The 72,089-nt window shown below is 36.9% G+C and overlaps 3 protein-coding genes across 7 annotated transcripts; 2 read left to right on the forward strand and 1 right to left on the reverse strand.

Annotated features, from left to right (window-relative positions):
• Positions 1-10,977: 10,977 nt before the first annotated feature.
• Positions 10,978-20,068, reverse strand: LOC118275823 (zinc carboxypeptidase-like). 3 transcript variants are annotated; one of them, XM_050695251.1, is made up of 6 exons: positions 19,721-20,065; positions 18,901-19,318; positions 18,302-18,419; positions 17,781-18,001; positions 11,971-12,055; positions 10,978-11,357 (listed from the first exon to the last, which is right to left on the reverse strand). In XM_050695251.1, the coding sequence occupies exons 1-6, from the start codon at positions 20,005-20,007 to the stop codon at positions 11,011-11,013; spliced, it is 1,476 nt and encodes a 491-aa protein (XP_050551208.1). In that variant the 5' UTR covers positions 20,008-20,065; the 3' UTR covers positions 10,978-11,010. The 3 variants fall into 3 exon arrangements, with proteins under 3 accessions (XP_050551208.1, XP_035449805.2, XP_035449466.2); XM_035593912.2 differs by lacking the exons at positions 17,781-18,001; positions 18,302-18,419; positions 18,901-19,318; positions 19,721-20,065 and adding exons at positions 12,360-12,580; positions 13,474-13,588; positions 13,973-14,363; positions 14,786-15,118; XM_035593573.2 differs by lacking the exons at positions 10,978-11,357; positions 11,971-12,055 and adding exons at positions 15,972-16,574; positions 17,304-17,388 and having other exon boundaries at positions 19,721-20,068.
• A 10,980-nt stretch (positions 20,069-31,048) lies between these two features.
• On the forward strand, positions 31,049-37,588 carry LOC126910916 (uncharacterized). Of its 3 annotated transcripts, XM_050695254.1 has the most exons (3): positions 31,049-32,201; positions 32,409-32,744; positions 37,351-37,588. In XM_050695254.1, exons 1-3 carry the CDS (start codon positions 31,933-31,935, stop codon positions 37,571-37,573), a joined length of 828 nt encoding a protein of 275 aa, XP_050551211.1. In that variant the 5' UTR covers positions 31,049-31,932; the 3' UTR covers positions 37,574-37,588. The 3 variants fall into 3 exon arrangements, with proteins under 3 accessions (XP_050551211.1, XP_050551210.1, XP_050551209.1); XM_050695253.1 differs by lacking the exon at positions 32,409-32,744 and having other exon boundaries at positions 37,015-37,588; XM_050695252.1 differs by lacking the exons at positions 31,049-32,201; positions 32,409-32,744 and adding an exon at positions 36,316-36,807 and having other exon boundaries at positions 37,015-37,588.
• A 3,335-nt stretch (positions 37,589-40,923) lies between these two features.
• LOC126910917 (uncharacterized) lies at positions 40,924-41,966 on the forward strand. The gene is made up of 2 exons (XM_050695255.1): positions 40,924-41,415; positions 41,623-41,966. The coding sequence occupies exons 1-2, from the start codon at positions 41,147-41,149 to the stop codon at positions 41,963-41,965; spliced, it is 612 nt and encodes a 203-aa protein (XP_050551212.1). The 5' UTR covers positions 40,924-41,146; the 3' UTR covers position 41,966.
• The last annotated feature ends 30,123 nt before the right edge of the window (positions 41,967-72,089 follow it).

The raw sequence follows: 72,089 nt of genomic DNA on the forward strand, positions 1-72,089 counted from the left end.
CCATAGGCGCCGATTACTTACGACCAACACGTGCTCTATCGCTTCATCATTCGTCATAATCGATATCATACCCAGAATATATTGTGAAACCAACCTTGTATCATCAAATAATATTTATTATTTCTAAAACTGAACTAAGGTAAACCAACCGAAGGATTTGAAATATTAACACCTACACTAAATATTTATTTTACTTTACCTAGAGCATAACAGAAGATTTATGGAAACGTCAGTTTCAAAGGTTTTTACGTGAAACTCACGCATCATTAAGTTATCGGTTATTAATCACATTTTCTGTTGAATAACATGCAAAATTAGTTTTTATTTAAACAATTTGCCAATAATTCAAGGTCATTAAAAATGGTTCCACGGAATTTGGCATTAGGCTTACCTAACTCAGTATTACCTTGTGTTGTATGAAAATTCCTACTAGAAAATCTTATGTCCAGCACCAAGTGGTGATGGGCTGGTGACGATGATGATAACACGTAGTTTTCGCCACATTTGGCATAAGTCTCATTCACTTTGTGAGATATCTTTTGCTTTAAAATCTGCTACAATTACATTTCCGGACTTCGTATTTTATCATAATTATTATCATCATCATTATATCAACCGTAAGACGTCTCCAGCTGAAGATAAGCCTCCCCCAATGACTTCCAAGCCCCGTATGATTAACAATCGAAAATCCCAATAACTCCAATCCTAAAATGACTTAAGAGTCCTTTGTTCAATTATATTATAGTACTTCTACTTACGTCTACTTATTTACAGCGGATTTACGGCGGTGGTTATTCAAAAAAAACCTGACCAGCAAGGGATTTACAACAGTGGTTAGTTAAAAAATCATGCCCTTTGCATTAAAACCGCATTCAAAACTATATTCTTACCGCATAGCGGTGATCTAATTTCGAAAGCAGTTTACAAACTAAGTTTCGGATCGTCCAACTTTCCACCACTAACAATGTGGACAGCAAAACTTCAATCTGACTAAATTCTGGGATCCTTGCGGTGTTACCGAATAGTTTAGCTTGAAACAATTCCTTATTAATCCCTTAACTATGCTGCAAGGTCGCCTGTTATTTTCTTTGTGTGATTTTCTAGAGTTTTTTGCTTATGTTAAGTTCAAGGTCATGAGGATTTAGCGTTTTAGATAGGGCCATTTGGAGATGTAAGAATACTTCTAATATCAGACTGAGCAGAAAGAATCATGCTGTTTTTGCCTTTTTCCGTTGTATGAACAGTAAAGGTCTCCAATTCTGACACAGGTATTCGACTCTTCGTAATTTTTTTTTTTTTGGGAATGTCTCCATAATGTCATTGTGGTCCTACTTTAATATTGTTCTATTAAACTATGAAACAACTACATTAAATATTTCTCTGCATTCCGGGCAACTTCAAAAACACTTAAATAAAACTCTAGTTGGTCTTATAAATTACGGAATGGACTTGACACAAAAAATATTCCCAAAAAAACTTTACAATAAATTAAACCAGAAACTCGAGCTAATTAAAAGACACTGAAACCATTAACACCCCGAATATGAAACAAAAAAATTAAGAGGAAGTGACAAAGTTTCAAATAATTACTGCGGTCCGCCATTTTAGTGGTCCCAAGCCAATGCAAGAATTTTGAGGGAAAAAAGTTCCGCTTACGAGGTGTTGAACGCACGTGTGGTGATTTGTGGCTAGGAAACATGACTTGGGGTAGGATTTTTGGAATTCCTGCGGTGTATTTAAGAACCACAAATATAAATAAACAAAAACAGAAATTGTAGGAGGAGACAACATTCTAATATTTTGGGCTTTTGGTACAAATACGTAATGAAGTTTTCAATTTAAGTTACATTGAGCTTTTCCTTGTGGTCTATCAGATATAGTTAATTTTAATTTTAAAAGCATACATACATAACTTACATAACTTCACGCCTGTCTCACATGGGGGTAGGCAGTGACAATGGACCGCCAATTGCTACGATTCTTACATACCTCTTTCGGTGGTTTATGAACTTGTATGTTTGTAAACGCACCCGACACAGGAGACAAATTAGTGAGGGCTAATTTTGTAAAAAAAATTGACCAAACTTCTTTATATCTCTTCCTAAATCCTAAACTATTTTTAACATAAAAATTAAATAAACTGCATCGTAAGCAAAACCTTCCGAATGTTTCAATAGACGATAGAACGAAAATTCTTTCCCGCTCCACCGCCTTACCTTTGAATGTATTTCGCATAGGAAAAGCTTCATTAGCACGTCAATTCAAAAACGCAATCATTGCCCACATTATAAGGTATTTTTCCTTCCAACACCAAAACGACACAAAACCTTAACACATCCACAGAAAACACACCCCTATTTCCAAATTACTTAAGATCATAATAGCATGAATTAGATTCGTCATTTTTTATGTTTCAGTCCCAAGGTAGAATAATGACAGTAATAAATCATATGGATCGTTAGGCACGTTCCCCTAGTGTTGGGTTCGATTCCCGGCCGAAATGGTATCATCTGTCAATGGGTTTGGGTGACTTGACATGACTAGCTAATGGAGTAGCCGTGTTTAAGAACAATGCTAACAATTATGTGTGAACGTGTTTTGGTTACAATGTATATTGTATCGAAATATTGCTTTGTGAATATCATTGTGTGCTATAATAATTAGGATTTTGTAGATGTCACCACGGGAGTGGAGAAAGTAAAGAGATTAAAATAAGAATATATACTTACGTTACTTTGTACGAAAATTACATAGTAACAAATATGTTCTTTAGTTCCACATGTGAGACTCATACACACACTTTAATTAAAGGAAAGCTTATTGCCACAAAACTATTTTAAACCGACTTCATACATAAAATTATTTTAAAATAGAAAGAGTAAACATTAAAACAAAAACATTTTGTCTTTGTCATCTATTACATGATCCTACGCGAACGAAGTCGCAGGCAACAGCTAGTAAATATATAAAATTACATATGACACTAATAATTACAGGTAAGTAATTGATTACTGATTTTATTAATTTTCATCCTTTTTTAGCTCAATAGCTGAAAAAGAAACAAATGACATGTACAATATGTCCGCGGACGCTGCTCATGATAAAGAGTCCCTCTGTGACTCGAAACTAGTACAGCTTTTCTCCATTAATATACGTGAGTAAACCGTTATTTTTAAGTTAATTTACTAGCCCTTAATTAAAAACATATCAATATAAAAATTTCAGCATAAAACAAATCCATTCATCCAAAACGAAAATAATAACCGAAACATAAAAAGTCGCCCAGCATTTAACTCACACATCCCACCTATTCTGAAACAGGAAGCCACTGGACTTCCCCCCGAGTTGCAGAGAAAGAAATAGACAAACAAACATACATAATTGATGGGGGAACGACGTCCCATTTCATCAGCTGTCCTCAAACGATGACATTTGAGATGAAGCTTAAAATTGTCCCGTTTATACGTGACGATTAGTCGTGAGGTCGTGTCGTCGCATCGCGTCGTCAAGATCAAAGCAGCATTGTTATTGGCTGGTTTAAACCATTTTTAAGAGACTATAGATAATTTGTATCTAAGGATTTTCTCCTGTGTCGTAGGTGCGTTTACAATCATACAAGTTCACATACACGTAACACCCAGATTGAAACAACAATTTATGGATCACACAAAGAATACATATCTACCGTACATTTAAACTAATTACAGTGCTCAATGTACATATTATGTACATCTGACACGTATCGATTTATCAATACATTCCATCAGATAATTAACTAAATCTGCTGATTATTTTGTTTTGGTATTTCCAAATCAGGTCAGGTTCATTGAGATTACCTTTAGCCATAAGTTGCTAGGTTTAATATAATTTATAATATAAGAAAATATCATGAACGGGGAAGCGCAATCTAATTCTGGACAGATAATCCTATTGATGATAAAATATAATATTTTCAATTTTATTTCAAATTTTCGAGAATTTGAAATAAAATTGAAAATATTATACTTTTAAATTTATTACACTTTTAAAATTTCTCAATAATAGTAGTATTTTTCCCTATTAATATTTTTCATTCCCCTGATTTTTATAAAATAAAATATTGTGCCCGATGCTAAATAAATAGTTTTTTTTTTACTTTTTTTTTTGGATTTTCTTTCTTTTTTTTACCATTTTCAAGCAAATTATCGTGTGGTGTAAATGCATTGCATAAAAAACGTATACAGTCCAGTCTTCAGACTATTTTGAAAGCTTTTCAGTGTGGTTTGTTATTATAGCTATAGTATTACAAATGTTCGTATATTTGTCACACCAAACAGTTACAACTTGTCAAGTTTTTTTTACTTTTATTTAATAGAAATATTATGGCGTTAAATATATTTTGAGAGTGTTTATCGTTGTTATCAGTCGTTGTTATCGATCTGATAATAATCCAAGAGAAATTAATTTAAAAATAAATAAAAAGGAAAGTCTGTGTTTTGTAGGTGAGAAATCATCCGATGACTTCTTCCGCCTTGGGCGAAGCGAGAGGGAGTGTAAGACTCTTCCTGACTAAAAACCATCCCGTTCCTACTCCTGCTTTTCTAGCCGGAGCCCTGGTAAACACGCTAGGTAGTCCGCAGCTCCGGATCAGGCCCACTCACCCGCAGGAGATATTATAGTGCAAAAGTGTGTGCGCAAACACGGGTGCATTCTCTGAACGATATGGGACGGCAGACCGACAGATAACGGTCAGACCGACAGACAACGGCAGAGAGGGGTCAGGCGCAGGACCAACGGCTTTACGTGCGTTCCGAAACACGGGGATGAAACACCGCCGAACTTTTACTCCGGGCTAGCAATGATCATGTTACCCTAAAAATGCCATTATCACTTTCAAGGGTTCGATTCGCATGCCAGCCAAAAGGTACGTTGCAGTCAGTTTAATAAGTGAATACTTTGTATAGGTACTACTTTTTAAATACAAGTTTTCCAGTACCTAAATCATTTCTGAAAAGTAGGCTTTCTTTTGTCCATTTTCGTCCTTTTGTCCTGAAGTTCTCTAAAGAAAGTTCTAGAATTTTAAATGTCTAGACTGTAATAAAAGGAGGTTTCCAAGAAGCGGCATGTTTTGCGAAACAATCGTAAACTTTGTAGTCGGCGAGTGTCGAGAGATGCCGATCTTGGTAAGAGTGGACGGTGCTATGCCAAACTACATAGTAAAGAAGTAAATTGTAAATACATAATTATTTACTGGCTAACCCGGCAAACTTTGTACCGCTTCTAACATTTTATTGTCACCTTTTAAACCTACCTTGGACTTCCACAAATAATTCAAGGCCAAAATTAGCCAAATTGGTTCAGCCATTCTCGAGTTTTAGCGAGACTAGCAATTGATTTTTATATACATAGCAATTTTATCTTTGATACCCTAAATAACCCCAGTTATCTGTCAGACTGTATTGCTGGGGGATAAACAGTTTATCCACTTTCTTAAACTTATAAATTGAGCTCAAGGTGTTTGATACGATAGCCAGTTTTTGACTAAGGACGTATAAAATGGACCGGTGGTCAAATACCTGATAACAATATTGATCATTTGAGTTTTTTTAATTATATTATAAATACCGATAACCGATGATATGTGGGAGAGCCATGCTTCGGCACGAATGGGCCGGCTAGACCGGAATGATACCACAACCTCACAGAAAATTAGAAGACCTTATGATATTTCCATTGTCCTTGAATCAAACTCAAGAACCCGTACTCTTCAGACATGCAACTAAACGACGCTTAAATAGTTACATACATAAGTATTTACCATGATTCCAATAATCCTTGCTCTTATACAGCATGAAACCATTTACCCGCAGTATTAATAATCCAATAGAAATTAATTATGAAATGAAAATAATGTCTTATGTCTTATCTTAAGATGTTTTGTTCGCAAATTGTTAGCAAAGTTTGTACAGTGATAAATAATGTACATACTCAAGTTTTTACTTGTAATTTGTATTGAAAGTTCTTGCATTGTTCAGTACTACGGAGTAATTAGGGTGAAAATTAATTATGGCACGTTTTACATGTAAGTTTAGGTTTGTTATTCCACAACGAAAAATATTTACTACACTTCATGATTTACTACTATACTAGTTTTTTTTTCTAAGTATGCAAAACACCAGTGTATTCTCCCGCCTTGGACGAGGCAATAGGGAGTGTTAGACTCTTTCTGTCTAAACAAGACCCTATTCCTATTAATTAAACAGTGATTTTTTTTGTTCAAATTATCAAATGCACATAATTGTACTGATTTAGTTCTAAATATATAGAGATTTTCTAGGAACCTCATTATAACTTCGAATTACCGAGAAGTTCGAATTATCGAACGTGTGAATTATCGAGAGTCAACTGTATGTGAAATACGACATATCTTACTCAAAGCGTGACTGTTATCTATTTATATCCATGGAATATCTGCACATCTGTCATGTCATCAAAGCTATAATCCTATGTCACTACAAACAATTTCATACACATAACTGAGTACCTATAGCTCAGTGGCAATCGCAATCCATACCATTGGTACCAAGAATTTCGTGCCAGCCATATTATACAATTCCAGGCAAGATCCGATACGGTAACTATAATTGGGTCTAGGAGATCCACAGAGAATACCTAAGTAGGTATTCCTAGGTTATATTAAATCTAGATAACGATTTGATATAGAAGATTCTGGTGAAGTTATGGCTGTGATCAATTAAGAGCCACAGTAATTGGGGTTTGTTTTTAGATGACCTAGAAAAGTTGTAGGTAATCTAGGTATTAGGTATATGTTGTAGATTCTTTACCAACATCTAAGATAGTTAAGTTATTTGGAATATCTAAGTTAGTTTCAATGAATTGCTGACAGAAGAAAAGACAACTTGCGTTGTGTTTCATCATGTGGGTGAAGTTACCAGAGGCCCAATTACCCCCTCCCCAATCTCCCCAATGCTGAAATTTCTAACCCCTAAGAGTCCTGGAACGCACTGTTTACTCGTCTGGTATTTCGGGTGTCCCTGGGCGGTGGCGATTGCTCATTTACCGACTTATCGACCTTTAAGAAACTTTAATGCCCTAGGCTAGGCTTACCGATCATAGTTAAACTGGGTGATTTTCGTTTTAAAGCAACTTGTGGAGATATAGCAAACAGTCTTATGAGAAGGGTTTTTTTGTTAGGCTTACAATCCAGATACTTCTTTTTTCTTACTTTTTTTTGAGGGGGAAAAATCATTCAGTGGCTTCTCCCACTTTTTGAATCGGAGCCCCGATAAACCCGCTAGGTAGTCCGCAGCTCCGGACAATCCAGACACTTAGAAACAAGAAATTAATCTAAATCTTTACTTTTATAACTATAGAACCAATCTCAAAACTTCAAAGGTACTCAGTGAAAACGACATAATGTATTATAATGGTTATGAAACCATACAATCGCCCACCTAACCTCACAATGGTGGACATCAATTAATGTTTCCGCCGTACATTAAAAATACCATAACGTATTTTACATAATTAAATGTTACAAATGTCGTTGCTAACTAAAATCTCATTATTTTACTATTATTTAAATGCAGTGACGCCATCTTAGCGGGATAAAACATTCCTATGGAGTTTAGAACGTCGTATATCATAATTTAAATCGTAATGAAATTGAGAAAACGGGTCCGGTTTGTTAGTTGAGTAAGCGACACTGTTTAGTGCAAGTTTTGTTAGAAGTCCAGAAATGATATTTAGTTTTTCAATTTGCAATCGTTTTTCGGAGCCTGGTGTGTGTGTGTTTTTTTTTATTTTGTAATAATGATCTTTTGTTTTATTATAACTTTCGTTAGACATACTAAATTAATTATTATGTTATCGGCTTACTCACGTAACTGTTTGATGAGAAACCCGACTAGTTTCAAGCAATGTTAGTGGCTTATATTCGGAATCATTATCGTGGAACACTGCTCATGAATATGAGACTCTACACATATAACTATAACATAATAATTAATAATCTTTTGGCTGCGCAATTACTAATTATAGTTAAGTATTACTGTAAAGTTATTTTTCAATCTATAATATGTATAAATGTGAAGGTATTAAAAACAACTGCACCGATTTTGAGGTGGTTTTTTGGGGTCTCGTACCTAAAGAATGAAAACTCTTTAGCTTTCTTAGTAGTAGCACGGAGTCTGGAATGTGCACCTCTGCCTACCCCTTCGGGAATAAAAAGCGTAACGTTGCATTATATATCTGCAGAGCCAACCAGATAGATAAAAAGTACTTCCAGTAGAAGCTACTCCTTGAATGTCTAAAAACAAGAGCGTTTTGTTTATTTATATCGCCGTCATAACGGTATCGATATAAACTATTCCCAGTTTAGAACATCGTATATTATAATTTTGAACCGAAATAAAACTATAGAAATTGAGATCCGGTTACTGTCTCATACACTTTGATGGTAACTCTTAAAATAATAATTATAACAAATAATCTGGTTTTTATTATAGTAGATTATAAATAGATTATGTTAACGCTGTTGTATTAGGAAGGGTTCTGTAGGTAAGTTTTAGTTTGCATAATATTTTCTGTTATTGAAGGTTAGTTACTGCACCGGGTAATTTCGAAAATTTCTCAGTAGTAACAAGGAGTCTGGAATTGTGCCTGGTATATGGCAATAGGCTCCCCTCATATAACCCGACTGCTTCAATTTTACGATGACTTTCTTGTTTGAGGGTTTTTCATTTTCATATTATAAAGAAACGCAGTCGGGATTTTTAGTTTTTAAGATTACCTTTTTGTATTTCTCCACAAGCCTATCATAAAAGATTTCTTTTAATATCTTACTGAACCCTAAAACGCCAAAAAGGTGCCGCATAAAATTTTAAAGCACCTATAAACGAATGTGCCAGTTATTTATTAGTATTATAATACGTTTGGACATTAACTGTGTTATTAAGCTATTTTTAACTAACAACTTAACCAATTTATTAAGAGCTTCCGACAATGTAAAGCTTCATATACAGCAAGGTCTCTTTAAACTGGTCGTCCAGTCTAAGCTTTGTCTTTGAGCTCGTATATTTATGTTAGTGGTGGCAGCTCAAGATATGTTGGTTCTTCACAAATTGGTTCCAAGTAATGTTTAGTTTCAACTCATTAACGACTTCAAAATGATTGATGAATGTGAGGAAGGGTTGAATGGGGTGTCCTGATTCTTATTTTAGAATTTAGTTTTACTTCTTTTAAGTTTAAGTTGCAATTTGTAAGTTTATATTTGTATTGTGACTTTTATTTTTTGTCTGCAGCCGTTGCAGATGGTCTTTTAAAAAACCATAGTGACTTCATTGGACTTTTCAGATCCTCTCTCATTTAATATTCTCTTCTCATATGAAGAAAGATGGAGCATTAAGCATCACGCTTGTTTCAGGCGATAGGTGATTACAAACTTGTATAGAAATTATACGTCTAGGTTCCGTCACGACGTTTTTCTTTAACATTATGTACTTACCCGGTTGATAAGCCGATAAACGAGCAGACGGATCACCTGATGGTAAGCAATCGCCGTCGTCCATAGACACCCGAAACACCAGAGGCGTTTAGGAATTTAAGGATTGTTGGGGGATTGAGAAGATTGGGAATAGCGATAATTGGGCCTCCGGTAACCTCATTCACACAATGAAACACAACGCAAGCGTTGTTTCACATCAGTTTTCTGTGAGGCCATGGTATCACTCCGGTAGATTCAGCCCATTCGTGCCGAAGCATGGCTCTCCCACACTTATGAAGATACGACGTTACTTACTTTTTGACAACAAGCGTGTGTACGTAATATATCAATCATACATGTAAGTGTGTATTATGATGTCTATCGCAGAAAGAGTTTAATTTTACGCAACGTTTGAGAAGAAAACAATAAAAAGGGGATCATTACTGAACATTATCATATAAATTGAATATGTACTGTTAACAGAGAAATGTGTGGAGAGGTGCATGTAATAGAATTGTTATTAGGATCTATCTACAAGTACTATTAACAATCGTTTTAATTCTATATAATTTGTATTTGGAGGCAAATTTGCTATCCTCTCCTGTCCCAATCTCCACTTCCTAAATCCCGAATCTTCAATTTCCTAACCTCCGAAAGACTGGGAACATATAACTTCACACTGGTGTTTTGGGTGTCCATGGGCGGCACCACCAAATACTTACCTTTGCGTCGACTTGTCTGTCGGGCTACACCATAAAAAAAAATTAAAATCTGGAATGCTGATTAGAAAAAATAATAGAAACTCTACAGACTATCAAAACTAATCATCATCATTATCAGCCGAGAGACGTCAACTGCTGAAAAAAGGCCTCCCCCTTAGTCCTCCACGTAGAATGTTTAATGTTAAATCTAAAAACATCAAAACGACTCCATAACTTTCTCTGTCACACTCAACAGTCGTAAGTTATGATTTGTGTGTGTATGTGTGTGTGTGACGTCATGACGTGTCGTACGATTTCAGCGACGCGTCACGTTGAGATGACTGAAGTCATTTATTATTGTTTATATTAAAGAGAGGACTCTTTACGGGTAGACAGGGTTTTTAATAACAGATGGGTGGGGTATCAAGGTAGTTTTAATAATTAGAATTTGGAATATTACTACTGTTTGTTTGTTTTATGACTTTGTAAATTGTTGTGTTTTTTTGGGACAAGCCCGTCACAACCCGCTATACCGCTGCAACTTCTGTAAGCCAGGATATACAGTAGATACAACCATGAAAACACCGGAACACTGAAGTTCGGCACATCACAGGGACATGAAGGACTGATTCTTGTTTATTGAAATTCATTGACTTATTTTATTGGCTTATTTATCTCTTAAACTAATCAGAAGCAATTAGCAGCATTATAAACGGACTTAAAAGGTTCTCAATACACTTATATATTTATAAGTGTCTCATTCAAAAGTAAATCTCATTTAAACAAAAACCGAACAGTAAAAAAAGCTTTTATTGATTAATTACATTACAAAGTTACAAATAAAGAAAGTGCTATTAGGAAAACACTGAAAACTGTCTTCATTCCAGAGCCAGGAGCTGCTGTGGTGGAAGGTTCAGTAGCTTCTGTAGTGTCAGTCGGAGGTTGTGTAGTTGGAGGGAATAATAAATCATTCTGAATGTTATAATATCCCATACTTCGGGTAACTCTCTCCATCTCCAGAAGACCGGCCATTATTTCTTCATTGTTAGGAATGATGCGTTCAGCTGGGAGAAGGAACCCATATTCACCAACATCACGGAGCTCGAATAGATAGACGATTGGAATACCCTCAGCTCCCTTCACCCAATCGAAACTGGAACCGCTTACATAATCTAAAAAAAATAAGTTAATAATTATAAAAAAAACTGCCTCGTTGGTCGAGTGGTCGCAAGTGCGACTGCCGAACAAGGGGTCTCGGGTTCGATTCCCGGGTCGGGCAAAGTATTGCTGGGTTTTTTTCGAATTTTGGAAAATTTCTCAGTAGTAGCACGGAGTCTGGAATTATGTCATGGCTACAGGCTCACCCCCTATTACATGGGACTTATAACAAAAATGGTGAAAAGTGGGTGTACATTGTATAGCGGCATTACGTTTCGTAATGTGCACCTCTGCCTACCCCTTCGGGGATAAAAGGCGTGAAGTTGTGTGTGTAATTATAAAAAAAGCAATCATCTGTGTGAATAACTCTAGTGAGACATACTACGGTTCACTCATGTAAAATTATAGAGAAAAGCTTTACTAGTTTCCAATCACAACAGGACTCTTGCTATGTTTTTCCACCAGGGATGTGCTATGCTACATTGCTGTGGATGCGTTTGACTTCCACCAATCATATTCATTGGTACACATAGCTTAGCACTGGAGGAAACGGACTCAGCTAAGCTATGTTTTTTATGGAAAGATGCGTGCTATGGATGTGTACTTAATACTTCTATTGGTACTTACATAGAATATCACCCGATGTACCAACTTGGTAGTTCGTGTTATGTTTAGCCTTTAATTTGTCCATACCTCTGATGGCAATCTCGTACTGAAAAAAAAGCAAAGTATAAAATACATAATTTTACTTAACTAAATTTAAAAATATCTGCAAAAGCTTGTTCGATATGTTGACCAGACGGTCACGAGACATGGTCTGGTCTATTCCTCTTTCTTTTACTTTTTAGTTTAATTGGAAATATTATGTTGTAAAATTTATTTATATTAAAAACTAAAACAAGCACAATACACCTAAACCTATTTATTTAATTTACGATGATGAAGACACGTAATATTTAAGATTAAGAACTTGTTTCACAATGTCTGGAAATAAGGATCAAAGTAGAAATACTCACCATATCAGCATAATTAGGTGCTTCAAGAACCCTATCTCCAGATAGATGGCTGTAAGGCACTAAGACCATTTGAGAATAAGAATGGAAAGCAAAATAGTAGATCATACGGCCTTGTTTCTTTATGTGCTGTACGTAACCGGCTATGGCACGAGATTCAGGCTCCGAGAAAGCATTGGGACCAGCGTAGGTTTCCATGCAAGGGTTCTGGGAGGCACCAACATCTGTGAAAGAAGTATATATTTTTTTCCCTGATGAAAAAGTTTTGTGTAGCCTACATAATGTGTAGATATTTCAAAGGCATATCTTTATGCCACTTTCGAATCAAGGACTACAGGGCTAATTTTGTAGGAAATTAGTTGTATTATCACCTCCTGAGAATAATACGTCGAATTGACGAAGATTTTTTACGGCCAATTCAATAACTGCCTACTAGAGATAGAATTTTGACACATTTTGTATGGAGCTTATGTCAAAATACTATCTCTAGTAGGCAAATCTACCGATAGATAAGTTATTGGAATTGGTCGTTAGAAGTCATTTCTATATTAGTTACTACTTCTAGTAGATTTTATTTCCTTAATTTTTTAGAAACATATTATTATTTCTTTGTTATTTTCATGAACTGTGGCATTATTGCTTAAGTATATCGATAACCATAAATTCTTGTAATGATAACATGATAACTGACTATCTTATATTTAGACATACGTAGATACGTTTGATTGCACACTGTAATATTAACAATTTGATAGTACCTATATTAATATATAGAACAAGAATAATTATTCTTAGGTTAGGTTCTTATTCTTAGGTAGGACATTTTCTTTCTTCTCTCTCTCTTCCTCTTTCCTTATTCGTATTTCCTTTTTAGGTTAATGCCTACTACCTAAAGATATTATCTTTTTCAATCAAATTCACGCATTTTTAAGTAACAGTTAAGTGGTTGTAAGTGTGACTTTAAGATCATAGATTGTAGTAAGTATGCATTTTTGCAAAGTTGCGCTAAATGCAGGTTAATTCTAACCAGTCAATTTGGAAATCATATGGGGCCTATATTTAACAGAAGGCGTTTTATGGTAGATATGGAGTTGACACAATATTATAATTTACTTACGCATCCACATAAAATCGAAGTTTCTGTTCAAATCGATACCGTTGCTAATATCGTCTGCTACTGAAGTACACGTTTGGAAGTTATCCTTGCTTCTATTCTTTCTCCACATTCTGTTCTGTAACCAAATCATTCAAGTTTTGAACAAAGAAATCTTCTTTTTGGAATCGGAGGCAAACGAGCAGGCTGGTCACCTGATGGTGAGCGAACAGCGCTATCCATGAACACCCGCAACACCAGAGGAGTCACAGGTGTGTTACCGGCTTTATGAAAAGGAAAATGACCTTCTTAATTTTCGATTCCCCAACAACCGTTAAATTACTAACCCCCAAAAGGCCAGCAACGCATTTGGACTTGTAACGCCTTTGGTGTTTCAAGTATTCATGGGCGGCGGCAATTGCTTACCATCAGATGATGCATCTGCTCGTTTACCGTATAATACTATAAAAAAGAGTACGCTCTTTTAAGTACGTTAATTTTAAACTATTGTAATAAAACTTACATTGTTGAAAGTGTAATAGTATCCATCAGGGTTGACGACCGGGAAAATATGCCAAACAATGTTTTCGGCCATGAATCTAACACTTTCATCGGTACTGGTCAAGAATTCGTTGATGATGTACGTCACTGTTGCCGGAGAAATCCATTCTCTAGAATGGATACCACCTTCAATCATACCAATAACTGGATTCTCTTCTTTTTTGTAATCAATTTTGACACCCCAGATAGTCCTGCCTTCAACAGAAGTTCCAAGTTCCACAAGAGTGGCTACATCGGAATGCTCCTCTACGATTTTGGTCAGCCAGGCGTTGATTTCATCTAAGTTCAGGAAGTAGCTCCAGTCGTAGACAACGCTTCTGCTAACCGGCCTTTTGAGTTGATCGTCAATCAGTCTATAAGTGAAAAGAAAAATGAATGTAAGTGTTACTTTCTAAATACTCTAGCCCGGCCACTAATGGCTAATCACATCTAAGTGCGACGTTTAAAGCGTAAAATACCTCAAGATTTAATTTAAGCACAGCTACTGTTTAAACAATGAGGATGTAACAAAGGTCACATATCGTACTCGCCAGCAATAGCACCAACCATCACACTGCTGAATGTCCACAAAGGAGACAGATTGTAGTAAAAATCAGAACATAAAAAAAATACTTTCAAGGACCAATTTGCAATTATTTAACTTCCAATCATGAGATATCGGCTTGGAACCGCTAAATATTGTGCTTTATACGGGATTAGGTTCGCGTTCTTAATTAATAAAGCCCAAGAACACCTATCGCTCAGGAGTAATACTTTAAAAATGTAAAGTACTTACTTTTGGACATCATTGAAAACAACTTCAGCGGTGATATTTACAGTTTTGAAGTAAGTCTCAAAGTCCTGTTGATACTCCGGTGCCACCATAATCTTCACATCACTGTATAGGCTTACAATGTCGTTCCAATATATGTATTCAGGTTGTTTTCTTAAGTCTGTTAGTACTTGTAATTCATGTTCGTCCTTAGGGACTATTTTGTACACTTTATAATCTTTATATGAAACATATTCTGCATTAACTGCAGCTACTAAAACTACTAAAAATATTATTTCTTTAAAAACCATCGCGTATAACTCCTACACGCGTCACCTGTATAATGAATTGTGTAAATATTCTTTGGAATTACAATTAATCCTATCTTTATCTATATATTGTTAATTATGTTTATTGATAAAAAGTTTTATTATTTTACAATCGTTCTTTGGGAGTTAGTCCATGCTAATAAATGTTTATGGCAGAACGTTTATAAATTTTTCAATCCATAGTATCATTATGATTAAAATTATCTGTATTTGATGTAATTCTTTGTTTTTTAACATTGGAGTCTTAAAAGTGCGTATTTTTGTACTATTAATAATGGTTGTAAACAACTTATTCTAATTATAGCATTTAGCCAATGCATTTGTACCTTTCGCTAAGCGAATCTTTTCTACATGTTACAAATTCAATAAAATTAATATGAAATAAAAATTCATGTTTTACATTATTTCAATGGTTAAGCCCCGATTAGATTATGTTCAATTTATCTGGCTGTTCAGTAGATAACTTTACATGGCCACGTGAGCTAAGACACACAGGTATTTTATATGCAGGTAAGGAAATAAAAATTGATTTTCCTCATCAAGTACATCATCTTTTTGCCCTTATCATAAATTACTTTAGGGGTTAATTGAACTGATGGGAACCAGAAGGGCTGATTCGGCGCTCCGGCTCGAAAAGCAGGAATAGGAACGGGGTGGATTTTAGTCAGGATGAGTAACACTCCCACTCGCTTTGCTCGTTTCGCAAGGCTGAAAAATCATGGGATGATTTCCCCCCCTCAAAACAGGGGTTGATTGATATAGTATTTTGTCACCACCATACGTGTTAGCAGTTTCTTTCTAATTATTTTGAAGATCAGCAATTCATTATACATAAGTCGTTAAAATCATATCGTAGGTGTTCATAAATAAATTAAGACTAGTATGTTAATTTTAGTTTATTAAAAATTCCAAACGCATACGAATCATAGTTTGTCACACCTTTTGTCCCCGAAGGGATAGGCAGAGGTGCACCTGTACATTACAGCACGTAATACCACAATATCTACACCCAATTTTCACCATTTGTCTTATAAGTCAAACCATGTGTAGGTAATAGGGGGTAATCCTATTGTCATATCGTGCCGTACCATGCCAAATCCTAGAAATTTTACAGAAACATTACTCAGTCTAACTAAATAAATAAATATTATCACAAATCTTGTACTTCGTCTTAACTGAATTTAATAATATCCTAATTTATTTTATTTTTATTCCAAACATTGTCATCGCAAATATTTTTGTACTTACATACTATTAGCACTTCAAAGAAAAGTACCATGTTTAAGTAAGTTAATAATAGCCTAGGGCTTTGGTCATCTTGTCCATTTCGATTAGGCCATCCATGGTCTCCAGAGAAGTGGGGATGATCTGATCTGCTGGCAGAAGGAAGCCATACTCTCCAAGGTCACGAAGCTCAAGGAGGTAAGATATAGGCACGTTCAGTTCATACTTCACCCAGTCGAAGGAACCTCCACTCATAGGATCTAAAATAAAAAGGTAAAGTATAGAATAGAATCAGGCGTTACTTTGTGGAAATCCATGCTACACTAAAAATACAATAGATTTTTGAGTTTTAATTCCGCATATACTAATAGCGTATATAGGTATAGGTATTGTTAGTGTAAAAAGGTAAATAAAGGATAATTTGAAAAAATATACACAGTTAATTTGCACCGAAAACTTTTAAGTAGGTAACATTTATGTGCATACAATGTTTAAATAAAAACTACGTCACGCCTTTTATCCCCGAAGGGGTAGGTGCACATTACAGCATGTAATGGCACTGTACCTACAATGTACACCCTACTTTTCGAAAATTGTGTTATAAGTCCCATGTAATAGGGGGTGAGCCTATTGCCATGTATTGGGCACAATTCCAGACTCCGTGCTACTACTGAGAATTTTTTCCAAAAACTGAAAAAAAGCGCAGTAATACTTTTTCCGATCCAGGAATCGAACCCTAGAGCCCTTGTCCGGTAGTCACACTGGCGACCACTCGACCAACTAGGTAGTCTTTGTATGATTGCATTTTCAGCCAATTTTGACTTTCGATTGGCGCTGTCTTGAGTGATTGGCTGTTGTGATATTGACGGGTCGATCCGTGCATACATAATTATTTAATTTCAAAATCATTAAATTATTGTTCCTAGTTGCCTGCCACTATTCCAGGTGTAATCATTATTGTGTCAAAAAGTAATATCTGTAATACTTACACATTACGTTAGCAGAAAGTCCGACTCTGTACTGTGTTCCATAACGTTTTGCTATAGCGTCAGAACTTTTGATCGCAATTTCGTACTGAAAGCAATACATAGTGTTATTTTAAAGACACTCACACAGTCACATCATCATATACATCAACAGCCTATAAGTAGCCACTGCTGACCAAAGGCGTCTTCTCGCACAGAGAAGGTTTGAGCATTAATTACAACGCTTCACGCATATATCATTAGAAATTATAAGCCCAGTTTTCCTCACGATATTTTCCTTCACCGTTTATAAGTAGTTTCTCAATAATCTCTGAAAGTACATATTCATAACTTGGAAAAAGTCACATTGGAATTTGCTATTCGCAGGTTTCGAGCGCGCACCCTCATGCTTCAGAAGCGGGTCTCTTAAACCTCAGCGACACCAAACTTAATAATTTATATATAATACTATGATGGATGTTGTTAAAAATAAATACGTACCATATCAGCATAGTTTCTAGATTGCCAAGCATCTTCAATGTTTACATGACTGTACGGTACTAGAATCAGTTGGGTGTAAGAATGGAAAGCAAGATAGTAGATGATTCTGCCTATTTGATCGAGACGCTGAACGTAACCAGCGATAGCTCGCGATTCAGGTTCGGAGAAGCTGCCTGGACCGGCGTATGTGTTGGTGCATGAGTCGTTTGATGCTCCAATAACTGGAAATTAAAAGAAAAACAATTATAAGTTTAATCTTACTGTGATAAAAGAAAATGGAACTTAAATCTAAAAGATAATTACATTAAAATAGGGCCTTATTGATTGATCCTCCAATCGAGGCAGAAAGCCAAAAAGTGTTTTTATGGGCATATCATATCACTACTTCGACTTTAATAATGCACATAGGCTTAACCCCTTCACAGGCTGGTTGGAGTTTGCTGTTTAAAAGGTTTAGCTTTATCAGAGAAAGAAGCTGCCCGGGTTCTGTAACGTAGGCCATCGTGTGTTTAAACACTTACCCATCCACTGAACATCAAAGTTTCTATTGAGATCCACACCATGGCTCATGTCATCGTCCACTCCTTCAGCACAGGTCTTCACACTTTCTGGACTGCGGTTTTTCCTCCACATACGATTCTGTAAGAAGGAGAATAAGCAACTGAAACTAGAATCCCAGGCAATCCTGATCTATTCAAAACTTGAAATATCTGGTAGCATATTCGATAAGTATATTCAATCTTTAATATTTAAACAAATTAATTAATCATACTTTTGACATGACTATTTCACTCTCTACATACATTTGTAATTTGTAAGAAACTGAATACTGTAGATAGACAAATAGATAGATTTATCTTTATATTACTTTACACTATTATATTAATAAAAAAGAATACAAAAAAGACAATAATTAAAATAATGGGCACAAAGGCGGTCTTATCACTGATAGTGATTTCTACCAGACAACCTTTGGGTCGCTATAATGCAAAGGAAAGAAATGTTCATTGGCGAGATTAAACAGAGAAAATAATAACAACAAGATATTATCTCCACTGTTCAAAAAGCTGTCCAAAGAAGAATAACAATAGTTCCAATCAGAAATTAAAAAGATACTCACATCAGTAAAAGTATAAACATATCCGTCAGGGTTCACAATAGGGAAGATATGCCATTCAAAACTTTCTGCCAAATGCCTGATCTCAGGATCTTCGCTTGTCAAAAACTCTTTGATAATCCACGTAACAGTGGCTACAGAGATCCATTCACGGGAATGCAAGGTGCCTTCTAACATTCCAATGAGAGGATTTGGGTTTTTTTCACCCATTTCGTTAGGATAGTGTATGATGATTCCTTTTATGTCTCTGCCTTCAACAGATTGTCCCATGACAACTGTTTGAACTACATCTGGATGATGTTCTTCTAATTCATCAAGCCATTTGTATAGAGTGTCGAGGTCATGGTAAGATGTCCAGTCGTAAGATAGGTAGCTTGAGGATTCGTTTATGTTTTCTGGATTACGTTGCTTGTCAATTGTCCTGGAAATGAGGGTAAACATGTTTTAGATTCTATAGAAAGCTGGTCATTAATTATGAAGATATGAATTTGTTTAATGCCACATCAAAAATAGGTAGTTTTCTTATGTTGAGTTTCGTTGTGTGAGTGAGGTTACCGGAGGCCTAATTACCAACCTTTCTGATCCCGATTCCCCAACAGCCCTTAATTTACTAACACACGGCAACCAAACCAAACCAAAAAGCTGGCAACGCACTTGTAACGCCTTTGGTGTTTCGGGCTGTCCGTGGGCGGCGGCGGCGATTGCTTACCATCAGGTGTTTTGTCAGCTGTTCTAAAAACTCTAATATTAATATAGATGCGCTAATAACATTGATTGGTACAAACTTTATACAATAAAAATTAATAATGTAACCAGTGCTTACCTTTGTACATCATCAAGCAACAAAGATGCTTCAATGTTTTCAGTCTTCAGAAATTGTAAGAATTCTTCATGTTTATGTGGCGAAACCATCACTTTGGAATCCCTATCCACTCTGATACCATCTTCCCAAAACTCACCAATCCTAGCTTCTTGTAGCTTTGCTAGTATACCCACTTCACTATCGTCCTTGGGAGAAATTTTATACAACTTATACCCTTCATAATTAACCTTCACAGCGAAAGTGAAACCAAAAATTGTTAAAAGAAATATAAAATTTATGGAATTCATTTCGGCTTTATGACGCGCACTAAGCACGATTGCCTAACCTCTGATGATAAATTTCTATAGGACTGATAATAGCCCAATAATCTGATAATGAATGAGACGATTTATCATCGTGAATTATTAAATATTTAACATGTCATTACGATATTACTTGATAGTTCGTAATTAGAAATCTTGATTGTGATCTTGAAAAGATTTGGGTTGGGATAAGCGTCATTATCTTTTTTTGCTGGCCATTTATCATTTTTATTTTGTCTTAATTACTATTTTATGTCAACCAAGCTTAATGTAAAATTGCGACAAAGTGGTTGAATAAATATTCAAATCTTTATACTATCATGGATCTTGACCCGATTTCGAACTCTGGGAAACTCTGGGATGGAATGGGATTTGTCACTGAAGGATTTACATGTAATTCGATGGCTGAAAGAAGAATTGATCTAAGCGACATGTTTTTGCTATATTAATAAATATTAAACATAATCGGAATTATTGAATTTTTCTCCATCGAATGATATTTAACTCAATGTCGCAAAAATGTCTCTTAGATCAATTAACCTCTCAACCGTTGATATGTAATGATGAGTTCAAAAATTCACTGCAATTTAGCTTGACGAATGAAGACCATGAAGTATCTTTTTTTTGTATTTTGAATGGCTACTAAAATATTTTGAATTTTGTTTATCAAAATTCTCTGTACCTAACCTACGAGATAATTATTTTGTCAGATTAACGACCGTACTCAGAGACATTAAATGATTACTTAAACTATTCCTTAGTTCTGAAAACAATTGCTAATGTTAAGCATCCATTAAATGACTCTTTATACGGCGGTAATTGCTTTATCAATTTGGAACACGATGATTATACAATTTTCGCGACTCATGTAGTAATTTTTCATAAAAAGAATTTAGGGCAAGATTAAGATCCTTCACAAAGGAATTTCGAATTTAATTTAATAAAGAATAAACTATAAAATCGTATAAACAAAATAAAATACAAGATTGTTCGACAACAGTCCGGAGTAAGATTTGCAAAGTTTCTTTTGCTGTCTATTTGATCTCTATTGCCTTGTGTTAAAGATGTTTTTTGTTTGTCTTGGTTGCTTATATTGTTGCACATTTCCCCTTTAGTTGGTGTAACTGTCTTGCAGTACAATTGCTTGTGGACTGCGGTACATCTGTACTTGTTTGTAGGAACTTATGCACAATGAGAATTACTTCAGTATTTTCCACTGTTTACTTCATATTTTTAAAACTTATTAGTTTTGTGGAATGGAGAAAATATTTTATGCTAATGTTGTGTGGTGTTACTTTTCGGTAAGTTTTATTTTTTTAGGTTTAAATATAAATGTATCGTCACGCCTTTTATCCCTGAAGAAGTAGGCAGAAGTGCACATTAAGGTAAGTAATGTGCAACGTACACCACTTTACACAATTAGTGTTATAAATCTTATCTAATAGAGGCCAAAATATGCTCAGCAACACTTTGCACGACCCGGGAATCAAACCCGAGGCCCATTACCCGGTGTAGTCGTAGTTGCGTCGCGACCACTTGACCAACGAGGCAGACAGATAAAATATTCATTTTGTATTTCAAATGGAATAGTTTAGAACAATTTAATGACTGTCTGTATTGCGTTACGTCATCAAATAATAGAGATAATCTAGTAATGCAATAAGATATCGAGAGCTATCGTGAAATAATAAGATGAAGTATAATAATCAATTGTAATCCATAATAATAAAACTTCTACTACAACAATGGTTTACTAAATCACTATCTAATAATCCAAGTAATCAGGTAGCCCTACACTACAAGTACGCACAATTAACAAGATAAGCAAACACTACACACACATACAAAAAAAAATGAAAATTTAAAACAGCATTCCATTTTCCATTCTATAAAGAGCCTTACGCACTTGCCGTAGCCCGCTCCTTGGGTGGGTCAGAGCGGCACAATTATATTTATCGCCGCGTACCGCCGTGTCCTCAGTCCACGCATAAATCAGCTCACGTACGATGTCGAAGTGACGTGTCGTCGATCGCTGCGACTAACTTTGCAATGGGAACGATCCTTTACATTCGCTATTTATCTTTTGTAATATTGTATGCATGTTAAAATGTCGTTTTCGATATTGCTTGTCTGAAATACTTGTGCGATCATGTCGATTCTTTTCGTTGATTAATTGTCAATGGATATCGATAAAATATACAATAAAATTTTTGTGCTATGGCATCGCGTACTTGAGCTGCACATCTTCCTCGCACAGTTACTTTGTGGCGGCGCATCTGCGCATTTTACTCGCACAGCTATGTAGCTTAGTATCAGTGGAAACGGTCACATAGTTTCACAGCTTAGCTATTACATATTTGTAGCATAGCTACATAGCACATCTCTGGTGGAAATGCTCTTAGATCATGCAATAACCAAATTTACCTTTTCAGTAGGTGTACGATTAATTTTTTTATGGAATAAGTCGGCAAACGAACAGATGGATTACCTGATGGTAAGCAATCGTCGCCACCCCGTGTAACGTCTCTGGTGCAGGTGCATTGCTGGCCTTTAGGGGTTAATAATTTAAGGGTTGTTGGGGAATCAGGGATTGGGAATTGGGCCCCCGGTTACCTCACTCACACAACGTACGCAAGCGTTGTTTCACGTAGGTTTTCTATGAGACCGTGGTGTCACTCCGAACGAACCGGCCCATTCGTACCGAAGCATGGCTCTCCCACACTTTAGTTGATTGAATGTACTATAATACTAGCATCTATATCGAGATTCAATGGTTCAGCAAATTGATTTGAAGTAGTCATCTGATTATAATCTCAATTAATTAGGGACTGTATTAACAGTGCCCTAATTATCATTATCTAGTAACTAATAAGAATGTAATTAGCTCACTTCTAATGTGGCTAGTAAATTAGAGTATTTATTTGGTGTTTACTTTGAAGTGAACGGGAAGATTGAGACTTTTGTTTCTTTGATAAGTACTGATGATTTTGTGTTAGGGAAGAATACTTATATCATTTAATTTTTTGCAGACAAAACTGTGTTTTATCAAAACCAAAAATACCAATGCCGTTGTGAGTTTAGCCAGACCACCACAGATGGGGCCCAGTAGTGCTGATGCCCGATCCGGAACTGCGGACTGCAACGTAACAAGTTACCGACTCCGACTCAAAGCAGGAGAAGGAACGGGGTTGAGACGTAAGAGTTGGACCCTCTCTCTCGTCTCACCCAAGGCGGGAGAAGCCATTGGATGATTTGCCTGGTTACCGTGGCTCCAGCTCAAAACAGGAAAAGTAACGAGGTGGTTTTTAGTCAGTAAGAGTTTGACATTCCTTCTCGTCTCATCCAAGGCGGGATTATTTTCCCCCTAAAAAAAGCTTTGCGAAATTGAAGAATCTTTTATACAAATCAGGACAGGCACCTCGCGTCGGTAAGAGTACCTACGTAGTATGTATTTGTTTATAAATCCCTTGCTTTTATTGTAGTATTAGATGACCCTGTTAAAAACAACAATATGATAAGGCAATATAATAATTTCCAAATAGCCACTTAATCATCACCATATCTACCAAAAACGGGGCAAAATACAATAATTTTCAATGGGTATCTCAACATTTATGATTCTCCCTTAAAGGGCTAGGCAGGAACAAAATAATTTACGATCAGCCCAGTACCGCTTAATCAGCGGTTGGTTCATTGTTAACTCGCTCAGCGCGGAATAATGGCGCTATTGTCTCTGAGTATCGCGATAAGTTTGTGGTTTAAGTTGAAAACTTTGTGTTTTCTTCAATTTTGTACCATATTTCTTAGGAGTTGATTGTGACAATGTTGTATACGAATTGTTGGTCGATAATTTGACTGTCCAGCGGTTATTTTTTTAAGATGTAAAAATAAATAAATTTATTTATTTCTGACTTTTTCCATTCCATATTTTACACTAATAAACCAATCATAAAATACTTATTTTGAAAAGAAAGAACATTTAAAAAGATTATCGCAAACTATAGAAGTTATATTGGTATCTTTCTTTTCTTAATTTATTCCAAGTTTGATTCCTGTATTAACCATAAGTGATATTAGTGTTTTTACAAGAGGATGGAAAATTGTTCCAGTATCGATTTTTTTTGGTTCATTGATTCATCAGATTATTACGTTTAATGAAGCTGAGTACACTCTATTCTCAAGCTTAAACCAACATTGTTAACTAACTTATTCGACACTGATTCCCATGAACTTTATTATCTGCTAAAGACCTCATAGCCAAAAGCCTCGATCAACACCTGAGTAGGCTAACGTTAGATCAAATAAAAAAAAAACTTTAAAAGTATAAACTGTCTCTTATACATTAAACCAAACGATTTCCTTTATCAAAGCCTCCTGTATCGAGCTTGTTCGAGTCGCATACGATGCTCTCAAATTGATTCTATACCGATAGTGTTGTAATGTCCGATTCGATGCAGCCGATATGTTTAAGGCTTAATTAATTTGTTTCGGAAAATATTAGCTTCCATTCTTTATGCTGTTAGTGATATATTACTGTGTAGATTGTATATAAGTTGGTTATGTTGTGTGACTTAAGAGAACATACAATGACCGACTCATGTTTAGAGCTTCTTTATACGTATAGACTGAGTTTACTGAAAAAGCTACGGATTCGTACAACTTACTATGTTCACAAAATCTTATACTTCCTTCACAAAGTTTATTTTATCAAAATTACTTTTTTTTTAAATAACCTTTCCCGGCACTAAGATTCTCTCACGTGTTGTGGGTGCATTTACAAACATACAATTTCACAAACACATGACACCCAGACCCAGAACAACAATTTGTGGATCACACAAAGGGTTGTTCCGTGAGGGAATCGAACCCGCGATATGTTACACAGTAGTCAGTTTTTTTTTCTAAATATTTGTAATTTTCTGCAAATTCTGCATTCATAATTATCTTGTGAAAAGTGGAAAATTGTGGTAATAATTACCTCGCTTCTAAAAACATCAAGCTCAAAAAGTACTATCAGAAAACTCCAGTCCTTTAGAGGACAAATAACTGCAAATTTTCAAAAGCCCACCAACCAACCTCATAACCAGGTACTGACAATAATTTAACGACTTACTTTTCTCATTTCACGCCCAAATGTTAAATTAATTGTCACCCAAATAGCTCGAAGGTAGACTCTAATACTTTCATATTTTCCCCACTGAATACCTTTTGAAAAACTCATGAAAAGCTCTTCAGGACCTCGAAAGCCTGTAATTACAAACCTGGCAAAAATAATTTCGGTAAAAATTATGTCGTAAAAAATGATAGCCAAAGAAAATTGAGGGGAAATGTGATGTTATAGTAGAAAAAGGTATTTCTATGTGAAAAATACCTAGTTACCTCATCCCATTTACATTCATTATAACCTTAATCTTTCGTCCTTTCAAGCTTGGCTCGTTCATAGTTTTTATATCCTTGTATAATTAAAAATTCTATCCAGTTCAGCTTGTTGTTCCCCTACTACTATAATTCCGAGACTACGTTTTAGAAGTAAAATTAGAAAACCTCAAATCTAGGATTTTCTCCAGTTTGATAGTTTTTCTTTTTTGAGGGGGACAAAATCATCCACTGTCTACACCCGCCTTGGACGAGACGAGATGGAATGTCAGACTTTTATTGACTAAAAACCACACTGTTCCGAATCCTAGTTTTCGAGCCGGAGCCCCGGTAACCCCTAGGCAGTTCACAGCTCCGGACATCAGACGGTCGACATTAGCCCTACTGGGGCTCATCTGTGGTGGTCTGACGGCTCTTTGAGGCATAGTACTCCCAGACAGTTATACGGTGCAATCAGTGAAAGTCAATAGGAAATTCTGAATAATAAATTCTAATTTCTGTAATCAGTATAGTTCATATTATATTGTTTTTGCCAATTCCACGACAAATGCCGAATAGTGCACTCTATGTGTATGTACATAAACATCTAAAACATTCCAGAAATAACTCGATACATTTCTAAACCAATGGTAGAGAACCAGAGGTGTGACGTTTTTAAAGATATTGCGGACGGCCTGGCTTCATTTTATGACGTCATTGTTGGCCGTAAACGTCATTACCAACGACTTTTGGCTTAAGAAAGTGGAAAATTTAAAGAAAACGAAAATGACAGCAATAAGTTCTATTTACTTTTAAGGAAGGGCAATCTTTGCTTAAAGTAATATTTTTTGATACGACTATCGGCACAATGATTACTGAATCTACATCCCACATTCTAACAACGGCATGAGCTAAACTAGGATATTTACTCGCTTTATTTTTTACGAAATATCTTTTTATTAAAGATTTTTATTTTTAAACTCATGTTTTAGCTTAATGTGAATATAGAATGGACCGACTCCAATGAACTCTCATAACACTAATGGAAAGTGACTCCCTAAATACACGTTGAACTCTGAATAACCTTTTACGAAACCGACGCGAGAACCACGCACACACATACACCAATTATACACCAAAACTGGTAAACCGAATTCATAACACGAAACAAAATTCAGTAGTACATCATATTTTGTCTGACTGCTATCAAAAACGGGGCTAAAACAAAGCTCGCACTTTTTGTTCCACTCATAACGCTTTGTCCGAGATACAGGCCCATGCGGCCCACTGTGCAGTTGGAAAAAAAAACGAAAACTCTACGGAATTGACTAACCAGAATTGTGATTCAGGAGTGGCTTGGTTTTTATGTGTTTTGCCAACTAGATTCCTGAATGATGTTGTAGTTCCCATGAATACCTGGAATTTTGGTGTGGACATGGTAGTACATTGTTTGAACTCAAACTTACTTTGAGGGAGGTGACAAAGCGCCACCTTTACCTCGTTATAATCCTAGCCTCGTCTAGTTTAGTACTCGTAGATGTGTAAAAGAGTTACATTGTAACCTATTTGCAAAAATAAATATCATTTATCTATAAGAATGAAACTGTTGAGAATTGGGGTTTTTGATAGTTTTACTGAGTACAATTTTTTTGACTTAGAAGTTATTCCTATCTCGTAGGTTTTTTTTTACATTGCCCTACACTAGGATTTTCTCCTGTGTAGTGGGTACGTTTACAAATATACAATTTCACATACATATGATACTTAGACCCGAAACAAAAATTTATGAATCACACAAACAATTACTCCGTGCGGGAATCGAACCCGCTACATGTTACGCGGCAGCCGGTTACCCAGCCACCGCGCCAACCGTCAGTAATTTCAGTCAGCAGAGATGCTACCAAAACTAGACTATAAAAAAAAGTAACAAAAATATAACAACAATAGAAAATTTTAACTCAAAATTTTCCAAACATCAGAACAACAAGTAAATAGTGCCGCCAACATATCAATTTCAAAACATATCGATAAAATCAGTTTTTTTTTTACAAAAAGAACAAGCCATTCGAACGGAGTGCACAGAGCGGCAACAAACAATAGGACGGACGCGCGTGATTTACGCTCTACACGGATATTGTTGAAATTCGCATCGATACTGCTTTTGTTTTGCCGTCTGCCTTCTTATCGCCTCTTAGGGATGGGACTGTCGATAGATATGTTTACCGTGTTCATACTTTCGTTATACTTTGATTTATTGCTGTTTGAATTTTTTTTTTTGGGAGTAATATTGTTTTTTTCGTTTTGTTTTTTGTTTTTTTTATTGAATTAAATTTGTTATTTATATGTGTTATTGTAATTTAAATTGTTATTATTTGAAAAATATGTTGAATTGTTCTTATAAGAAAAAAAAATAGTTTCAAAATAAATCATAAGAGTAAACACTCTTGAATAATGTAATGCAATTAAAGTTTTTTCATTATCGAATCTATAATTATTAATTGTAATGGAATGAACTTAACGAGCTAAAAAAAGAAAAATCAATTAATTTACGAAAAGAATCAAGTTATCAAATCAATATAATATAATTACCTGACTTTACTGCATTATTTAACTAACGGTTAGTGCGGTGACTGGGCAGCCGGTTGCCGAGTAGGAAACTTGATTCCCACACGGAGCAATTCGTTTGTGATCCATAAATTGTTGTTTCGAGTCTGGGTGTCACGTGTATGTGAACTTGTATATTTGCAAACGCACCCATAACCCAGGAAGCATACTATTGTGGGGCAACATTAAAAAATAAAAAAATAAAATGATCTCTACATTGACAGGACATAAATCTGACTTTAATTAAAACATCTATATTTACTTCTAGACATAATGAAAGTATCGACCTCCCACATCACTATAGCAGAACAGTGCGCCCGTATGGTATAACACTACAACAAAATATTAAACGCATTCCTATGCGGCATACATTGTGTTAGTATATCTAGTATCTAGCAAGATCTATGTTCAAAGCATGGGAGGAAATGTTCTATTGACATTAGCTTATGTTTGCCATAGAAATTCTTTTGTAAGAACGTAGGAAAGGGCTATTACCTACATACATATTTGACAGAGAAAGTATAGCGCTCTCTGATAAAGCTGAATCTTTAAAATTTCAATCTTCTTCTTTTTTTTTCTTTCTTTCTTTCAATTTCAAACCTTCCAACCAAACATATATTTTGTGACAAACCTTGAAGGTCCTATATTCCAGTATTTCATTATTGTGTTAGTGAGGTTACCGGGCCCATCGCCTTCCCAATCCCCGATTCCCCAAAAACCCTTAAATTTCTTACTCAAAAAGGCCAGCAACGCTCTTGTAACGCCTCGGGTGTTTCTGGTATCCATGGGCAGTGGCGATTGCTTACTATCAGATTCATTACTCGTTTACCGGCTTATTCCATAAAAATAGGTAATATTAGATTCGTTCTCAAAACATACGGGTTCCCTCTATCTGGCAGAATTTTAATGCTCCGAAATTTGTTTGGCATAACACACCTGGCAGAATCTTCTTTAAACGAATATACATATGGCATAAAAATTGTTTAATATAATTATTGTTTTGCCGAATGTTTATATGTCCGAATTTACAAAGGCATACTTTTAAGATGGTAGAATTTTATTTGGCATAATTACGTTTGGCAAAGCTTAATTTTGCATAATTTTGTTTCACATAACGTTTATTTAGAGCGACGATTGTTTGGCATAATTTCACTTGGCATATTAAGAAGATGGTAGAATAAAAGTTAGTAAAGTGACAGAACCGAATCGCTACAAAACCGACTGCACGTAGTCTTGTCTGCCCTACCCCTAGAGTGCAATTTAAAATCGCGTAGGCGCGGAGGGGCGAGGCGGCCCGCGGGCTGAGGAGCAGGCGGCTATGAGCGAGCCGCCGCGGCTGAGGCTGGCCGGCGAAGCCGGCCAACAAGCCGAAGCTGCGGTGGTGAGCGAAAGCCGTCTGCGACGATTAGCGCGCGTGGGACCGCCGGAGCCCCGCAGCGCCGGAGCCGTGACAGAAACCATGCTTGCTTGCATGCTGTTTGCTTGCTGCATGCTTGCATGCTTGCTTGCATGTTGCTTGCTTGCTTGCATGCTTGTTGCAAGCCTGCTTGCATGCTGCATGCTTGCTTGATAGATGAGTCTTTCAATTATTATGGATATTAAAAGTATGCCAAAAGACGATTCTAACTGTGAACATTCTGAGATATGATGGTTCTACTTTTTAATTATTATGGTTATGAAATTTATGCCAAAAGACGATTCTGACAGTGAACATTCTGCAATATGATGGTTCTACCTTTCAATTATTATGCGTATCAATTTATGCCTAAAGATTATTCTGACTTATAAAATTATGCGTATTTAATGTATTGCAAGTGATGGTATACCAAATGATTTTCTGCGAAATGAAGTTTCTGCCATGCGTTGTTATGCAAAATAAAATTATGACCAAAAAATTCTACTAATAAAGGTAGACCCAAAACATACTTTATTACAATTAAAGTCACATAGACTGCATATCACATCACCTAGAATCAAAAGAATTCTATCAAAAACGAACAATACTGGTTTGTTTACAGCGTTCATTCCAAATGAAAACACTGGAAAATATTCATAAAGAATATAAAATATGGGATTTCAGTTACGGAGATATACTGGCGTTTTCGTGGTAAAATAATGAGTCGATAACATGGGCGCATAAATTGCAACTGAGTGCTAACTGTTGGTCGTTGAAACTGTATATTCATCGCCAACACTGCAAAGGGGCGACCTCATACAATTTCTTGTTTGTATACAGTCCCTGACCACATTATTAGACGCACCCACATTTTTGCTGTCGTAATTTTTTTTAAACGGATTTTCTGCTTTGTAAAGACACAGTGCGTTTACTAACATAAATATCACATACACATGACAATTTGTGGATCACACCAACAGTTTCTCCGTGTGGGAATAGAACCCGCTACACGTTGCACGACAGTAAGTTTCCCTGAATTCGACTGTAGTATATTTGATATTAGCGGTTACCATTATACAACCATTTTGACAATAGATTATAATAATCTATACATATAATAAAATTATAACAACTCCATGTCTGTACATTACAGATATTTAAGAAAAAATAAGATGGGGGATCTTTATTCAACCAATAGAAGCGAAAAAAATGATTTAAAAAATTTTTGTCTGTCTGTCTGTCTGTCTGTTTGTTGTTCGCTTTTCACGCAAAAACTACTGGACGGATTTTGATGAAACTTTTTTTGTTATATAGCTATTAGTCCTCGCTAACATATAGGCTATCCTTTTTTTGGAAATTCGCCCTTTAAGTGGGTAAAAAGGGGAGGAGTAAGTTTGTATGAAACTCCGTCAGTTTTGAAGCTAATTCGATTAACATTAATATTCGGCTATTTGGTTACAAATTAAGAATGATGCAATGAGGATTTTTGGAAAATATGCCTAATAGGGGCTGAAAAAGGGGGGTAAGTTTCCATGAAACTCCGTTAATTTTGAAGCTAAATCGATGAAAATTAACGCTTTTTACGTGAATTGCCCTTCGTTTTGTGACATTTACCTGTTTAAAGAATCATAATAAGTCCGCAAGGCAGCTTGTGGCGAGCTGTTGGGCAGTGGCGACCCCATGGACCTGACTCCCGGGAGAGGCCCTACTTTTTAACTCCGGTTGGTACTCGTGACTATCCGGAGTGGCCTCTCCTACCTCACTCTTGCCTTAATCGGCTGGTTTGAGTGGAGATTCGCAAGAGTGGAGTTGCCTTCAGCTCCACTTGGGGGAAGGACGTATCCCAGTAAGATGCTGGTAGGGGTCTTGACCGTACTTCCGGGATTGCTCTGATAGCCGTGGGATGCCCACCCTTCCTCAAGCAGCTCAACGGATGTTGCTTCCCTTGTCGCTACATGCTAGCGGCCGTTTCCGGGGGCCCACTATTGAGTTTGCGAGTCACCCCCTGCCTGTTTATCCGTATTTTTCAATATTGGTCAGGGGCAGGGGCCATAGTCCCCATAGTTAACCGGTTAACTATTCCACAGCCACCCACACCCATATCCCTATCATTTCCTTTTACCATATCTCACAATAGTCCTGCATCAACCGGGGATTGTCCTTTGGTGTACTTCCATAGTGCATACAGGGATAATCGCCGGCTGATGTCCCATTACATTTAGATTAAAATTGTTCAACGGGCCTCTGCGAGTTGGCTTCGGCCCCTCGTACGCCTTCCAAAGGTCCGGGACCCTGTGGTCCCGTGATTATGTAAAGAATAACAATAATAACATAAGCTGGGAGTACCTCCACGCGGTGAAGGCGGTAACAGTTCAATACTGGCTAAAACTCCCATTTTATTGTAACTCATCAGAATAGATGCCTTCGGGCTTATGTTGTTTTGTGGTTTACGTATAATAATTTGGAAGTAGCCTACCCGGTAACGCAGGGGAGCAGCCAACAAAATCTTATACTCTACAGTTCTTAGTCCAAGTAATATTGTGACAAGAATCATTATGCCTAGACGAAAGAAATCAGGTCTTTCTCAATATTCGAGAGCCTCTAAACGCCAGAGACAAGTTAGATCTCAAGAAACTGAGGAAGAACATGAGGCACGTTTAGCTGCGAGGCGGGAATATTATGCTGAATTGGTATCTTCGGAAACAGCTTCGCAAAGAGAAGAAAGATTAGCTACGGTTCGAGAACAAGTAGCTGGTTCACGCGCCTCAGAAACGATGAATCAGCATGAAGCACGCCTTACAGCCGACCGTGAGCGTCATGTCGTATCTCGCGAGTCCGAGTCATTCACTCAGCGTGAAGAGCGTCTCACTGCTGACCGTGAGCGTCATATCGTATCTCGCGAGTCCGAGTCATTCACTCAGCGTGAAGAGCGTCTCTCTACTGACCGTGAACGTCACGCCACATCCCGCGAGTCTGAGTCATTCACTCAGCGTGAAGAGCGTCTCACTGCTGACCGTGAACGTCACGCCACATCTCGCGAGTCTGAGACATTCACACAGCGTGAAGATCGGCTCTCAGCTGACCGTTCTCGCCGTGCAATCTCACGTTCTCTAGAAACAGATGAGGAAAGAAGTTCACGGCTGTCTGCGGATCGCCATCGCCATGAAATATCCCGGATGTTCGAAAGCGATGAACAACATGATTTGCGTCTGTCGGCTGCTCGCAGTCGCTACTACGAACAACAGGAAATTACTGCTAATCACCTGGAAGAAGAAAGGAGTCGTGTGCAAGAATTGAGGCAAACACAATCCAGTGACACCCGATTGATACAGTTAGAAGAAGACCGGCTGCGTCATGTTGTTCTTAGGTTGTGACCTGGCGAAGATGATGCTTCGATGGTATACGACTTTGGAGAGTTGCCATGGATAGAAAAAGAAAAAAGTGGATTTAATTATGACTCAATAATAAAATATGCCGAATATACTCATCTAGGCTCAATGGATGAAATATGCCCGCATTGCATTGCAGTGCCTTTAAGTGGCACGGAGAGCCCAAAGGAATGTGTTGTGCATCCGGTAAAGTTAAGTTAGAGCGTATACAAGAACCACCGGAACTTTTGAAACAATTGTTAAATGGATAACATCCGCAATCGAGACACTTTTTGGAACATATAGGTACGAGCCTACAACAGCGCGTTCCAAATGACTTCGTTTGGAGCGAAACAAATCACTGAAGCGGCATTTATGCCTACTTTCAAAGTGCAAGGCCAAGTATACCATCTGATAGGATCTTTGTTACCGACAGATGAGCCAAGGTTTTTACAAATATATTTTGTTAATAACTACCAACAGCAGGCAAATATTAGGCAACAATATATCCCTAATTTAAACTCAAGTTTGGTATGCAGCCTCCAAAACATGCTGCATAGTGTTAACCCTTACGTTAACAGTTTTAAAGCGGCGCTTCAATCTGTCTCGAATGATGAGCACAACAATTATAAGTTTGTAATTTCCGCTGATAAAAGGCCAACAGGATCACATCCTGGTCGATACAATGCGCCTACTACAAACGAAGTTGCTGTACTGTTAGTGGACCAGGAATGTGACCGGAGGGACATTGTGCTCCGTACTCACGACGATCAACTAAAGAGAATAAGTGAAACACACCGTGCCTATGATACCTTACAGTATCCCTTAATGTTTTGTAGAGGTGAAGATGGCTACAATTTTGGCATTTACAATGTTGATCCTCGCACGGGTACTCCAAATTACAATAAAAAAACTTCGGCAATGCAATTCTACAGTTTTTTGATTCAATTACGGGATAACGAACAGCCTTATTTACACAGGTTTCGGGGCCTTTTTAATCAGTTTTTAGTAGACGTTTATGCCAAAATAGAAACTGAACGGTTGGTATTCATACGCACTAATCAAAGGCAACTACGAGCGGAAAATTACATTGATTTAAGAGACGCCTTAGAGCAAGATTCTGATCCAGAAAACTTGGGTCGAATGGTAATTCTTCCTTCTACGTTCACTGGTGGTCCCAGGTACATGGCTGAGCGAACCCAGGATGCGTTTTGCTACGTCAGAAAATATGGCGGCGCAGATCTCTTTATTACCATGACTACTAACCCAAAATGGCCTGAAATAGAAAATAACTTGCTGACGGGTCAGGCTTCCTATGACAGACATGACTTAATTTCTAGAGTCTTTCATTTAAAGCAAAAGCGCTTAATTGATCTCCTCACAAAAGAAAAGATATTTGGGTCAGTCCGCTGCTACATGTTTTCGATTGAGTGGCAGAAACGTGGATTGCCTCATTCCCATAATCTTTTGTGGCTAGAGGAAAAGGTCAGGCCAAACGAAATCGATCGTCTTATTAGTGCATTAACAAGTCACAAGGTCAGACACTTCGAGCCGCTGGTGTCGATCTTAGGACGAGCTGTTTTTCACACGGACAGCTTTATGTGGCTTTCTCGCGTGTCACTAGCTCCGATAATTTGTTTGTATTGGCTCCTACAGGTAGAACATCAAATGTGGTGTATAAAGAAATTCTTTAGGCTTATTGCGATGTATTTCGACGTTCGGTATGGTGGAAGTACAAAGTGTCCTGATCAACATATATGAGAAGTGGTTATTTAACTGGCATGCAACACCTTCACTTTAAAAACATACGGAAATGACTCTATTATAATAGTTTTTTATCTTCTGTTGGCGCATTAACATCTCTTGGCGAAACGGAGTTCGCGGGCACCAGCTAGTTATAATAAAGCATGGTTTAGACTATTATGACGTCATGATATCAAGTTAAAATTAAATATTTTTTATATCACACTCAGTCAGGATTACTGACAATATCACGCTCCTCTCTAACACTCAGTGAGGCAGACAGGGACGCATTAGATTCCCTGCGATGGCGCATGGCGTCTCAAGCGAAAATACTGTGAAGCACCGTGTTGGAGCAACCGTAGATTTATTTATACTTCTTGTTGGTTTCATAATAAACGGTGAGATATGCCACAGTTACATTTATAGATTTTGTAAACACTTAGCCAAATTTTAAACTTAATATGCTTAATACTAAAGTCTAAACTCGAATTAAAACGCAAATTAAATACAGAGTTCGTTTACGATTTATTTTAAATGTTTATATTATATGTATTTATTTGAATTTCTCTAAAATTATATTTTTAAACATTACTTATAAAATCTATACATATAATAAAATTATAACAACTCCATGTCTGTACATTACAGATATTTAAGAAAAAATAAGATGGGGGATCTTTATTCAACCAATAGAAGCGAAAAAAATGATTTAAAAAATTTTTGTCTGTCTGTCTGTCTGTCTGTTTGTTGTTCGCTTTTCACGCAAAAACTACTGGACGGATTTTGATGAAACTTTTTTTGTTATATAGCTATTAGTCCTCGCTAACATATAGGCTATCCTTTTTTTGGAAATTCGCCCTTTAAGGGGGTAAAAAGGGGAGGAGTAAGTTTGTATGAAACTCCGTCAGTTTTGAAGCTAATTCGATTAAAATTAATATTCGGCTATTTGGTTACAAATTAAGAATGATGCAATGAGGATTTTTGGAAAATATGCCTAATAGGGGCTGAAAAAGGGGGGGTAAGTTTCCATGAAACTCCGTTAATTTTGAAGCTAAATCGATGAAAATTAACGCTTTTTACGTGAATTGCCCTTCGTTTTGTGACATTTACCTGTTTAAAGAATCATAATAAGTCCGCAAGGCAGCTTGTGGCGAGCTGTTGGGCAGTGGCGACCCCACGGACCTGACTCCCGGGAGAGGCCCTACTTTTTAACTCCGGTTGGTACTCGTGACTATCCGGAGTGGCCTCTCCTACCTCACTCTTGCCTTAATCGGCTGGTTTGAGTGGAGATTCGCAAGAGTGGAGTTGCCTTCAGCTCCACTTGGGGGAAGGACGTATCCCAGTAAGATGCTGGTAGGGGTCTTGACCGTACTTCCGGGATTGCTCTGATAGCCGTGGGATGCCTACCCTTCCTCAAGCAGCTCAACGGATGTTGCTTCCCTTGTCGCTACATGCTAGCGGCCGTTTCCGGGGCCCACTATTGAGTTTGCGAGTCACCCCCTGCCTGTTTATCCGTATTTTTCAATATTGGTCAGGGGCAGGGGCCATAGTCCCCATAGTTAACCGGTTAACTATTCCACAGCCACCCACACCCATATCCCTATCATTTCCTTTTACCATATCTCACAATAGTCCTGCATCAACCGGGGATTGTCCTTTGGTGTACTTCCATAGTGCATACAGGGATAATCGCCGGCTGATGTCCCATTACATTTAGATTAAAATTGTTCAACGGGCCTCTGCGAGTTGGCTTCGGCCCCTCGTACGCCTTCCAAAGGTCCGGGACCCTGTGGTCCCGTGATTATGTAAGGAATAACAATAATAACATAAGCTGGGAGTACCTCCACGCGGTGAAGGCGGTAACAGTTCAATACTGGCTAAAACTCCCATTTTATTGTAACTCATCAGAATAGATGCCTTCGGGCTTATGTTGTTTTGTGGTTTACGTATAATAATTTGGAAGTAGCCTACCCGGTAACGCAGGGGAGCAGCCAACAAAATCTTATACTCTACAGTTCTTAGTCCAAGTAATATTGTGACAAGAATCATTATGCCTAGACGAAAGAAATCAGGTCTTTCTCAATATTCGAGAGCCTCTAAACGCCAGAGACAAGTTAGATCTCAAGAAACTGAGGAAGAACATGAGGCACGTTTAGCTGCGAGGCGGGAATATTATGCTGAATTGGTATCTTCGGAAACAGCTTCGCAAAGAGAAGAAAGATTAGCTACGGTTCGAGAACAAGTAGCTGGTTCACGCGCCTCAGAAACGATGAATCAGCATGAAGCACGCCTTACAGCCGACCGTGAGCGTCATGTCGTATCTCGCGAGTCCGAGTCATTCACTCAGCGTGAAGAGCGTCTCACTGCTGACCGTGAGCGTCATATCGTATCTCGCGAGTCCGAGTCATTCACTCAGCGTGAAGAGCGTCTCTCTACTGACCGTGAACGTCACGCCACATCCCGCGAGTCTGAGTCATTCACTCAGCGTGAAGAGCGTCTCACTGCTGACCGTGAACGTCACGCCACATCTCGCGAGTCTGAGACATTCACACAGCGTGAAGATCGGCTCTCAGCTGACCGTTCTCGCCGTGCAATCTCACGTTCTCTAGAAACAGATGAGGAAAGAAGTTCACGGCTGTCTGCGGATCGCCATCGCCATGAAATATCCCGGATGTTCGAAAGCGATGAACAACATGATTTGCGTCTGTCGGCTGCTCGCAGTCGCTACTACGAACAACAGGAAATTACTGCTAATCACCTGGAAGAAGAAAGGAGTCGTGTGCAAGAATTGAGGCAAACACAATCAAGTGACACCCGATTGATACAGTTAGAAGAAGACCGGCTGCGTCATGTTGTTCTTAGGTTGTCACCTGGCGAAGATGATGCTTCGATGGTATACGACTTTGGAGAGTTGCCATGGATAGAAAAAGAAAAAAGTGGATTTAATTATGACTCAATAATAAAATATGCCGAATATACTCATCTAGGCTCAATGGATGAAATATGCCCGCATTGCATTGCAGTGCCTTTAAGTGGCACGGAGAGCCCAAAGGAATGTGTTGTGCATCCGGTAAAGTTAAGTTAGAGCGTATACAAGAACCACCGGAACTTTTGAAACAATTGTTAAATGGATAACATCCGCAATCGAGACACTTTTTGGAACATATAGGTACGAGCCTACAACAGCGCGTTCCAAATGACTTCGTTTGGAGCGAAACAAATCACTGAAGCGGCATTTATGCCTACTTTCAAAGTGCAAGGCCAAGTATACCATCTGATAGGATCTTTGTTACCGACAGATGAGCCAAGGTTTTTACAAATATATTTTGTTAATAACTACCAACAGCAGGCAAATATTAGGCAACAATATATCCCTAATTTAAACTCAAGTTTGGTATGCAGCCTCCAAAACATGCTGCATAGTGTTAACCCTTACGTTAACAGTTTTAAAGCGGCGCTTCAATCTGTCTCGAATGATGAGCACAACAATAAAATTATAAGTTTGTAATTTCCGCTGATAAAAGGCCAACAGGATCACATCCTGGTCGATACAATGCGCCTACTACAAACGAAGTTGCTGTACTGTTAGTGGACCAGGAATGTGACCGGAGGGACATTGTGCTCCGTACTCACGACGATCAACTAAAGAGAATAAGTGAAACACACCGTGCCTATGATACCTTACAGTATCCCTTAATGTTTTGTAGAGGTGAAGATGGCTACAATTTTGGCATTTACAATGTTGATCCTCGCACGGGTACTCCAAATTACAATAAAAAAACTTCGGCAATGCAATTCTACAGTTTTTTGATTCAATTACGGGATAACGAACAGCCTTATTTACACAGGTTTCGGGGCCTTTTTAATCAGTTTTTAGTAGACGTTTATGCCAAAATAGAAACTGAACGGTTGGTATTCATACGCACTAATCAAAGGCAACTACGAGCGGAAAATTACATTGATTTAAGAGACGCCTTAGAGCAAGATTCTGATCCAGAAAACTTGGGTCGAATGGTAATTCTTCCTTCTACGTTCACTGGTGGTCCCAGGTACATGGCTGAGCGAACCCAGGATGCGTTTTGCTACGTCAGAAAATATGGCGGCGCAGATCTCTTTATTACCATGACTACTAACCCAAAATGGCCTGAAATAGAAAATAACTTGCTGACGGGTCAGGCTTCCTATGACAGACATGACTTAATTTCTAGAGTCTTTCATTTAAAGCAAAAGCGCTTAATTGATCTCCTCACAAAAGAAAAGATATTTGGGTCAGTCCGCTGCTACATGTTTTCGATAGAGTGGCAGAAACGTGGATTGCCTCATTCCCATAATCTTTTGTGGCTAGAGGAAAAGGTCAGGCCAAACGAAATCGATCGTCTTATTAGTGCATTAACAAGTCACAAGGTCAGACACTTCGAGCCGCTGGTGTCGATCTTAGGACGAGCTGTTTTTCACACGGACAGCTTTATGTGGCTTTCTCGCGTGTCACTAGCTCCGATAATTTGTTTGTATTGGCTCCTACAGGTAGAACATCAAATGTGGTGTATAAAGAAATTCTTTAGGCTTATTGCGATGTATTTCGACGTTCGGTATGGTGGAAGTACAAAGTGTCCTGATCAACATATATGAGAAGTGGTTATTTAACTGGCATGCAACACCTTCACTTTAAAAACATACGGAAATGACTCTATTATAATAGTTTTTTATCTTCTGTTGGCGCATTAACATCTCTTGGCGAAACGGAGTTCGCGGGCACCAGCTAGTTATAATAAAGCATGGTTTAGACTATTATGACGTCATGATATCAAGTTAAAATTAAATATTTTTTATATCACACTCAGTCAGGATTACTGACAATATCACGCTCCTCTCTAACACTCAGTGAGGCAGACAGGGACGCATTAGATTCCCTGCGATGGCGCATGGCGTCTCAAGCGAAAATACTGTGAAGCACCGTGTTGGAGCAACCGTAGATTTATTTATACTTCTTGTTGGTTTCATAATAAACGGTGAGATATGCCACAGTTACATTTATAGATTTTGTAAACACTTAGCCAAATTTTAAACTTAATATGCTTAATACTAAAGTCTAAACTCGAATTAAAACGCAAATTAAATACAGAGTTCGTTTACGATTTATTTTAAATGTTTATATTATATGTATTTATTTGAAATACTCTAAAATTATATTTTTAAACATTACTTATAAAATCTATACATATAATAAAATTATAACAACTCCATGTCTGTACATTACAGATATTTAAGAAAAAATAAGATGGGGGATCTTTATTCAACCAATAGAAGCGAAAAAAATGATTTAAAAAATTTTTGTCTGTCTGTCTGTCTGTCTGTTTGTTGTTCGCTTTTCACGCAAAAACTACTGGACGGATTTTGATGAAACTTTTTTGTTATATAGCTATTAGTCCTCGCTAACATATAGGCTATCCTTTTTTTGGAAATTCGCCCTTTAAGGGGTAAAAAGGGGAGGAGTAAGTTTGTATGAAACTCCGTCAGTTTTGAAGCTAATTCGATTAAAATTAATATTCGGCTATTTGGTTACAAATTAAGAATGATGCAATGAGGATTTTTGGAAAATATGCCTAATAGGGGCTGAAAAAGGGGGGTAAGTTTCCATGAAACTCCGTTAATTTTGAAGCTAAATCGATGAAAATTAACGCTTTTTACGTGAATTGCCCTTCGTTTTGTGACATTTACCTGTTTAAAGAATCATAATAAGTCCGCAAGGCAGCTTGTGGCGAGCTGTTGGGCAGTGGCGACCCCACGGACCTGACTCCCGGGAGAGGCCCTACTTTTTAACTCCGGTTGGTACTCGTGACTATCCGGAGTGGCCTCTCCTACCTCACTCTTGCCTTAATCGGCTGGTTTGAGTGGAGATTCGCAAGAGTGGAGTTGCCTTCAGCTCCACTTGGGGGAAGGACGTATCCCAGTAAGATGCTGGTAGGGGTCTTGACCGTACTTCCGGGATTGCTCTGATAGCCGTGGGATGCCTACCCTTCCTCAAGCAGCTCAACGGATGTTGCTTCCCTTGTCGCTACATGCTAGCGGCCGTTTCCGGGGCCCACTATTGAGTTTGCGAGTCACCCCCTGCCTGTTTATCCGTATTTTTCAATATTGGTCAGGGGCAGGGGCCATAGTCCCCATAGTTAACCGGTTAACTATTCCACAGCCACCCACACCCATATCCCTATCATTTCCTTTTACCATATCTCACAATAGTCCTGCATCAACCGGGGATTGTCCTTTGGTGTACTTCCATAGTGCATACAGGGATAATCGCCGGCTGATGTCCCATTACATTTAGATTAAAATTGTTCAACGGGCCTCTGCGAGTTGGCTTCGGCCCCTCGTACGCCTTCCAAAGGTCCGGGACCCTGTGGTCCCGTGATTATGTAAGGAATAACAATAATAACATAAGCTGGGAGTACCTCCACGCGGTGAAGGCGGTAACAGTTCAATACTGGCTAAAACTCCCATTTTATTGTAACTCATCAGAATAGATGCCTTCGGGCTTATGTTGTTTTGTGGTTTACGTATAATAATTTGGAAGTAGCCTACCCGGTAACGCAGGGGAGCAGCCAACAAAATCTTATACTCTACAGTTCTTAGTCCAAGTAATATTGTGACAAGAATCATTATGCCTAGACGAAAGAAATCAGGTCTTTCTCAATATTCGAGAGCCTCTAAACGCCAGAGACAAGTTAGATCTCAAGAAACTGAGGAAGAACATGAGGCACGTTTAGCTGCGAGGCGGGAATATTATGCTGAATTGGTATCTTCGGAAACAGCTTCGCAAAGAGAAGAAAGATTAGCTACGGTTCGAGAACAAGTAGCTGGTTCACGCGCCTCAGAAACGATGAATCAGCATGAAGCACGCCTTACAGCCGACCGTGAGCGTCATGTCGTATCTCGCGAGTCCGAGTCATTCACTCAGCGTGAAGAGCGTCTCACTGCTGACCGTGAGCGTCATATCGTATCTCGCGAGTCCGAGTCATTCACTCAGCGTGAAGAGCGTCTCTCTACTGACCGTGAACGTCACGCCACATCCCGCGAGTCTGAGTCATTCACTCAGCGTGAAGAGCGTCTCACTGCTGACCGTGAACGTCACGCCACATCTCGCGAGTCTGAGACATTCACACAGCGTGAAGATCGGCTCTCAGCTGACCGTTCTCGCCGTGCAATCTCACGTTCTCTAGAAACAGATGAGGAAAGAAGTTCACGGCTGTCTGCGGATCGCCATCGCCATGAAATATCCCGGATGTTCGAAAGCGATGAACAACATGATTTGCGTCTGTCGGCTGCTCGCAGTCGCTACTACGAACAACAGGAAATTACTGCTAATCACCTGGAAGAAGAAAGGAGTCGTGTGCAAGAATTGAGGCAAACACAATCCAGTGACACCCGATTGATACAGTTAGAAGAAGACCGGCTGCGTCATGTTGTTCTTAGGTTGTGACCTGGCGAAGATGATGCTTCGATGGTATACGACTTTGGAGAGTTGCCATGGATAGAAAAAGAAAAAAGTGGATTTAATTATGACTCAATAATAAAATATGCCGAATATACTCATCTAGGCTCAATGGATGAAATATGCCCGCATTGCATTGCAGTGCCTTTAAGTGGCACGGAGAGCCCAAAGGAATGTGTTGTGCATCCGGTAAAGTTAAGTTAGAGCGTATACAAGAACCACCGGAACTTTTGAAACAATTGTTAAATGGATAACATCCGCAATCGAGACACTTTTTGGAACATATAGGTACGAGCCTACAACAGCGCGTTCCAAATGACTTCGTTTGGAGCGAAACAAATCACTGAAGCGGCATTTATGCCTACTTTCAAAGTGCAAGGCCAAGTATACCATCTGATAGGATCTTTGTTACCGACAGATGAGCCAAGGTTTTTACAAATATATTTTGTTAATAACTACCAACAGCAGGCAAATATTAGGCAACAATATATCCCTAATTTAAACTCAAGTTTGGTATGCAGCCTCCAAAACATGCTGCATAGTGTTAACCCTTACGTTAACAGTTTTAAAGCGGCGCTTCAATCTGTCTCGAATGATGAGCACAACAATTATAAGTTTGTAATTTCCGCTGATAAAAGGCCAACAGGATCACATCCTGGTCGATACAATGCGCCTACTACAAACGAAGTTGCTGTACTGTTAGTGGACCAGGAATGTGACCGGAGGGACATTGTGCTCCGTACTCACGACGATCAACTAAAGAGAATAAGTGAAACACACCGTGCCTATGATACCTTACAGTATCCCTTAATGTTTTGTAGAGGTGAAGATGGCTACAATTTTGGCATTTACAATGTTGATCCTCGCACGGGTACTCCAAATTACAATAAAAAAACTTCGGCAATGCAATTCTACAGTTTTTTGATTCAATTACGGGATAACGAACAGCCTTATTTACACAGGTTTCGGGGCCTTTTTAATCAGTTTTTAGTAGACGTTTATGCCAAAATAGAAACTGAACGGTTGGTATTCATACGCACTAATCAAAGGCAACTACGAGCGGAAAATTACATTGATTTAAGAGACGCCTTAGAGCAAGATTCTGATCCAGAAAACTTGGGTCGAATGGTAATTCTTCCTTCTACGTTCACTGGTGGTCCCAGGTACATGGCTGAGCGAACCCAGGATGCGTTTTGCTACGTCAGAAAATATGGCGGCGCAGATCTCTTTATTACCATGACTACTAACCCAAAATGGCCTGAAATAGAAAATAACTTGCTGACGGGTCAGGCTTCCTATGACAGACATGACTTAATTTCTAGAGTCTTTCATTTAAAGCAAAAGCGCTTAATTGATCTCCTCACAAAAGAAAAGATATTTGGGTCAGTCCGCTGCTACATGTTTTCGATAGAGTGGCAGAAACGTGGATTGCCTCATTCCCATAATCTTTTGTGGCTAGAGGAAAAGGTCAGGCCAAACGAAATCGATCGTCTTATTAGTGCATTAACAAGTCACAAGGTCAGACACTTCGAGCCGCTGGTGTCGATCTTAGGACGAGCTGTTTTTCACACGGACAGCTTTATGTGGCTTTCTCGCGTGTCACTAGCTCCGATAATTTGTTTGTATTGGCTCCTACAGGTAGAACATCAAATGTGGTGTATAAAGAAATTCTTTAGGCTTATTGCGATGTATTTCGACGTTCGGTATGGTGGAAGTACAAAGTGTCCTGATCAACATATATGAGAAGTGGTTATTTAACTGGCATGCAACACCTTCACTTTAAAAACATACGGAAATGACTCTATTATAATAGTTTTTTATCTTCTGTTGGCGCATTAACATCTCTTGGCGAAACGGAGTTCGCGGGCACCAGCTAGTTTAATATAAAAAACAAAATAATAATTAAAAATATAAAAATAGGAGATTCACTGTTATTATTGCTCCTCGTTATAAATTTTGGAAATAGATTCTTACTGGTACAACTATTTTTCATTGTGGACTTCTTTTGACTGCTTTGTAAAATTAGTAATAGACCTTCATAGTGACTCTACATTTTATTATCTTGCACGTGTCTATAAGTTCTTCCATTATTGTACCGTCTCGCATTCTATGTCACCTTGTACACGACAGGAAAGCCTAGTGGGCAACGTAATCTAATTTCTTACCAGCTTAATAGTGATGCACTTAGTTCACGCAGAGAATTTTTATATAAAACACATGTCGATCTCAATATGCGTCTGTTTTTCCCCTCTCTATTAGAGTAGTGGAGACATTTTTATTTTGTTGTCACATTGAGAGTACCTACCTATTATGAAGATAGATAGTTTTTTCCTTGACTTGAAGGTTTGACTGTTACTGTCGCAAGTGCGACTACCGGGCAAGGTTCGATTCCCTGGGCGGGCAAAGTAATACTGGCTTTTTCGGGATTCTTAAGACATAAAACTAAAATCACCTTGTCCGACAATTTTGCTTGAATTTTTGAGTCTCTTTTACATATTCGTACTGATACAAGCGAAGTCATGGGTAAAATCTTCAATTAAATCATAAACGTGACCCATAAAATTGTAGCATTACTATCATTAGAAATGAGTTTGATTATAGAACTTCCCCTGTATAAGATTGTCCACAAAGAGCTGCAGCTCTCAGCTGTGACAAAGGCCTGTAGTACCTGGAACTCGGAAATGAAATCTGATACAGACGTCCTCGTGAGTAGACATGTTCAGCGCTATTGATACTAGTGTGTGTGACATCTAATTAATGATACGTGTACTTATGTAGGTACTATATTGGAAGGTTCATTTTATTGATTATAACATGTTGTACAAATGAATGATTAGGGTAAGTTACTAATGGGATGGAACACCTATCTGCCTATTAGATGAAATGCAATTCGACTGCGCGGTTGGTGCGAAGGCTGGGTTGGCTGCCGTGCAACGTATAGCAGGTTCGATTCCCGCTCGGAGCAACTCTTTGTGTTATCCACAAATTGTTGTTTCGGGTCGGGGTGTCATGTGCATGACGACCACGACCACGACCACGACCACGACACAGGAGAAAATCCTAGTGTGGAGTAAAGATTTTTTTAAAAGAAAGAAATAAAAGAAAATAAATCAATGGGATCAACACCAATCACATGCGAAAAGGCAAAATTTTGAGAAAGAAAATACATCCGATAAATCTCTCGTTTTGTCGTCGTTGTGTCGTCTATAATACTACTTCACCCAGTATTAGAATACCCTTACACTCGCCAGTTTTTATTTCAACCGACTTAAAGAAGCAAGTTAAAATGGACTTTAAAGTAATATTACTAGGCAATAAATTCTATCTATCCTCCTGAGTCCGAGGGTATGATATTTTCGTTTATTGATTTGATTTTTACAACATGATATCTTATATATAGACACAAGAAAAAATAAAATTATAATTAAAATTAAAATTTAAAATTATAATTATTAACTAAAAATTACAACGTTTCGTTTCACGAAAAAAACTTGATGCTAAACTGGTGCACTTCGGTAAAATATTTTATTTTTTGGTTGTCCTAAATTTAGAACTTCAGTACTCAGGAGGCTATAATAAAATCAATCGACAAGCAATATAATACGGACAAATATAGAAAATCATCTCAACTATCGCTTCACCATCGCCATCTTGAAATCGTATTATTGACCTATTTTCGTTCAAAATTGAGTTCTAAAATTCAAAATGCAACCGTCGACCGGAAATGAATCCGTTGGCGGGAGTCTGTCGTGATACGGATCTGATGGAGCCGAGCGTCCAACATCCGGTTGGTTCCCGCCTTTATGGCTTCCAATTTTGAATCCGTCGTCTGACGGTTGGAACGGATTCTTTTTTTAAATTACGTGGCCATTTAGATTTTTGGAGATCGGACTTATGTTTGCTACTTGGATTGTTTTACCTCTTTTCTCAAAAGTTTGCTTGAAAATGCTGAGCGCGGGGTGTTAGAAGTGGGGGCTTAGAGTCAATATTCTTATTTCTGGGAAAAATACTTACGAGTTCTACAGTTTCGTACGTCACCTGCTATGATTCTTGCATAAGATCAGTATACATCAACGTTTTACTGCCTCGTTGGTCGAGTGGTTGCAAGTGCGACTGCCGGATAAGGGGTCTCGGGTTCGATTCCCGGGTCGGGTTAAGTATTATGGGCTTGTTTCGGGGTCTGGAAATGTGCCCAGTATATGGCAATAGGCTCACCATCTATTACATGGGACTTATTACGCAAAAGGTGAAAAGTGGGTGTACATTGTATTAGCATTGCCGTAATGTGCACCGCTGCCTACCCCTTCGGGGATAAAAGGCGTGACGTTGCTATATATATATCGACGTTTTACTCAGGATCTGATAACATAACTAATGATCACTAAGATCCTATATACCCCTTTGAGACATAAAAGGCATGTTTCACCACCATCTTGGCCGTATCTCCATACAATCGATAAATTTCCTCTTTAAGATAGTTTTATCTGAATGAGACGTAACAACATTGGCACTAGATCTCGAATTAAGTCTAACTTACGTTGCTATGTCCTTTCCTGGATAGATAATGCTAGTCTTTCGAATTCAATGTTTCTTAAAATACAGACTAACATGGGTTTGTTTGTATTTATGTATGTAATTGATATTATTGGTAAATAACATATATTAAAAAGGTAATTTAAAAAACTAAAAAACCCGACTGCGTTTCTTTATAACATGAAAATGAAAAAACCCAAAATTTAAGCAGTCGGGACCCAGTTTAGAAAGCCAGCTGTATGTGCCCTCACTAAATGTTTAGAATGGGTCCCGACTGCTTAAATTTTACGATGACTTTCTTGTTTTAGGGTTTTTTCATTTTCATGTTATAAAGAAACGCAGTCGGGTTTTTTAGTTTTTTAAATTACCTTTTTTATTTAATTTTCTTTTAGTTTTATTATTTTTATAGTCACTCTCACAGTAAATACGAATCAAACGATATCAAGCTGAAATCCATCGAGTCGTTCAGGCTAGAGAGTGAGCAATATTCGAATTTGGCGCCAAAAATCCGCCATTTTGTTTTTTTATTATTTTGATATATCCAGTGTCACTCTCACAGCAAATACGAATCTAACGACACCTCTCAAGCCAAAATCCATCAAGCCGTTTAGGCTGCAGGGCGTGCCAAACAATTATACATACATACATACATACATACATACATACATACTCTCGAAAAACATATCCGATTGTCCAAAGTGCAGAAATCCTTCATGGGTTTTTGTGTTAAATGTTATAATAAACTACCAACTACCATACTGAATCTGAACGAGAAAAAATTTAAATCTTGTATAAAGCGTGAACTGTGTAAACAGGCATATTATAAACTGTCAGATTATATTGAGGATAAAAATGCGTGGCAGCATGAATTATTTTGGTCCGGCTCCACTGGACACTCGCTCACACTAGACAATGCTCAAATACGATCACTAGTTACACGTTAACTTAAAGTATTAATTTATTCCAATGCAGTCTAGGGATCCTGTGGCATCAAGCAGACCTTTTTTTTATGTGAAAGATTAAATTATATATTATTATTATTTGTATAGAAGCATTATTTCAAAATTGTAAGTGTACATATGTGGGCACTATGTTTGAAATAACCCGCTATTTTATTTTCTTTACAAATTGGTTTTATTGTCCAGTTAGTTTTGACGTATTGTAGTTACATTGTTCCTACATATATATACAATAGATAAATAGTGTATCAGAGAAATTGTAAAAAACTTCTTTTTAAAAGAGTAACGATGGAGTTTCTTGCTCGTTCTTCTCCATTCGAAGCTACACTTTGGAACGAGCGCCTAGTTTCACAGACAGACTGACGGACAATTCAATTTGACGTTTCAAAAGTGCCTTATTTAGGATTAATTGAAATAAATGCTTTGACTTTGACTTTGACATAACCCTCCTTCTGGCGCAGTCGGGTGAAAATGCTTTATTAAAAAACATGATATCGTGCAAGCGAGATCGTGCTTCGTGCGAGAATCGAACCCGCTACACGTTACGCATGTAATAGGGGATGAGCATATTGTCATATACTGCTGGGCAAAATTCCAAACTCCGTCCTACTATTGAGATTTTTTTCGAAAAACCGAAAAATTGCTAGTAATTTGCTTACTTCCTTACTACTTTGCCCGACCCGAGAATCGAACCCAAGACCGCTTGACCTGCAGTCGCACTTGCGACCACTCGACCAACAAAGCCTTGTTTAAAATCAGTGAAAAATCAAACAGCCTCTATACCCACCACAATAACATAAAACAAATAAAAATGCACATTGATCTCCTCAAAACTAGCTAACTCAAAGAAATCACAAAACGTACAGTCGTCTACACAAGCGCAACCAGCAGAGATTTAACGCCAACAGTTAGATGGGTATCAGTTGAATCTATTGCCGACCGTGGAGTATGAACGCGCGACATATAACGATATATGTGTAGACTATATCGAGAGATATTTATGTTCCCGACTGTACTCGTTGTGTACTCGCTCATTTGTTCTTAAACGTTCAATGCGGAAAAGTGTGGGAATTATTTTTGTTGTATAAAAAGTCGTTTTGATTGATTGAAAGAGACCTTTGACTCTTGTAAGATTTATTTGTTTTGTAGGCAGTGGAAAGCATATTGGTAACTTCTGTAGTGGTGTTTATGATGTACAAAAACGTTACTTCCACGGCAATTTTTGTGTTATGGTGAAAAAATAATTTCGAGGTTTTTAGACAGAGATTTTTTTAGTAACAACATTTGTTCATGAAATACTATCTAAGCATCTGAAATAAGGTCTATTATGGGAGTAAGTAAGAGAGGACATCGCTGCCCTTACTGAACCTATGTATTATGATCAACGCCATTCATGGACACCCGCAACACCAGAGAAGTTACAACAATACTTTAGCTCACTCTCACTCACAGGCCCTGTTTTTGATAGCGTGGCAAAACCTTCAAAAGGCACTTACTTTTTTGGGGACTAGGGAGCGAAGGATTTTGATCTCACTAAAACCACCCCGGCGACCACCTTCAGCACTGATAAGGGACACCGAGTCGTCCAATTAGACCTGCTCCGGAGCCCCTATGATACAACGCCTGTTACGACACATCCCTAGAGTCACTCACAGGCTTAAATACAACTCAACAACTCATATAATATTCAAACATAACTACAACATATAATAAAAGATATTGTTTCCATTCCTTTCAAGCTTTTTAACTCACATCAAAACTGATCAAGTCTCACTCGACGCAAACGTTCGGAAATGCTCGTAAACGCGCGCGTAAACGTAACTGGCGTAACTGGAACGATTACGGTTTACGTTTCGTTTACGTTTACGACTGTCGGGGACCGTATTTACGTGTCGTAATTTTCTTCTTTAATACAGGAATGTGTTGACGTTAAGAGTCATGTGAATGGACCGTTTTGATAACATTGCTTTTGTCTTTTGAGCAAAAGATTGTAAAGAAGTTTGAGAACTGGTTGTTTTTGTGAATTAATTTATTGAATGAAATTAATGAATATGACATATTTATCTGTCTGCTACAAAATTACAAAACATCCTATCTTTTATTATTACTTCATACACCGCAATCATTACGTATCTTTTAATATCTGCAAGGGTAGTTGGAGTCTCAAAGAGCCACTACAGATGGAGCTCAGTAGGACTGATGCCTGATCCGGAGCTGTGGATAACGTGAAAGGTTACCGGGGCTCTGGCTCGAAAAGTAGGAGTAGAAACGGGGTAGCTTTTAAACAGTAAGATTTTGACACTCGCTCTCGTCACGCACAAGGCGGGAGAAGTTATTGGACGACTTTTTTAACTAAAAAAAAAGCTAAAAATCTTTGAAAATACTAAAGCCACTAATAATATAATTTATCAGCACTACTCGAGGATTTGGCCCCCGAGACCTTCAGCAGTTATATTTGCCACCAGGCGGCCAACAAGTAGCAGTTAATACAAATACATAAGAACATTCATAAAAATGATAAATAAAACCGTTAATAGAGCAATAGTCCTTTATCTGTTGCATCAAAGTCACTCACGCGCATTTTATACATTTACATATTAAACTGCTACGTCCGTCTCATTGTCACGTCAACGATTGTGTTCTTAATTCAAACTGACGTAGATCAGATGCGCAGGAGTTGAAGCGTGAGTGTGAGCGTTGTTTGATATGTTGGGCTTTAAATTTAGCGGAGATGGATTTGAATAATTTCGATTTATGAGTGGTTCTTTTAAATTGAAAAATTAAAACAATATTTTATTTAGTTTTTTTATTAATGATAATAAACTTGTCCGTTATTATATCTTGTTTATGTCTTAACTATAGCACGTCACAAAAGCCATAGAATGAGTAGGGCTGCATATAAATTAATTTCATTTCTTAAACTACTTATTTTTAGTACCTTTGTAAACCTACTCTTCCATAGGTTTATTAGGAGTTAGTAGATAGTTAGTTAGTTAGTTTAGGTTTAGGTTTATTTAACAATGACACCTATTTTATGTCAATTTAGTGGCCTCAGCCGTCAGCGTCATGTTCTAATTTTATAATAAAAAGGGCCGTCGCCGTTTAGGTGGTCATCGTGACCGCTTATCCGTGAAGGAGTTAAGTAGAGATTTGTGAAATGGTACATCCCGATTTGTCTTAGCTAGTTAGTTCTTTTTAGTAAAGATTTTTCTATAAAAGGTATTATCTTATTCTGGGCCTATGATCTATATTTCTGTTTCTTGAATAGTTAAAAAAATCAAAACATAATGTATCAAACTCGATACTATAATCTTAAACTATGTGTCAAATAAAACAATTACGATATGTATAAGTATATTTACTAGGAATTTCAAAAGGTTACAAATGTGGAAGTCGATTTCTAAACCGATTTCTAAATTCCCTTTAACAACATTCCTCAAATACAACCTCACATAGATACAACATTTCACCCAGGAATCACAAGAGAGCAACAGAACACACCAGCACTGTTACCACCAAACTTGCGAACGCTAAAACACTTGAAGTTCCAACTTAGTTATGTCCATACGACCGGACTCGTTACAACTTAGTTTATACCCCTTACTTATGTACATTATGGAGACAAACTGGATGGGTTCATGAACATGTTGATGAAGTTTGTTGGTAGTCTCCATGGGAACGCTTGATTAAAGAATTTTATAGGTGAGGGTAACTGTCTGGCTGTACTCAGAGTCATTTAATGGTTACTTAACCCTGTCCTTAGCAATTGTTTTCGATATATAATCGTAATTAATGAATAGTTTAAGTAATCATTAAATATCTTTGAGTGCGGCAGTAAGTGTCCACGTTGCGTCATTCGACGAATGTACGTACCCTTCACAAATAATAAGCGGCCTAAAAATTACAAATGGTTCATTAATCAAATCAGTTTGCAATGTTTCCAAGCACGTAACCATAGCACGCATTTTTTCGTATGAAAAGCATAGCTTTGTTGAGTCTGTTTCCACCAGTATTATGCTATGTGTTCCAATGAATGTGCTACATTACATACATTTACATTAGAAGCCTATAAGTGGCCACTGTTGACCAAAGCCCTATTGTCACACGGAGAAATTTTGAGCATTAATCACCACACTTGCTCAATGCGGGTTGGCGATTTCAGACTTATAATTAGAAATTATAAGCCCAGTTTTCTTCACGATGTTTTCCTTCACCGTTTGTCAGTGGTGTCTAAATAATCTTAGAAAGTACATACAATCACATCACCTTCGTCTTACATCACCGGTATTTTGTATTCTAAAAGAAGAGATTATCTAAAAAAAAGAAAAATTCTAAACATATTGCATCTTTCCTATAAACAAGAGTATATAAAAATATAACCTTTTAAAATTGTAATATAGACGGAGGCACTACAAAGGCTACAGATCACACTTTTGTACAGCGTCGGATCACGTCCCTACTGTGTCACGTGCCAATAGTGATGTACTGGGTTATCGATGAAATATTAATAATTTTTGGAAATTTTATCTTGTCTTGTAGTCGTAAAAGTTAATGCGTTTGGCGAACATATTTTGACTTTGATTTCTGGATCGTAAGTATTATTGGGTGGTCTGATGTATTTTATATCCAGTATGGAATTCATTTTTTTAATGAAATAGTTTGCAAACGAGCACACGGGTCACCTGGTGGTAAGCGATCAGCGCCGCTCATGGACACCCGCAACACCACAGACACAGGTGCAATGCGGCCTTTTAAAAAGGAAAACGCTCTTTACTTGAAGGTTTGAAGGTCATATCTGAATAGATATTTTGTTCAAAATAAATATTTTGATCGACACCTTACCCTTTTTGAGAAACACAAGTTACATTTTATTGAAGAATAATAATTTACGTATGTGCGTGATAAAACTTTTCAGCTAATATTAGATACTTGTACAATAGAACAATAAAGTCTGAAATAATAATCTCGTTAAAAAGTTTGCAAAACAAACCCTAGCTTAGTCAATAATATTTTATTAATAGAGTTAGAATATAAATGCCAATCTAATTTAGGTTTTATTACTATAACAATAAAAGTCGAAAGATAAAGTCCAGACGAATGGTAAATAAAAAGTGTATCTTTTTTCCAAAGTAAACTTTACAATTGAAATCTGTTATCGTACTTTAGGGTTTTTGAATAATTTATATAGCAATAAGAATTTTTATGCTTTGAATGTTACGAAGGACGATTGGTATTACTTTTATCTATTGCCTTTTTTCTTTTGATGGAATCGTGACCTTACATAAAAAAGTGATATAAAACATAGGAGGTTATATTATCAGTATAAAAATTGCGAAAATTTCTAACAGCTACTACTTGATTTGACATTGCAATTCAAAAGCTTCAGTTTCTTGTTTATCAGGGAATGTGGTTACCTTTAATGTCAAATGTAAGTATTTAAGTGACGAAAAGCCCTGCTTCAGCACATATGGGCCGGCTTGACTGGGATGATTCACGATCACGACCACGGCCTCACTGAAAATAAACGTGAAACAACACAGTCGTCGTGTAAGTGAGGTTATCCAACAACCCTAAAATTCCTAAACCCCAGAAGGCCGACTACTCACTTGTAACATTTCTTGTGTTTCGGGTGTCCATAGACGGCGGCAATTGATTACTATCAGGTGATCCGTGGGCGATAATCCGTTCTACGTGGAGGACTAAGGAGAAGGCCTTTGTTCAGCAGTGGACGTCTCTCGGCTGATGATGATGATGATGATGATGATCCGTCTGCTTGTTGACCGGGTTATACATAAAAATATGTGAAGTCAGTTTTTACAACACTCGCAGAAGAAAGGTGGTAACAAAATAATGTACAGAATACTTCCTCAAAATGAATGTTGTATACCATTGGCCTTTAATAAATCAGGAACAAATTCTGCAAAACAAAAAAGCAACACATTGTATGTAACACAAACCCATAACTCCATTCTTAATAAAGCATGAGTAATGGAAAATTATTCACATAAAATACGTCAGAACTGATGACACAGTAATATTCTAAACTTCTGCTAATTTCCCCTGAGTTGTCTGATACGTTATGACGCAATAAAACATAATGAATTGTTATCCTACTCCCAGTTTATGCCCTGAATTCATATTGCATTATGAATTTGTAAAATGTAACGTTCACCGTTTTCTAACAGGCTTCGCCGTCGATTCTGTTTTTTTCGATTCAATATTTTAGAAGGATGTTTTATTGGTTATGTGTTTTGCTTGTTTTTTATTTTGTATTAATGTCCAATGATAGGCAGGATTTGATTACAAATTTATATTTGCTATCAGTTTAGCTTCTACCAGTTTCAAAACAGATTTCTTTGCTAGGTAAATAATTCATTACTTACATCATATCTTTCGTTTCGTTTCGAGACATTCTAAATTAATTATTATGTTTGGCACACGACGCGGCGACTGTCGTGCTGCTACTCGACGCATCTTATATTGCGGAGTACTGCTCATGAATATGAGCCTTTAGCATGGCTTGAAACTAGTCGAGTTCCTCGTCAAATAATTACACGAGTAAACCAAAAAAGTATTCAATAATTAATTCGCTATTTAATATTCCAGTAGTTTATATCTCACAAATTCATTACCCTCACAAATTATAATTAAATTATAGTATTTGTATAAAATTGACCTTGGTTATTAATTACCTTATAATAATCCAGATTTAATCTATTTTATGGTTGATCCTTAGAAGATTTATAATTACAAGGCTTTTGCAGTCGCGTGCTATATCTGATTGTGTTATCTGTCTGACAACCTACTTATTCTTTATCGGAAATTCGGTTGTAAATTATGTGAAAGTGACCTTAAAGTAACAAAAAGATATCAATATTTAGGTATTAATTAAATTAGTATCAAAATTTATATCATACATAATTAACTAAATAAACATTATGAACCACAACAAAAAAAAAATTAAAAATATTAAGGCAAAAAATAAATTATTAGTACTTTTGACACACCGGTATTTGTTGTTGCTTATAGGCAGACGTGCTTCATCGTAGACCACATCACCACTTACCATCAGGCGAGATAACGGGCATACGTCGACCCATCAAATGTAAAAAAAAAAAAAACGAGACATTGAGATCACGACCAAGACCAAGACCACTATAACAACATAACACATTTACAAAAACAAACTTCAAACAAAATCCATCGATATCGATAAATTCCAACAGCACACAGCCCATCCCTACCACCATTTACAACACGTCCTCCAAGCACATGTGTGCCTCACAAATTGTTCGCAAAACATTCACAAATTTGACATCATTTACATAATCTCAAATGGGCTACAGTTTTACTTTCCTACATACTTAACTTAAGACTTATTTGCTTTGATAAATAAGGGTAATTACAACTTTACGCCTACTTTAATTTATTTACTAAGTTGTTTTGAGAAGAATCATTAAATTGTTTTGTTGTTAAAGAGAGATAATTATGGTGCAGATGCTGTTTTCTGAGTCTCACTCTCTCCGAGTATTACTAGGTATTTTATACTTTTTAAATTCTCAATGTAAGAAGAGGCGACAAAGCACAATGCTGATACAGGCCGAATGACAGATAACAGAAGTCGAACATAGCCGATCGACTAAAAAAACCAACAAACGCCGCCATAAATCCTACATCGTACATACGAAGTTTACATGTGAAGAAAATCTCAACGAACAACAGTTGAGCAAAAAGTTCGCCAGCCACAATCACGTCGCCTGGTCGAAGGATCCTCCTTTTCTTATGGAACTCTCGAACTCAGCCACTATACGGTAATTTGTATTATTGATATTATAATCATCTAAATGTTTTGTTTTTTTATGATCAGACGGATCACCTGATGGTATTCGATTGGCCGCCTCGAGGCGTACCAAGTAGGTACGTTGCTAGTCTTTTGAGGGTTAAGAATTTAAGGGTTGTTGGGGAATCAGGGATTGGGTAGAAGGGTAATTGATAACCGGTAACCTTACTCACACAACGATCACAACGCAAGCATTGTTTCACGTAGGTTTTTTGTGAGGTCGTGGTATCACTCCGGTCGAGACAGCCCCATCGTGCCGAAGCATGGCCCTCACACACATCACACGATCAAGTATAAAACTATCTTTAGTTACTGCATAATTAGCAATAAACTTGTTTCCTTTTACAACAGAACTAAAAACTGTACGACACATACCAAAAAAAAAAACACTATATCGTGAAAATGTGACTACAATTAACACATCGTTGCTTTCGTCACGCTTACAACAAGAAAAGTCGAAGTCTCGTGAGTACTTCCAAGAACAGCTCCATTATATCGTTACTTGACTGTCAGTCCGTCTGTCAATACGTGTGTATCAATCTGTCGTACATGACAGGGGTGTAAACGAGTAGACCTACGTTTTATTCAAAAAATATACATAAAGTTATTATTGTTAAGTTTACTCGTATTTTAAGGTTTAAACAACTTAATTTTTCTCTATCGTATTCATCATTCATCAGTGTATATGTATATTAATACATATATGTATTCTGTATGTATATTAATACATATAGAAGATAGAACACATATAGAATTATTACACTAATATTATAAATGTGAAATTTTGTATATTTGGATGTTTATCCGTCAATCACGCTGAAACTACTGAACAGATTTTGATGAAATTTGGTATAAAAACATGGTATGAATTGATTTGGGTGATAGGATACTTTTATAACATGGGAACGCAGGAGAAGCTGCGTGCAAAAGCTAGTAGGATATTTTTACTAATACGGTATATATTCGAAATACAGAAACTCTATATCACTGGCCTTGATCACTTTCAATCTGTTTTTATTAACTAGCTTAGGAAACAGCTTGGATCTGTTAATTTAACTGGTCATTCCAAATAAGTGATAAGATAAGAGCGCTACGTAAAAAAAAATTACATTAAACAAAATTTCTACTACTCTGTCTCCACAAAATCAATAATTAGATGTCACTCACACAAATATCAATAGCGCTGAACATGTCTACTCACGAGGACGTCTGTATCAGATTTCATTTCCGAGTTCCAGGTACTACAGGCCTTTGTCACAGCTGAGAGCTGCAGCTCTTTGTGGACAATCTTATACAGGGGAAGTTCTATAATCAAACTCATTTCTAATGCTTATGAAATTAAGTAATATTTATGACATCATTTGAAGTACATTACGATTGAAGAATTACGTTTGATTTTTTTTTTAAACATTGCCCCACGTGCGTTTACAAACATATAACTTCACATACACATGACACCTAGACCAAGAATTTGTGGATCACACATAGCGTCCTTCCGTGCGGAAATCGAACCCGCAACACGTTGCACAGCAGCCAGTTGCCAACCAACCGTGCAGTCAGATTGATAGTTCAGTTTTAGTTTTCACGAATTTTAATCAAAATGTTGTCAATTCGTGTTCGATTTGCGTGAAAAGATCTAAGGCTTTGGGTACTAGGTACTCAAACATAAATATGGACCATATAAAGACCATTTTCTTCACCTACCTAGAAATAAAACCAACTCAACGAAAAAGGCAAGAAATAAAATTTATATAAAACGAAAAATACTGGAAACCGCTCGTCTGCAAAACTAAACGTTCAGATTTCAGAGTAAAGTGCAAATTTAAATATTCATAAAGATAAATATGGGAAAATCTCTCCTCAACATTCTTCCTTGAATGGTCCATTTTAGAAAGTGACTTATTTATGAGATGGCACTGGGAGTACGAATATAATTCTGTTTCTATGAAGTTTTTGTATTTGAAATTATATTACGGAACTATATTCTAGTATAACTAGCTATTTTAGCCGTAGTTTTGCACGAATTAGCCTATGCTGTTTTTTTTTTTAAATCTAGATAAGCATATGCGAAAAATATATTTGTTTAAGTCAATCAAGCGTTAAGACGTAGGTGTAAGGCGTAATATGCAAGTAATTGAGCTCGTATTTTTGTTAATGGATGACCAAATTGTGAACAAATGTTGTATAGAATATGCTTTAGATACTGATTTATAACATTAATAAAATAATGAATATTGAACACTCCATACTAGGGAATAAGCTTATGTCTTGCTTAAATTCTTCTGGATTGGAATTTATATATTTCTGTTTTTTATTGATTTTGTCACACAAAGAAACTCTCATGGCACAGCATATCTCTCTTTCCATATCGCGATGAAAAAATACCTTAAACCAAATAAAAATAAAATACATAATTAAATAACAAATGAATATCAAGTTGCCAGGTATTAAAAATTCTGTTACTAACGCAAAGCTTGAGAGGTCTTTTGTATCAAAGGATTCTCTTAGCCAAGTTTAGCCTTTATGAAACCCGTTATATCAAAGAATGAAATAAAAAGGCATTTTTCGTGTTATTTAGGTCGACTTGCATGTTTCTGAAAGGAATATTATCTTCGCTTTTGTTTAAAGGGTGAATTGTTCTGTTACTTGTACGGTAATTGAAGCTTGAGGTAGTACTAGAATGTAATTGCGGACTACCTAGTACTACTACGAGTTTACCAGGGCTCCGGGTCAAAAGCAGACGTAAAAACGGGGTGATTTTTAGTCAGTAAGAGTCTAATACTCCCTCTTGCCTTGCCCAAGGTCCAAGGAAAAGTCGTTGGATGATATTCGCGCCTCAAAAAAAGGGGCTAATGTAGAGCTGTTGCTTCAAAAACTTTAAATATACGGTGGCGACACATGACATAATATAACAGATGACAGAAATCGCACACATACGATAGACGAGTAAAGTAACGGATGACGACATAAATCCTACATCACACTATGAAGTATACATACATGCGAATAAACATAAACAGATAATCTTCGCGAAGAACAGAGTAAATGAAAATTAAAATCCTAGTGAGAGGCAACGTTTTAAAAAAAAACTCAAACCGAATTTGAAACCTCGTATACCAATCATTGCAACCACTCATCTCAAAAAGACAATTTTAATTAATCCCCCACAGTTTAATTAATCCCCAATATATTGTGATTACGTCATCAGTTTCACAGTAAACAAACGCATACAATTTCAAACCAAACAACAGTTATGTTACGAAATATTTTAATTAAGTTAAAAGGCGAGACACCCGATACGTCTGGCCATTGAGTTATTATACGGGCGTGGCTCCTGCGGGCAACATATGTATGTTGCAAGTTATTTTACAGCAAGATTGGGTATGATAAAATCTAGCGAAGCTTTATATGTTTGGTGTTAAAGTAAAGTCATTTTAGGATTTGGTGCAATGACGAATATTAAGGATGCTTTTCCAGCAACGATGTGCTATGCTACGTTGTTGTGGATGCGTTTGGCTTCCACCAATCATATTCATTGGTACACATGGGTGGTGCATTGATGGTGCATTGGCACAGCTTTGGTGGAAACTGGCACAACTAAGCTATGATTCTTATATCGAAAGATGCGTGCTATTGATGGCTTTCCTGATAATCCATACATCGCACACTCAAGCTGCACAAAATCCTCGCACAGCTACATAGCTTAGTATCAGTGGTAACTGTCACACATCCATAGCACGCATCTTTCCATATAAAAAACAGAACTTAGCTGAATCCGTTTTCACCAGTGCTAAATTACTATGTGTACCACTGATACCATCTACAGCAACATAGCATAACACATCTCTGATAGGAAAGCACTGAGAATCTGGAATATTATGAAACGTAAATGCACGTTTCATAATATTCCAGATTCTCACTAAAGACCTTTTATACTAAATCCTAATCCTAACAAAAACACAAGACGTCAAGGATACATTGAACTCCAACGCTCTTAAACTTCGCCCATCAGACCAAAAACTTCTAATATTAAAAACATAACTTGTAGCCACGCCCACACCCAATATTAACATGTCAACGTTTAATTAATAGTACTAACTAATATAATTAAAGTGTTGCTAGTATTAAGACATCAGGTTATTGTATACTATAAATTTATACGTGTGGGTGTGATTTGTGGCTCAAAATGATAGGCCACGGTGAAGCCGGTTAGGTCGGCTACTGTTTGAGACCCTTTTTTTTGAAAAAGGATTTTGATGTAGGCGTGTATTGTGGAGTTAAGTTATGGTCTGTCTTGTTGGTTGAGTGGTTTGTGGTGTGACTTCGTAATATGGAGTGTTGGGTTTGATTTTTTCTGATGTCTGTTTGATGCATTTAATTCTAATAACGATCACATTGCTGATTTATTGAATAAAACTGGCGAGAAGTGGGTAACAATTTTGATATCAAATCTTTTCGGATAATCATTTCTGCGAGAAGTATACTCATACTATTATTAGAACTTATGACGGGATATTTACCATGTTTAAAAAAAAGTATACTCATAACTTGTTGTATGTCAACGTTTTATCAGTTTTGTTATGAAGTTAAGTGATGGTTAAAGACTAGATACAAAAATTACACCATCAGCTTATGGTTTTTTTTAAAGAAAAAGCAATCGCCGCTGCTCACGGATACCCAAAACATCAAAGGTGTTACAAGTGTGTTGCCGGCCTTTAAGAGGTTAGGAATTTAAGATTTTTTGGGGAATCGGGGATTGGGACGATTGATAAAGGGGGTGTAATCGGGCCTCCGGTAACCTCACTCACACAACGAAACACAATGTCAGTTTTCTGTGAGGCTGTGGTATCACTCCGGTCGAACCGGCCCATTCGTGCCAAAGCCTGACTCTTCCACACTCAAACCAGCAACGCTATAATCTGATGATAATTAAAAACCACAAGAAATTAAATCTAAAAACACTTTAAACACTATCAATATCGTTTACCGCCATACTCAGAGCCATTTAATGCAATTGTTTTAGGAACAAAATCGTTATAAAAAAATAGTTTAAGTAATCATTAAATGTCTTTGAGTGCGGCAGATAAACCTTTATCCAAAAAAGTGTAAAACACAGTTGCCCAAATGCTCATTTATCAAAAAAAAAACACATTTTTACGACGAAAGCTTATCTTAAGGAATATAGACGAGGCATTCTCGTATAAACCTCTTCTACCAAAAAATCCATTAGCTAGCCACTAGTAGGTATGGGCCAGTAAATCCATAAATTACATTGAGAAAATATCGAGCAATCAATGTCACGAAAATAAAAAGCCCGTACGTGTATTTAATAACAGTAAGGTTTATGACTCATAACAAATTTATTGTTACAACCTTTTTAATTTTGAGCGTTAAGAGATTTGAGATTTTGTCGCACGATTTTTGGTTACTGGTTTATTGTATTGTTATAGTATAGTTAATATCTAATTTAGGCAAAGATGTCGTGGTATGTATAAGAGTGCAGGCTCTAAACCTACCAACGGCAAGTACCAATGTGACTTTTTCAGAGTTATATGTACTTTCTAAGATTATTTAGACACCACTGACAAACGGTGAAAGAAAACATTGTGAGTTTGAAATCGCCAACCCATATTGAGTAAGCGTGGTGATTAAGGATCAAACCTTCTCCGTGTGAGAAGGGGCATTTTGTCAACAGTGACCACTTATAGGCTGATGACGTAATGTGATGTGATTAGGTAAAGATTAATCGCAATTATTAGTATTATTATCTACCCAGATCTTTGATATTACAAGCTTTTCTGTGTAAATTTCTTTCTTTCTTTCTTTCTTTTTTAAAAACGTTGCCCCACTTTTAGTTTTTTTTTTTAATGTTAATTAAGTATTAACATTAAAAACTAAATTAAATAAAACCCATAAATAACATCGGAACTACATTTCCCATGGATAAATCACGAGATATATTGCTTGTAATTATTGAAATATATATATTTTTGTATTAATGGGAATTAATGGTGTCGTGTTGTGTTCTATGTGTTATTTATGGGGCCGTTGCCATGGCAGTGAACGCTTTAGTTTTACGGTTGTGCAATATTGTTTTATTTGAACTCATTTATAGTAAACTACCTTCTTTCGCGCGGTTTCACCCACTCTGTTTCATTCCTATTGATTGTCCTGTGATATTTTGCCTTGTTACCTTCCTCAATAAATGGGCTATCCAACATAAAATTAAGGAGCAGGCGCTCTTTGATAAAACGCTGAAACTACTGAACGGATTTTGATGGAATTTGGTATATAGACAGAGTGTCAACTGATTTGGGTGATAGGGTACTTTTTATCCCACGGGAACTTGAGTGGGTGATAGGATACTTTTTATCCCAGTGGGTGAAGCCGCTGGCAGAAGATAGTCAGCAATATTTTCTATGTTTGTTTTTTGATTCCACACAAATTACTTATTACACTAAAGAAAAACAGTTTATTTGCAATTTGCACCATAACAAAAATATTGAACAGAAATAAATAAAGGTGAAATAAATAATATATTTCGTTTTACCTTATAATTTTGATTACCTATATATTAAAATAGAACATTAAACTACATAGATAGAGAGACACTGTATTTCTTTTAACACAAACAAAACCGCAAACAAAAACTAGCTTACCTACATTTTCTCCATAAGATATTGAGTTTCTCTTCCATTAAATATTGATTTACTAAACAATTTCTGGAAGTGACATAAACGTCTATGGTCATTGTGGGTGCATGATTGACCTTCAAGGTCATTGACCCGTTGTATATTCACAGTTTATTGGGTAATTATTTTGTGTCGTGATTTATATGGCGGTGTTAGATTCATGGGCTGTAGCTTCGTTTGTTTTGGATTTAAGAGACACTGGACTGGAAATTGGAATGTTGATTTGATATTTTGTTTGTATGTTGGTATCTAAATTTCAGTTTGTATTTTATTAGATGTGTATTGTATTGGCTCAGATTTTTTTTAACACCAATCAATGGTAATTCCGTAAATGTGTTAACACATTCAATTAAATAAAATACTTATTTTATTTATACATTGAATATGAAATAAAATAAGTATTTATTTTAACAATAATATTTATCTTTTAACAATAGTTTCCTCAAACAATACTTACACAGAGAAACAAAGGATATAATTGGTAACCGTAATAATTTTGTTAATTGTTTTATGTACTATGAAAAAGAAAAGAAAGAAAGAAAAAATGTTTATTTTGCACCACTATGATAATTATCAATACATTAAACAAAAACTTAAATCCAATTCCTATTTCTTGATACAAATTAAAAACACAAGCAAACAAAATCACACAGCAAATTCTTATCCATCACCAACCCACTCATTCCTTATACCACGACAGCCACAAAGCCGACACAGCGATGTGCACTAAACTTGTTTGTCTCAATAAAACGCTGGCATTTAATAGCGGCCATATGCCGTGATCTATCGGTATTTATCACATTTTATCCTATGTAATTAAAGGGACATAATTAAAAAGAATGTAAATCAATCAGTTTGGTTATAAAGGAGAAATTAATGAATTTACTTTGGACTCACAGGAGCTTACGTTAATGATAGTTAAAGACCTTGGGAAGGTGGTATTGTTGATCGAAGTGGGAAGGCTTTAACGATATAAATGAATGTATAAAAAATAAACATGGAGAAGGAAAATTGGAACTGACCGTTCCTGTGGCGAAAGCATACGGGTCATCTGAGAGTAAGCAATTTCCGCCGCCCATGGACACTTGAACCACCAGAGGTGTTACAAGTGCGTTGCCGGACTTTTGGGGGTTAGCAATTTAAGTGCTGTTGGGGTATCGGGGATTGGGAAGATTGGGAAGGTAGGTAATTGGGCCGTCGGTAAACTCACTTACACAACGCTAGCGTTGTTTCACGTCGGTTTTCCATGAGACCGTGGTTACACTCCGGTCGAATCGGCGCATCCATGCCGAAGCATGGCTCTCTCTCACTTGAACTTCATTCACGCGGCTAAATGAGTAGCACTTTTATGTACACTTTTATGTCATTTGAACAGACTGCTAAAAATAAAGTAAATGAGTCTATTCGTCCTTTACCTACATCAAGATTTAATCTCTCTGAAAGTAGAATTAATACCGTACATGATAATAAATATTAAGTATACGATGAAATATAAACCAATCTCTAAATCTATTCAGACAGAAACCCTCATAACCTTTTATTAAAACAATATTAAAAGGGCGAAATATCGATAATCAGTTCGCACCTCGATAAGCTATACCAACCTTAACGATATAAAATAAAGGCCCAAAACCCATAATTTCTTATCACGGCTAAACATAAATAACAACCCTGGTAAATACCCCATCTTAAATATATCGGGGTACTTTATTTTAGCAATTAAACGTTAATATTTTCAAATTAAGGGGACACCATAGGTGTTCGTAAATCCAGGAATAATCGTGAATTCAGGGCATTTTGGGGCGCGAAATTATCACGTTATTGTGTTTGGTGTAAGGGGTTAGATATGAGCGGTTTTGTTTTTCTATGACTAGCAACTTTTTACCCGACTGCGCCAGAAGGAGGGTTATGTTTTTGGGTTAAAGTTATTAGTTCTACTCCGTTGGTTACATGGTGAAAAGTGAAACTGCCTAGTAGGGGATGTTGACTTCAAAACTCATCAAGACTTATGTTGAAAAAAGTACAATTGCTACCTGCATTCTTTGGACTGCACAGTTGGTGTGGCTGGGCACCTGGCTGTCGCGCAACTTGCCGCGGGTTCGATTCCCAACTCTTTTTGTGATCCATAAATTGTTGCTCCGGATCTCATAACATGACTGGTGAAAAGCGTCCGTGTAAAGCAACTTGAAAACGTGATTTAAGAAAAATAAATATTACGTATGTATATTTTGAAATTAAATTAAAAATAGAATCGCTCTCAGTCTCCAACTTGAATACCAGTAAATCATGATAAATTGACTTTTGCAATACGTATTCGGTAATCTATTTGCGGATTAAAAGCGTTAAACGACATTGTTTTTCGAATATTATTAAGTTATGGGAATCCATTTTGTTTTTCGTTTATTCTTTTATTTTGTTCTCGCCCGAGATTAGGCATAAATGTTTTTTAAATGTATTCGAAACGCATTCTGTGTTTATTTTTTATCAATGTTTTGTTTATTTCGTTTTTCTGGTTTTTCACGTAACAGAGTTGGGGTGTTTTTCCACCAGAGTTCTGCTATGTAGCTATGTTACGAGGATATAATAACTAAGCTGTGAAACTATGTTACCGTTTCCACTAATACTAAGCTATGTAGCTGTGTGAGGAAGATGCACAGCTCGAGTATGCGATGTATCGATAGTAGGGAAGCCATCCATAGTATACACCCATAGCACGTAAATCCATAGCACGCAACTTTCCATATAAATAATAGAGCTTAGTGGAATCCGTTGCCACCAATGCTATGCTGTGGGTACTAAAGAATATGATTGATGGAAGCCAAACGCATCCACAGCAACGTAGCATATCACATCTGGTAGAAAAGCACCCTTGATGGGAATGATTGTAAACAATGTACCGTATATAAGAAAATCCAAAGCAATATTTAGCGTAAAGTAAATTGAGTTCATTTCTTAAACCTATGTAGACAGACAGAATTAAATTCAGTCATTCTTCTTACAGACAATAAAATAAAAGCTGATTTCCTGATCTCAGACTACGAATAAATATATTATCCGTCTCTTTAAACAAAAAATTGAATTCAGAACATTTTTATATTTTTTCCAGGCATTCATTGACTGGACTATTTTTGATCCAAAATATACTTAAATTTTCATTGAATATTAAACCTAAAAACAAAAGCATAAAGCATAAACTTCATCGATATTCCATACAATTGTTTCGTATACTATAAAAATAAAAATGTCGAAAAATAAAAAATTTCAACACAAAAAATTCAATGCTATTGTTCCGTTAGTTTCGAAAAAAAATCCCATTCCTTTTTTATTAACAGATGGCACCATTGTGGAATCAAAAAATAATAATTTATACATTTTTCATTTCTCAATTAATATGGCAACGCTACACTTTTTCCGGTGGTTAATAAAGAAAATTCCTGTACCGTAGTTAATTAAAATAGCCTGATGTGTGTGGCTCAAATGACAGCGATTCTTATGACCGCTATTACATTAGACTAAGTATGAGTTTGCTTTATTTTTAAAGTAATTGAAACGAGTTCAGCACTCTGATTGGTCGGCGCGAATAACCAACCAATCAAAGCGCCGAACGCGCTCTCATTTTGATTTCTTTAAACGTAATGCAAACTACAATTACACCGTTTGGGGCTGGGTGTCACGTATATGTGAAACTGTATGTTTGTAAATTCACCTTCGATACGGGAGAAAACACTAGTATAGGGCAACCTTTCTAAAAAAAAATCATATAATAATTATAATATGGTCCTTCGAGACGCAGCATTGTGAATTATAGCAATAACAATTACGGCGTTACTGTCATTAGTGAAAAATAAATCCCACCCAAAACATAAATGTGAAAGGCTGCCAAGTTCGATAATATTGGAATGCTTCGCCTATAAAAGAAGTGAGATCTAAATAAGTACCAAGTTCCATACACAGACCTCAGTTAAAAATGATATAACAAGTTGGCAAGTTTTCACACACTTTGTTATAAACCTACTAAACGCAATGAGTCAAGTATATAATTTTCTATTAAAACTTGCCAAGTTATATCATTTTTAACTGAGGTCTGTGTATGGAACTTGGTACTTATTTAGATCTCACTTCTTTTATAGGCGAAGCATTCCAATATTATCGAACTTGGCAGCCTTTCACATTTATGTTTTGGGTGGGATTTCATTTATTTTTGTAAGGTTTATTTTCTTTTTTTCTTATTTTACTTTACTTTGACTAAATACAAACCTTCGTAACGAATTTTAGGTCGGTACGACCATTGAAAGATATAGATATTTTTTTTGTTTTAGTTCCTTAGGGGTATGAATGCACACCTTCATTATTTTTAAAACCGACTCACACTTGGCCATTTTCAGATTTTTTCCTTTACCTTGACCTAAAGACCTACCTCCATGCCAAATTTCAAGTCAATACGACCATTGGAAGTGGTCTAGGTTTTTTGAGTGAGTGAGTGAGTGAGTGAGTGAGTACAGTCAGTCAGTGAGTGTATAGTAAAAATAGCGATTTTCTGACGTCAATATCTCAAGACCTACAATAGGTACATTAATGAAATTTTGTATTTTAGATAAGTAAGTAGATCTCGACAGATATTAGAAATTTCATATGCGTTGATAAAATAGATTTTGAGTTATAGGTGGGTCGAACTTGGCCCGAAATGGTTCGTGTAATATAACCCACGGCCGGTGTGTCGGTTTTTTTGCTCGAACTTGGCGGACACACTGCCGTGTGTCTAGATAGATTCTGGTTTGGTTGTTTAAACTCGAATAGAATTCGACTAGAACTAATAATTACACCTTCCGTTGAATTGCAAGACTGACTGCAAAGTAGGTATAATTTACTGTTTGGAAAAAAACGTGTCTCGTCATACTAATTAAAATACGCAGCGATATTTGACTGTACCTTTGACAACTAGACAATAGACATAGCACGAGAATGTGTATCCACAAATTCCACCCGCTAACACAGCGGCCCCACCCAATTCGAACGTACAGTATAGGCAAGCTCGTCCATGCCATACGCTTTATTGAATTTCTGCAAAATTCCTAACACATGCCGCCGGGCGTCCGAGTTTTAATTCATAAAAGTACCACCGTGTGAACTTTCATAAACTGATATCACAGGTTAATTAGGCGAGAATAATTTTGTTAAAATATTTAAGGTTTCCTGTGAAAGAACTTTTTACATTGTAGATTTTGTACAGCGTTGGAAATGGATGAGGTATTATGAAGTTTTGCTTTGTTCATTGATGTTGTTATAGAATTTTGTATGATTGGTTTTCTGTTTTAGGTGTTTTACTGGCTACTGGCTAGCTATTGGCTACGATACTAGTTAGTTATATGAATATTTTTGACAAAATTTTGAACACTCACTCTCATCAAGAGGCTACCTAAACATCCAGACTGTTTTATAGGTTAATAAACAAAAACAGCCACTATTAAACTAAAGACAATAATAATTAATCATACGCTCAATAATTATTAGCAATATTATCATAATTACTTAGCTAATAATAACAACAGCCGAACAGTGAGTAAATTATTCTGAGCTAATAGATAGTTAATTATTAATAATACTCGAGTAGTGCACTGAATGGCTTATTAGGTAATTGAGGGATTAAATGGGGACAAGGCTTCTTGGCTTAGTTATTGCTAAAAGCATTTAAAGTGTACGGATTACGATTACGAAGACAGGTTATGGATGGGAGACCATTTTTTTCGAGTGGTGAATGAAAATCTTCCAATGTTTTTTCCCGCCTCGGGTGAGGCGAGGAGTGTCAGACTCTGACTGACTTATACCACCATATTTGGTGATGATAGCCTTAAGACTTCTTGGGTCTTTTTCATAATTATTGGTTCTTACAAAGAGTTGCTCCGTGCGGGAATAGGACCCGCTACATGCTACATGGTAGCCGGTTGCCTAGTTACCGCGTCAACTGTACATTCAGTGTTCTGTTCACAATATTGACTTCTATACCAATTCAGAGAAATTACGGATTTTGTCCTCTGTAGTTATGACCACGACATGTCATAATTGAAAAAAAACACATACATACATATCGTCACCCCCTTAATCCCCGAAAGGTGGGCAGAGGTACACATTATGGCACGTAATGCCACTGTACACACACTTTTCACAATATATGTTGAAGTCTCATGTGGTGGTGAGCCTATTGCCAAATACCGGGCACATTTCAAGACTCCGTGTTACTACTGAGAAATTTTCGAAATACCGAAAAAGCCCATACTTTGCTCGACCCGGGAAGCGAACCCGAGGCCCATTGTCCGGTAGTCACACTTGCGACCTACTAAAAAAAAACAAAATTGGAATTAGGTTCCAATTAACGTACGAGTACTATGACCAATAAACTTACTCTTATCAGAACATTCAATGGAGCAAAGTATAAGTAACTTTCAATAAACAAGTACGCAATAACTACCTATGTATAGTACGATAAACAGGGCACCTAAATAAATACCTAATCCACGGACCGGTATTAAATTATTGTGGCCATATCGTAAACCCACAACGTTCTAGCGATACAATATTTATTTTTATTAAGTCTATGGATGCACGATGGTTTATAAACGCAGCGGTTTTTTGAAGCTGTATACTGCTGTGTACTGTTAAATTTTTTGTTAGGCTTGTTTTTTTTTTTGTTGTTTTTTATTTTATGTAACATAAAGTAAGGCAACTATAAATATTATGAACGCACCTATTTGTGTTCTTTAACAGCGTTTTTAAGTTAGGAAACCTAAGGAACTTTAATCCCTTATTTTGGGAGTAAGTATCACTTGCAAGTGACAAATTGATTAAAGTAAATTAAATGTAAATTGAATAATAAAACATAAATCATAACAGAATTATTTTTAAAATAATCATAACATACCTCTTTAGGTTTTAAAATTCGTAGCAATTACCGTTCCATTGTCTTTGCCTACCCTCAAGGGACACAGCCGTGAAGGTATGTATGTATGTAATCTAATATAGATTTAATCCATTCAGATAAATCAGACCTAATCGTCCACAAATACAACGTAAAAACATAAAACAGTAAACAACAAAATAAACTACATCATAATAATAACCGCTGCGTTATTCCCACCTCGTGCGTCTCGAACATTTTTTCCACATCCCTCGTCCGCGGTCGTAACAGCAACTAATTGCTTTCGGAAACGGTTTATGTGATCGTATTTCACCTGAAAAAATGATTTATCCCAAACACTGGATATTCTTTGTCGCATTTTCGTGCGAAACAAATGTGGACGTTCAATGGTAATGTCTATGTATCTAGATTACGTGTAATGGCTCAGAAAATGGCCAGAGAAGATTTTATTATCGTTTGAAAATGGTTATAGTTTTTTGGAATGTGTAGGTAAATTGTTATTGATTTGGTTTATTGCGGCTTTAATCATGGAGTTATTGGGGTAGGTCAGGGCAGATTTTTTCACTATAAAGGCCGGCAACGCACCTGTGAGTCCTCCGGTGTTGCGGGTGTCTATGGGCGGCGCTGATCGCTTACCATCAGGTGATACGTCTGCTCGTTAGCCCTATACCATAAAAAACCTGTTACGAGATTTACTCAATTTTCACCTAGTAATAGTAAAACACTGTCTTTAAGGTAGTCCTTCAAATAAAACCCGTCTGTGTATGTATAAGTCAAACATTTCAAATAATTTAAACGATTTTATACGAAAACATATTTACAATTACTTACTTTCCTCTACTTTACTCACCTCCTAATGCTACCACATGGTACTTACAACATAAATTGTGACAAGTGGGTGTACAATTGTACATTGTAGTGTCATAAGGTGCACCTCTGCCTACCCCTTCGAGGATAGAAGGCGTGACGATATATTTATTACAATTACTTAGTTACAATTACATAGCAGTACTATACTAAAACAACACGTCTAACATTTCTCATCTACATAGCAACCGCTACACAATTGCTATTCCATCCACAGTTCAACTCTCCACATAAAACACAAACATACATCGTGCTCGACCGTACGTCCTAACATTGTAAGACATGTTAGCTTGCATAAACTGCAACACACGTACACTGGCGTGCAAACAACATTGGTTAATCCGAGGCCCCATCATCGAATGGGCCGCCCGGCGTGAAACTATCTGGAACATCGCCAGTTCTATTAAGTTGTGTAATGTTACAGTTTCACTGTCATACAGTGTACATTGATGGCCTTTTGTGGGCAGGTGCGCACTTTATTTTGGCCGTAAGTGTATTGAGTGGGGATTAGGTTTTATGTATAGGTTTGATGGCGATGCTTAAGGACGCGTTCTCATAATTGACAGGTATCGAATCGCATCACTACATTGACACGACTCTCGACAATACACACATACGCACGGATAGCTGCGGAAATTATGACAAAATGAACTTGATACTTTGAAAGTTTGAATATTTTCTTACTTTCTTTTTTAATATTTTTATTTTGTTTAGTGCGTGCGTAGACTCAAATGTTTTGTGTTATCTGTTGTTCAATTCCGTTCAGTGCCGAATTTGGGCTCGGATTATTCGATTGGTGTCATTTTCATAGTTTTCGGAAAGTAAGCGTTCGAAATCAAAAATCAAATAATGCCAACGCAAAACTAACTTTTACATGCTTTTATTTAGTTTCATATGTAAAGGATGGTAAAGGATGTATGTATGTGTGTTTGTTTGTATGTTTCTATATAACCGACCTCTTCCAACTCGATTTTTACCCATTTTAAACGGACCGATTTCGTTCAAACTTTGTAGACTTATCAAGGACCGGTGGCAAATTAATACCTCGTAGAAATTAATCAAGGGTCAGGAATCCCTGACGTGGACACTTAACAGCCCAGATGAACCTGAAGAGATATGAATATACTATCTTAAGAAAAGTTGTTCAGCGTGATGAGCACATTTTAGCGCCATACGAAAATCGAGGATGTAGAATCCCTGACATGGACTCCAGCCCAGCCGAACCTGAAGAGATTTGAATATACTTTCAAGAAAAGATATTTAGCGTGATGAGCACTTTTTCGCAATATCTTTTATACTAATTATTCTCATAACAATACTAAATTTTCCGCCTACTGTTAGTATTAATATTAAAATTATTTTGTTCGGTTCATCACAAAAACATGTTTTTAAGTTTTTTTAATCTACAATGTGATAGGGGTGGGACTTCTAACCCGTTAAGGCTGAGTACTACATCTAATTTTATCGACAAAAAAAATAATATGGGGTTGAACCCCTAATTGAAAATATTGAAAAATAGTGATTTTTTCGGTAAAAATAATTCACAAATGATTTTTTTCTCACCAAAACATTATCAAACATTTGAAAAAAGTAATGAATTAGTTAGCCAAGGTTATTAGCTACCGTTTGTCGTTTTTTTTTGTTTCTACGACGCATACAACCTTTGATATAAAAAAAAGTAAAAAAATATTAAAATAGCCATAACTTTTAAGGGGAGGGGATTCGACCCCTTCGACCCCCGACTTTTATCGATAAAATTAGATGTAGAACTCAGCCTTAACGGGTTAGAAGTCTCACCCCTATCACATTGTATATTTTATTATGGTTTTATATCAATGGTTTTCGGGGTCGCCAAGATAAAAAAAAACAATTATGGTAACGAACGTGACAAGACCTGGGTGGAACAAACAAAGAAAATACATAAAATAAATTAAACATCAATTCTTTATTTTCACGATATTTGTTTGAATATGCGAGGAATGAGCCCGTAAATTCATATTTCTTGCCTGTCTTGGGTCAATTAATTCCGGAAGAAGACAATTTTTATAAAATCGAATGATTCACTCCGTATTCGATATTAGCGACCCCAAAAACCACAACAATGACACTCATGTCGAAAAATGACAATGCCAGAATCTCTATAGAGCTTTGTCCCACCAAAAAAATATAGTGTACAGACATGCCAAATGTAGCATTCTATTGCTGCTCTATTAGTGATAACTAAAAACATGATTAAAAGCCTTTAGATCTTGCGGTTTCTATATGAATCTAAGTACAAAATATTACATTTAGGTTAGGTTAATTGCAG

The sequence above is a fragment of the Spodoptera frugiperda genome, chromosome 8, assembly GCF_023101765.2.
Source record: "Spodoptera frugiperda isolate SF20-4 chromosome 8, AGI-APGP_CSIRO_Sfru_2.0, whole genome shotgun sequence".
Classification (NCBI taxonomy): Eukaryota; Metazoa; Arthropoda; class Insecta; order Lepidoptera; family Noctuidae; genus Spodoptera; species Spodoptera frugiperda.

What these genes read in the sequence shown, in the direction of transcription:
- LOC118275823 (XM_050695251.1), bottom strand. Translation starts at nt 20,007, where the DNA reads ATGAATTCCATAAATTTTATATTTCTTTTAACAATTTTTGGTTTCACT. An exon ending in ATGTTTATACTTTTACTGAT is followed by an intron (nt 18,420 to 18,900) that starts GTGAGTATCTTT and finishes TCCTTCTTACAG; the next exon opens with AATCGTATGTGGAGGAAAAA. An exon ending in CTAGAAACTATGCTGATATG is followed by an intron (nt 12,056 to 17,780) that starts GTACGTATTTAT and finishes CTTTTTTTTCAG; the next exon opens with TACGAGATTGCCATCAGAGG.
- LOC126910916 (XM_050695254.1), top strand. Translation starts at nt 31,933, where the DNA reads ATGCCTAGACGAAAGAAATCAGGTCTTTCTCAATATTCGAGAGCCTCT. An exon ending in GACCGTGAGCGTCATGTCGT is followed by an intron (nt 32,202 to 32,408) that starts ATCTCGCGAGTC and finishes ACGTCACGCCAC; the next exon opens with ATCTCGCGAGTCTGAGACAT. An exon ending in CTGCGTCATGTTGTTCTTAG is followed by an intron (nt 32,745 to 37,350) that starts GTTGTGACCTGG and finishes TGTTGTTCTTAG; the next exon opens with GTTGTCACCTGGCGAAGATG.
- LOC126910917 (XM_050695255.1), top strand. Translation starts at nt 41,147, where the DNA reads ATGCCTAGACGAAAGAAATCAGGTCTTTCTCAATATTCGAGAGCCTCT. An exon ending in GACCGTGAGCGTCATGTCGT is followed by an intron (nt 41,416 to 41,622) that starts ATCTCGCGAGTC and finishes ACGTCACGCCAC; the next exon opens with ATCTCGCGAGTCTGAGACAT.